At 44.8% G+C, this 72,089-nt stretch overlaps 2 protein-coding genes across 5 annotated transcripts; both read right to left on the bottom strand.

Annotated features, from left to right (window-relative positions):
- Nucleotides 1-18,338: 18,338 nt before the first annotated feature.
- Nucleotides 18,339-34,544, bottom strand: LOC128770069 (BTB/POZ domain-containing protein KCTD1). 2 transcript variants are annotated; one of them, XM_053884303.1, is made up of 5 exons: nt 34,225-34,544; nt 27,091-27,269; nt 25,879-26,023; nt 23,394-23,699; nt 18,339-19,383 (listed from the first exon to the last, which is right to left on the bottom strand). In XM_053884303.1, exons 2-5 carry the CDS (start codon nt 27,252-27,254, stop codon nt 19,222-19,224), a joined length of 777 nt encoding a protein of 258 aa, XP_053740278.1. In that variant the 5' UTR covers nt 27,255-27,269; nt 34,225-34,544; the 3' UTR covers nt 18,339-19,221. The 2 variants fall into 2 exon arrangements, with proteins under 2 accessions (XP_053740278.1, XP_053740277.1); XM_053884302.1 differs by lacking the exon at nt 34,225-34,544 and adding an exon at nt 27,646-28,186.
- A 5,460-nt stretch (nt 34,545-40,004) lies between these two features.
- On the bottom strand, nt 40,005-51,382 carry aqp4 (aquaporin 4). 3 transcript variants are annotated; one of them, XM_053884093.1, is made up of 7 exons: nt 50,847-51,382; nt 49,279-49,601; nt 47,841-48,246; nt 47,580-47,744; nt 46,383-46,463; nt 40,225-45,392; nt 40,005-40,134 (listed from the first exon to the last, which is right to left on the bottom strand). In XM_053884093.1, the coding sequence occupies exons 2-6, from the start codon at nt 49,350-49,352 to the stop codon at nt 45,141-45,143; spliced, it is 978 nt and encodes a 325-aa protein (XP_053740068.1). In that variant the 5' UTR covers nt 49,353-49,601; nt 50,847-51,382; the 3' UTR covers nt 40,005-40,134; nt 40,225-45,140. The 3 variants fall into 3 exon arrangements, with proteins under 3 accessions (XP_053740068.1, XP_053740069.1, XP_053740067.1); XM_053884094.1 differs by lacking the exon at nt 50,847-51,382 and having other exon boundaries at nt 40,225-40,273; nt 41,406-45,392; nt 49,279-49,760; XM_053884092.1 differs by lacking the exon at nt 50,847-51,382 and having other exon boundaries at nt 49,279-49,760.
- Nucleotides 51,383-72,089: the final 20,707 nt, after the last annotated feature.

The following is a 72,089-nucleotide window of genomic DNA, read 5'->3' as shown; positions in this document are numbered from 1 at the left end:
CTGAGTGGAACACGCCAGAAGCGTCTTGCATCTGGAACATCTGTGCAGGCAACAAAGACATGGAAATGAATGGCACCAGCAGCTGCTCGGGGGCGAAGAAAAAATGAAAGGAAAAGAGGGCTTTCTGGCCGCCGGCAACCATGTCATGTTCTTTCATACTCTCGAAAATCCACACGCAGTTTCGGCACCTAGTCGTGAAGATGAACGTTCACTTGGATCTCCGGAGATGTCCAGCAAGTTCCCTAGACAGGTTGAAGGCTGAAGCCCCTCCCACCTATGTGGGGTGCGAGGCGAGGTGCACATAAACCCTCCCAACAATTTTGATGTTATCAACTAAACTTGGGCACTGGGAGGAAACTGGAGCACCCGGAGGAAACCCACTCAATCGAAATGGTCAATGTTACATACGGACCCGGATCTGGACGGATCCTTCTGTCCGTGTTCTGTGTCCATTTCATCTCTATTTCTGCACTTTTCCACAAAGCTTAGGGACATGGACCAAACGGAGCAGTACCACTGGAGACCATGGGGGGCAGAGTTGCTCTAAGGCTGTGTCCCATTTCTCCCCCTAACACTAGCATTTGGTTCTGAGCGTCCTCCACTATAAAGTGCCCTCCAACGACCAAGTGAAGTGAATTGACGTCCGTAAGAATTGGGACAACAACGTTCACGACGTTACGCTTTATGCGTGACATGTTCACTTACGTCACACGTAAAGTCAACGTGTGCCGTGTTTTGTTGGAGTTCCGCAGTGTTGGAGACGTTTTTTTATATGCCAGCTCCAACGTTTTTGCATCATATGACGCGATATATTTAATGGCATCACCAGCCACCGCCTCCGACAACAGTGCCTCCGTTTCATCTTTAGTGTAAGAGGTCCATTGTCAATGCTTCCTCCCTTTGAAGAAACCTTTGACTCTGGGCTGCTCCCCCTGCTGGATATATTGTGAACAGCGATACCAACACAAAGAACTTATGGAAGCATGTGATCAATGATGGTAACGTCCTTTGATAAGGACGGGTCCAATTTCGTACAGAAAGGAACCATCAATGGACCTTAAGGAAGCAAGTTCAAGTCTCACGAAATGTAGTTGTCTCAAACTAATAACTGCCTCCGCAAGAAAGTTTTGCCTCCAACACTTCACATGTGAGCACATTACAAATAAACTAAAGTTAACTTCACTCACTTCTGAGCAAAAGTTTGGCTCCACCCAAAATAGAATGTTGGCGGCTCAACCTTCACTTGACTCCACCACCAACCTCCTGAGCGTCTTGGCTATTTCGATTTGCGTGAATGCATTTTCCACAGGTTATTTTCAGAGAGCAACTGGCAAAGGCGTCTAGCTTCAGGTGTGCTCGAGTTAAACTACCTGAAACACACCAGAAATAAAACAACTCACTTGGATTGGCAGCAGATGGGCTTCAAGTAAGTTGGGATTTTCACTGTTTCACTTGTTGCCGACCAAATCTAAGGAACTACCTTGTAAAACCTGTCCTTAAACCATCACAATGGAAGGTATGAATTCACAGATGTACTCGCCGTCTGGGCCAGTTCTGAGAAGCGTGTCGGGACTCATACTCTCAGATAGCATTTTTTCAGCCTGAGTAAGAGTGACTGATCCACACTGTTGAGGGCAGATTCACTCTGAGGGTGAACCAGTGATGGGTTAGTTGGTGTGGTTTCATGAAACAGTGTCTTGATTTTCAGAGGCCACCAGATGGCACTGTCTGCTGCAAATGTCTAGTGGCCATCTAGTGGTGTTTGGGTTTCTGCATCCCTGCAATACTGTTTCATGATACAGAATAAAAGTACATTTATTAATTCACAAAGTAACACACATCTAACAAGTAAGAACCAGTTCCAGGTGGTCGCCATTTGCAGGAGTCAAGCTCTGGGGAAAGCTGGACTGAACACAGGAAGTGAGAAGAGAGTAAAACCAAAATAAAAGATGCGTATCGGTGAGTTTATTTTATGTTAAAATTAATGTTCAGTATGTCTGCACTTGACAATAATGCTTGAATTCCAGCTGATAAAATGGCAGCTAACAATAGCGGCAACCCCAAACTTTCATGGTTTTATTTTTAATTTTAATTTTTAGTAGAGGATACTGAGCAGTGTGCTGGTCGGATAATCCACTTAAAAAAAAAAAAAGAAAATACTGCCACAACTCCAACATTACAATGCTCTAGTTTAAAGCTGCAGTATCAAAGAGGAAGTTAAAGAAAAATGCCAATATGATTCTCAGGGACTCGACCCTGCAAAACCCCCTGAAGAAATTCACTGCCGCCTGGAGAATCAGTGTCCGCGCTTCCAACTGACCACATGCTGTGTGTTTCTAATTCCCAAATCTCCATCCCCAGATGTGTCTTCAGCTGGAAGAGCACGTGTGAGCTGCAGTATCGCTAGCCACCACCAGAAGGCAGTTGGGTGGAGACCCAACCCTGCAGGTGGGTCGAGTTTCACTCCGCCTGCGGCCGCTCTTTCATAACTGGGAAAGAACCAGGGCACAGTAAATGGTTCCAGAACAAACACGGCTCCAACCTTCCGCCTCGGGGCGCTGGCCCCAAGGCTGAAGGCAGATTGGAAGCAGATGTGAGAAAGAAATGTAGGTGGGGCTCCTGTTGGCTCTTCAGGTCAAAGTCATTTCTCAAGAATATCAGGGATGAAGCAGAGCAGAGCAGCGTTTCATGCGAGGCTCTCATGTTGTTTGTGGAAGGCATTGAACAAATGGAGAGGAAGCTCTTGGGAAAGGCGAGCGTGTGTTGTGGAGACCAGCCCGGCTCTGCCCCGCAGGCTTCTCCCGGGTTGCTTGTCACCTTATGTCTCGGAGGTGAGAGGCCGGGTGATAATTGAACACTCCCTGGCACTTTAACAAATGTATTGAAAGGAAGAATCGAAAAACCTGTTAATGAGATTTCCCGCCGACGGCCGCGCTGCCGGCTATTATTCCTATCATTTTTTTATTTTTTTTTTTATTTCATGGCTCACTCAAAGTTTATTTTCGCATGTGCTACTTAAACACACACTGAGAGTGGTTCACTTTTGTTCAAAACCTATTCACAGAAAGAATCCATCCACCGTTGTTTTGAAGAAACAGTGACTTCATATACAATAAGATCAATGATTCGTGCTCACAAGGAGCATATTTTAACAGCAGTTCTGCTGGTTTGGTTCACATCTTTCTGGGTAGCATATGAAATATTGTGTAACTGCTCCCTGTTGTTTGGTGAAATAAATAAATTCTTCTGTGCCAAGTTCGCTCTAGAAAAGATCAGCAGCCTTGGAATCGAAGGATTGTTCTGTATCCTAGTATAAAACCTAGTATAAAACATTCCGACACTCTTGAACGCACCACCCGGATGTGTCCGAGACATACAGGTCAGCGCTTCGTGGGGTGAGAGTAAAACAAAATAAGAAACACAGTTAAGAGTTATGACCTGAGACCTTTAGTCGCGTGAAAACGAAACATATTTATTGTTTATTTCAACCTGATCAACTCGAAATAGCGCGAGTAGCTTGATCTACGGTGGCCTCAAGTGGACAAAAAGTTTCACTAAAGCCGGATTCATGAGAAACAACACATTTTTACAGTGTATTTCACTTAGTTTCCCACCATTATTATCGCCGCTTCTCAACACAAACTGACGCCCTTGGACATGGGTAACACCTGAAAAATAAAGGTTAGACAGACGACCACTGTAGCCAAGTTTGCCAACACAGGATTGAATTAAATTTCCAAATAATAGGCAAAGCACTCAGAGAGCGCAGACCTCCACCAAGTCGTCCATTTACTCCCATTTATTCTGTGTTATTCAAAGGTTTTTTTGAAATACTGTGGATAGCTAGGAGCTGAATCAGACTGTAGGTGGCGGTAGCATATTGGAACTCACAACACACAAACAAGTTAGTAGTGGAGCTCTTTTGCTTTTTAGTTTTAGCAAAGTTTTTTAGCAAAATACGTTTACCTGTTTTCGAGAGACAGTCCACAGGACTCTTTAATATAGAAGCACAAACGTGTGATGGTGAAATGTGCGATATTAAGTTGCTGAGGTGAATTGGTGGTTAGGACGTGAGGAACTCGACACGCAACAAGAAGCCAAGGATCATACCAAACACACGAGGGAAAACTCTGGTGGCCATGTTCAACCCATACCTGCTTTGTTCTAGTCCACTTTGAGACCCAGAGTGGGAGTGAGCTTGTCGGCGGAGCAGCACCCGGGAACACTTTCTTTGTACTTGGGTTTGTTTACCTCACAAGATGGCTCCTGGCTCAGGGAATGGAGCATGAAAATGGCTACTTGATTTTGCCCGCAGCGCTGGGTATAGATTGGAGTTTTTCATGTGGCAGTTAGGCTGCTGCGATGGCCACCTCAGGGGATGTGTGCTCTCATTAAGGCCGGCAGCCGGCGGCGCTTTTTCACCACGTCCTGTGGCCACTGACCTCCTTTTTCCCCCCGTGGGCTCACAGCTACACCATAGCTCTATTTCTCTGCTTCTTCCTGTCACTCCCAACAACGCCCTGGGGCTGTCACATGACTGGAGTGACTCCTGACCCGCCTGGCCTCCCCTCCCGCCCTGTTAGCGCAAACACAGCGGCAAGGGGTCACATGTGCCCCTTCCAAAATGGCGGCCATGTCCTTGGGCTTTGGGGAGGAAGATTTTCCAGAGCTGACAGCGTCAAAACGTCTTGTCACAAGCGGCCGCGTCGGCGCGCCGTCTTCACGCGGCGGCGGAGCTGGCGGTTTTGAGAGCGGCTGAGGTGAAAGTCTGCGCGGTTTGCAGGCGACGCTGCTTCACCTGGAGTGGCGGCGAAGTGGCGCTGGCTGGAAGGACAGGAGCCAGATAATTACACTGCTCCGTCACCGTCCTCCTTGAGCCATTTCTGCAGCCATTTCCTCCACATTCAGGCTCATTGTAGCCACAAGACAAACATGGCAGTGTGGAGCATGATCCTCACTATAGTTAATCATTGATCACAAAAAAGCATTACGGAGGACTTGAGGCTCTCCAGGCCTGAAGTGTGCTGCGAAATATCAATAAAAATGCCCCAGATCCTTTTTAATTAAAGGCTGCAGCCCTCTGCTCAGTGCTGCTGCTGCTGCTGCTGCTATTGTTGCAGAAACACTTCCTCAGCCTCCTGTAGGAGGAAGGCAGGAGAAACACGGCGTTCAAGTGTTCCAGAAGGGACCAACAGAAGTCAGGCTGCCATCTTGTTTCCATGACCATGTCTGCTCTAAAATACCAGTGCTATTGCTTTAATTCTTCTTCTAAACAACTGTAAATCGTCCAACAGCCACCGATATGTTGTAGAATCAAGCTACTAGATGTGAAACACACTCCCGTCTATATCCTTGCACCTTTGTAGTATCCTCCTAACATGTCTTTAGTCGCTGAAGGCCTTGCTCTCCAGCTTCGTGGTCGAGCTTGAGCTAACATTCTTCGCTGTTTTTATCCTGTAAAGCTCTTTCTGAACAGCGTTTTCTAGAAAGTGATACATAAATAAAGCCGTATTCTTATTATTAACCAAAACAATTGGATGCCTAAAAAGCTGAAATGAAATTTGTAATTCAGTCACAACTCCTGTTCCAAAGCTGCTAGCGTGTTATTTATCTGTGTTTACTCGATACATTTTAGTATTTGATGGATGATCGTGACAGTGAAGATGCTCACTTTTGGATACCATAGACAGCCCATAAAAAAACAAGTAAATAAATAAATAAATAGAGTCAAACTCAAGGTTCGGGGGCCAAATCTGACACGCCACATCATTTTACACGGCCCGCAAGAAGCAAGCAATAATTTAGATGCCCTCCTATTATTATCATAATAATGATAATAATAAGAATGATTATTGTTTATTCATATTCATTCATGTATTTGTGTAATGTCCTTATTTTTTCAGTATTATTTTTTCATTTTATATATATATATATATATTCTTCTGTAAATGTGTGTGCTTTTTTCACAAATATTTATTTGTATTATTCTAAAATTTTGAGAAGAAAAAATAGAATAAAATATGTATATATTTAATTAAAATATTTTAAAATTCGAAATAAAAAAAACATTGAAAATAAATATTACATGTAAATATAAAATATATAAATATAAAAACTCTTTCTAAAAAAATATTTTTTCCAAAAGAGTTGGTGACAGCTGGATTAGATTAGATCAGATTGCTTCATTCGTATCCTAATTCCATCATATTATATAGTCCTTCTTTGTTGCTTGCTGTTTCCAGCAGCGAAGGGTCTCCTGGAATAGAAAGAATGGGAAGCTGCTCCCGCCCTGTGCTGCACCTCATCCATGCCACTCTGGTAACTCTTACGCCACTTGGACGCGGATCTTTTTGACTGACAACTCTGCACGACAGAGTGAAACTTGTGTGATGGCTGTTCAATAGTAATTTAGCGAGCGCCAAAAGTGAGCCGGCATGTCGACATCATGACCCACGCAGACCAGCCTTCAAGCTTGGGCTGCTCATCGCAGGAGGCATCAGACCCTCCACAACACAGGACTGTAGTATTTCACACACGTCAGCAAGTCCTGACTCACTCTATAACCTACATAATACTGGCCTCCTTGTGTCTCAGTGTCCAGGAGGAACCGATGCCACACTGACTCCAGCTGAGGGAGAAACTACTGGGCAAATAAAGTTGGAGCCGATGAACGTATGGTGGTGAGTTTACTGCTGATTGGTGCGCGCAGATAACAGACCGTCTCTTGCCTTAGATTTAGCTGCAGGGCAAAACAATTTTGTCCTCTACTAGTAAGCAATTAGATTATATTCAAACACACACACACATGCGCGACTGTTATGCGGCATTCTCTTTTCCTCCGTGTGACACTTGCTTCCTCCATATGTGTGTTTGTGTTCGCACAAGGATGCGAGCAGCCCCACACACACGCTCACACACCCTGTAGGTATAAGGTTCCAGTTGGTATATCTCTGTCTCTAAGCCCCAGTTTGATGCCCCAGACTCACGCTGGATCCATCCCCCACTCTCGCTGCATCCCCCCGGGCCTCGCTCTTCTGCGTGTGTGTGTGTAAATGTGTGTAAGATGGCTACTGAAGCAAGAGGGCATTGTTTCTCTCCAGCGGGGCTTCATAATTGAACGTTCACATTTATGCAAAAATAAGTGCTAAACGGAGGCGTAACACTTCATTCATCCTTGGAAAACTTGACTCAACTTCGCCAGTGTGGGATAAGGCTGCTGAGTGTCGGCCGGTGGACAGATAGATGAGATAACTGCCTCACAGTTCTTGATATTGGATGGCAACACGGCAGATCATTTACCTTCACGTGTTGCAGGTGAGACATTGAGTGCTGAGAAAATGGAAGTGGAGTCGGAGGAGCTCAGACATCCATGAGAGACTCACAGTAGCTCATTGTAGCAGAAAAACGTCTGTCTGTCTGTCTGTCTGTCTGTCTGTCTGTCTGTCTGTCTGTCTGTCTGTCTGTCTGTCTGTCTGTCTGTCTGTCCGTCCGTCCGTCCGTCCGTCCGTCCGTCTGTCCGCATTGCTTCATAAAACTGAGACTCAAGACAAAGTCACACTTCCGTCCCAAAAAGAAGGCTTCCTCTAGACCGACCAGACTCCATCATGATACTCAAAATACTTCAGTTATTAATAATTATTTACAATGTTTTCATGTTCAGACATGTATCCAGCAAAGCATAGACATTTACAATGACAACTGTGGTTTCATTTTGTCTTTAAAAAGGTTCAGATTTGGTAATCTAGACCTATATATATATATATATATATATATATATATATATATATATATATATACAGTTAGATTTGTCTTGGCCAAGGGAACACTCTCTGCGGGGCTCAAGGCTTGTGAGGCAGCTAAAACTCTCCACAGACAATCGAAGGACCCGAGGCTCGGAGTGGAGAAAGAGCAGATCAGAGAAGAAGTCAGCTTGAAAGCGTCTTCAAGTCCTGCGTCACCAGGTTTGAAAGTGTCCTCTGCTCGCAGTGAAGGTATGTTGGAGCGCTGGCGCGACCCTGATGGGACGCTCTCCACGGGAGGTGCCAACGCAGTCAGGCTGCATCAGGTCGAGCGTTTCTGGTGAGCAAAGTGAGTACAGAAAAGACAGCGGGCAGCAGGGATAAACCCGTCAGCCACTGGGATCACATCAGGTCTGTCGGGACACATTGAAGCACAGCGAGCCTGATGGGATTGGCCCCGCGGGGGCGCGAGGCAGGCCAGATGACATAGAGGCGCACGGGCAGGCGAGGCAGAGGAGGGAAATGGAGGATGGCACCTCCTCAATTGTATGCACAATATGTTCCAAATTCATACCATTACGGAGGGCAACCCTGATGCTGCGATAGCATCGCACGGAACATGGCCGACACAAGCGTGCAGCAAACACGTCGCCTGGATCTCACACCAGATAAGCTCCATGGTGAGCAGCACGCCGCATATGCTAATGTGAGAGGCAGGACTTCCTCATGCGCCGCGCGCCATGCATATGCTTCTGCGTGTGGGTAAAGAACAGACACGCTCGGCTGCAGATGTCCGCGGGGCCAGAAGGCAGCAGCCACACTTCTCTTCATGCATGTTCTTTAATTGGGGCGTTTATTGTTTAGAGGTGGTGTTTACCACGTCGAATTAAGTCACATTTCCCCCCCAAAAATCCAGCCTGTTTCAGGGTTTATAGAAGCAAAAGGGACGGCGAAGTGGCAGATTAGCATATGGCTATGACTGTGGGATACGCCTGTAGACGACGCTTCTCACAATAATCGACTTGACTTTAGCATGTTGGATTTGGGTTTGATTTGCTTTCATCGCAAATATTGTTCCCCCCTCGGCGGCGGCGGCGGCGGCGGCGGCGGCGGCGGGATTGCGTCCCGACGCCTTTGTTGCATGTCAATACTGCCTCACGCCACGCAGCGTAGTGAACACGCGTGAGCGCGGGGTGACGTCGGGTCTGCTAGCAAGACCACATAAACTAATGTTGAATATTCCATATTGGTTTTGCGGTAATTCTTTTCTAATTCTTAGTTTATTCAATTTCATCTCCTTGAGGCGGGTAGGTATGGAAATGAGGTCTGTTCTCTCTTTTTTTTTTTTTTTTTTTTGCCTGTGTAAATTGCTGCTATCACCTCCAGCCTTTTGAACAAGATTACCCAGATGGCCTTGCGTGGTTGCGCCTCCAGTTTTATTTTCCTACTTTGCCTGCTTCTCCTTCTTGGCTGCAGGCAGGGCGGAGAGGGAACTGGGAAGCCTCCTGAAGGCTGTGGGCCAGGCCAGGAGGCAGCAGCTGTGCTAAAGAGAGATCTGGGGGAAGAAGGAGAAGGAGAAGAACAGTGCGTCGGGGAGGGATAGCCTTGGGCTCCGTGAGACTGGTGCAGGGGGCGTTGTTGTGCCTGTGTGTTGGGGGAGGGAGGCAGCACAAGCTCGGCTCAGAATACCAGCTATTATCAACGCTACCCCCTACCTGGCTCGGCTGTCAAGGGGAGCAGAGCAACCCTCGTGGTGGAGCTGTCGGAATAGGAGCAGACTGGAAGGGGAAGCGGAAAAAACTTCGGGGGTCCGTGTGCAAACATGTGTCTGCCAAACTTCAAGGGATTTAGGAACCAAATGAATCTGTTATGAGACACAGTGTCACTAAAGATGACAAGGTGGTTTTCAGTGGTTTATTTCAGTCCCACTCTTATAGCTGAGAAGCTCATGAGCACGAAGAGATCAAGTCCAAGAGCAAGACTTGGAGTTGAGACTGAAGACAGCCTGGTCAGTCTCAGGCTCATTTCATTGTAGTGTCAAAAAAACACCTTTCATTTTCACTGACGGATTATGAGCTGAGAGTATGATGAAAGATATCATTTATGAACCTGTTAGTGAATATAATGCGAGTTATTGTTATTTATGTAAATGTAAATTATGTTATGTAAAATTAAAATGGTTATTATAATTTTACATTTCATATATATATGTCGTATATATATATATATATATATATATATATATATATATATATATATATATAAATATATATATATATATATATATATATATATATATATATATTCTGCCCCTGCTCTGTGTGGTCACAATTGCTCGGCAGATAGCAAACAGCTTCCAATAAAGATGCAGAAGTTCGTCTTCAGATCTTTATGAATATGTGTAAAACTAAAAATACAAGTACAAATCAGTGTCCCATCCAATATACATACGTTTACGCACAAGAAAATAACTCACAAAAGGTTCCGCTAGCTTAATGCTTATGTCAAGGGAGAATCCCATTACTGTGCTAATGCTAAAAAAAAAAAAAAAGATTAACGGACGAGATGAAAGCGATATAAGTCAAATACACATACAGTACATTTACACAACAGGAACACATACTTACAGGCAAATGCTATATGGCCGTATGAAATGTATTAAAGGCTGTTGAGTGTAGCTGTGTATTTTGTTGAACACTTGCAACTACGGCAACACCGCAGGCTCAAAATGCTACTCAACCTCTGGAGCATAAGGCGCAACACAGTCAACAACATATATGTAAACTGACCATTTTCATTGTACATTTCACCCGTCCATGTGGGCCACCAAGCTACATCACATGGTACGTCACATGCTCATAGAATCCACCTGCCTTTCATGACAATAACATCATATGAATCATCTGAAAGGGACGTATGTGCCGCCAGTACATGGACTGATATCATCCATACCTGCCGTCCCAGATCCACTTCTTCTTCTTCACTGTTTCTCTGCTTGGCTTTCACAGTTTTTTGTGTCTCATTTCTCCATCTGTTTTCGACACCTTCAGGAGGTTAATGATCTCACCTCTCACTCATTATTCCTCTTCCCTGTGCGTAAGTCGTGGGTCATGTGCCGACGGGCACGATCTTTTGGGGCTTCATAGATTCTACTTTCACTTTTTTTTTGTTTTCCCTCCAACTGCACCTCCAGCTGTCGTCGTAAATGAGCTCATCCCGTTGAAGAAAAAGTTGGGATTTCTATCCAGCGCTGGTTCAAAAACAGACGACAAATGTTCAGATATCGACGTGAAAGAGCAAATACAGCAGGAGTTTAGCTTCATATTTACCCTGTAAGAGATTTATAGACTTGTTTCAGGATGAGATATAAATAAAACATGGCCGTAGTGCTGTAAAACGGTTGCAATTATTAACATATTTCTGCTTAAATTGATTTCAAGGCAATGAGTCAGTTGTGTGGGAGGGAGCGCTGTGGGTCGATGGATCCGATCACATCACGCATGTATGTATCTGGATGGGCCCATGCTGAATGTGATGCCATGAACAAGAGTGGGTGCACTGAGCCGGTTCACCACCACAAACCTCACGGCTGCGTGAGCAGGTGAGCGGCTTGTAAACACCAAGCCGGGAATGAAAAACATGATAAACAGCCGACGACTGGCCGGGCGCTTATTGTTGTGCAAGTGGAGAGATTTGTCATTGGTTTTCCACTCACCGCGCCTCGGACATAATCTGCTGCCGGTTTTCCGCCTGCAGGAGGAATATGATTTTCATACATTAGGGTGGCAGAGAGATAGAGACTGATGCGCACTTCAAGTGTTCACCTGTTTATTATTCTCGCACGCAACAGCCTCCATCCACACTAATCTCCAAAAGAACACACCCCGATGATCTGGACCCCGCAGGGCAGCAGAGGGAGGTGATCCACACCTGGGATAAGGTGAGCAGGCGAGCGCCGGGAAGGAGGAGGCTCTGCTTCGCATAACTTTTACTACGCTGACTGTGATTTCAAACGTGTCTTTGGTTCGCAGAAAAACGACTTTCAGACACAAGAATGCAAATGCAATGCCACTTCTTAAACAGGGGAGGTGCAGTTCTGGAAGTTGGAGATGGTTGAGACATTTTTCTGCTGCTTTTCCTCCTTTTTTAATTCGATACATAAAAGGACGTCACAGCACCCCCTTTGTTGAAGAGTGGCACTGCAATAAAATGCGTGCCAAGTTGTCAATAGCATTTGATTGGTCTGCAAAATCATTTGATAATATTCATTATCAATGGCCCACACACCTGTGCTACAAGTCTCATAATGTACTGCAACCGTTGAAGATCTTCTGAAGTTTACCTTGTAGTCATGGCAGAAAATGAAGTGCAGTCGTACCTCGGTTTTCGAACGTCTCGGAATTCGAACAAAAATTTCGAGATTTTTTTGCTTTGGATTTCGAACGAAAATCCAGAACACGAACGTCCCCGAAAAAGCTGGAAAAAACCTAACGTGCGCGGACCGATCATCTGACCCACAACGCACTTTGTTACAACGCAGACGTGTCTCGTACTGACTGTTTTTTCTTCATATTGCCTATCGGAGCTACTTTAGTTCAAGAGGTGAGGGACACCATTACTTTACACACACAAACACATATATGTACTGGTATCTTTGTTAGGACCTCTCATTGCCATAACCCTTTCCCCAGCCTCTCACCCTAAACCTAACCATGCAAAACACATGGCTCACCCGAACCAGAACCAAACTGAAACCTAAGTACCATGAGTTATTTTGAAGTCTTCATCCTGAAATTAAAGAGTAACCTTGTGGGGACTGGAAACATTCTGCCACCAAGCAAAATGTCCTTGAGTTTCCACAGGTATAGCCATACAAGTACACCCATTTACACACACCACTGAAGACAGTCAGGACCACAGAATTAACCTCTGTAGGCTTTTGGACTGTGGGAGGACACCGGAGTTCCCGGCATAAACCCGCAGACGCAACATGCAGATTGATGCTGGAAGCGAACCTTCTGGCTGTGAGGTGGCATTGCTAATGCTAATGGCGGTGCTAATGTTTTTGTCATTTACAAAATGTACAAGAGGCATTTGTGACGTCACGTTCGATCCCTTCTTTCCTCCCCAGATTCTGGGTCAAGGCTGACAAAAAGTCAACGCTATCACTGTTTGTTTTCACCCCCTTCCGTGTGTGTTTGTTTTATTAAGGTTTTGCTTTCCGTCATAATGAATCACTTTTTTTTTTTTTCCCGTCTTGCTCTTATTTATTCCTGTGGCTGGAGGTAGAAGTGCGGTGGTTGATGAGGGGCTGAAATGAACCGAGTCTTGGCTTTAGCCCCGGGTGCTGGCGCATATCTTAGCATAAGTGATGGCCGACCCGAGGGCTGGAGCCGAGCTGAGAGCGCCCCCAGGACAGCAACTCTGACAGATCATGTATTTATAGGTCTGTTGAAAGACCTCTATTGTGTCCCACATGGCCCCAGAGCACGTCTGTCCTCTGTATTATAATAAAGCCAGTGGCTTCACCGCGATGATGGATGGGTGGCCCTCCAATGGTAAAATCCAGAATCATTAGCGCGGTCCTCACAAGCCGCTCCCGCCCCTGCGAGAGGCTGGAGCCGGGAAAAGTTATACCTGTGAGCGAAACTGTGCCGTCCAGACTTGGGAATCAATGTCTGGATCCATATTCTCCAACAACAGAGTGATGGAGACAAAAGATGTTACAGGCTGGGCCTCATGCTGTTTTAGGGGTTACTTTGCAGTCGCCTGCTCAGGAGCTCCGGGCCTCCCACCGATGCCCCTCCGAAATGAGGAGCGCTTGATAAAGTTTAAAAGGCAGCAGAGTTCCTCAGCGCCACAACTCTTGATGTCACATTATAGGTTTTGTTTTGCTGAGCCAGGACTCGATCTGGAGGCACTGGGCCAGGTTTTGTCCATTTTATTTTATTTTACGTTGTTTCAAAGCGCTTTCGCTTGCGGTGGAGTCAGGACTACAGACTTGTTTTTTTCAAATATCACTAAAAAAAGAAGCCTCATTATTTTAATGAGGCTTCACATTTTTTTGTCCTTTGATGAACAGGTTTTTTTTTTCCTAGATTTTTTTTTTTTTGCTGAATTTGCGCTTGTTACGGATGTTACCAGTTTTCAGTCGTACGTATGACCCATTTGATACAGCATGTCATGGGTTAGCTTAACCCTAGATCGGGGTGAGCAAAGCCTGTAAGATTTCCGAAAGACAAACATCTTGTCGAGTCATTGGCTCATCGCCACAAGACATGTCTGCTAACCGTAAGTCTTGCAGCATTTAAGCGCCTATTTTGCGCTTTACTTTAGCCTCTGCGTCTCAGGGTTAGGGCAGCGTGAAAGTCCAGACAAACAAACTACATTTATTGAATGGCGTTCCTTTGATCTTTTGATGAAAAACACAATCAGATATCAGTGTTCCTTTGAATTATTGAAGCATGAGTTTAGTATAAGGCAGTTCAAAACACACACAGGAGACAGTCTGCTCTTCTTCATGATGGACAAACATTCATCCTCTTTCCTATTGTTCAGCGAATTGCTAGCTTGCTACGCTAACCTTCTTGGACTGCTCCCTTTTATTGACCATTCCTACCACGGAAGCCTAACTAGTACATCACTCTCCACGTCTCCGATTCACATTATGCAGTTGAGTATTTACAGAGTAGATCTGGAGAAACTGTTTAGAAAATAGTCAAGAAAAACTTCTGCAGCGGAAAAAAAAAAAGCTTGACTTTTCGGCGCCCTAAGCCTCACAAGCTGTGTGGTGTTCGAGCTGTTTCCCGCTCCCATGTTCTTCTGTTACCTCTGGAGTGGAATATAAATGATACCCTCTCCGTGTACAGTGGATGCCAAAGGGGCCTGCAGCGACCAGAGTCCGGTCTAAAATTCCTCACTGCGAGCTCACCGTAACTCAAGGCCTAACTGATAAATAAACAATGGAAAAGCTCGACTTCACCAGGAGCATTACCTAAAATGTTCCACTTGGAGCCATGTCATACTTTACAGACCCACATCCACGGGGTGAGAAGGGGGAGACGATGAGGAGAGATGTGCAAAATCCTTGCCAAGCACAAGACAGACCACAAGTGTGGAGGCATCGGTCACAGGCGACTCTGCAGCACAGTCACACTGAAGTCAGGGAGAAACATAACAGCTGAGATAAACATCAGTTAGTAACTACGCTGAATTTAGTTTAAAATAATTTGTAAATATTTTCTCAAAATCAAACATGCATCTACTGAGATCTATTCATATAGAGGAGAAATATTTAAATAAAAAAAGGAAAGTATCTGTTAGAAAGTCACATTTTATTGTTATTTCAATAATAATAATATAATGACAATATAATAACAATAATAATAATTTGCTTTGTACCTGGAATTTTGCCCCATAAATAAAATACAAGTGCAACATAGGCGGACAGTGACAGCAGTGGCAGGTGAGTTATTGTTTATGATGTTATGGCGGAGAAGAAGAAGCTGTTTCTGAGCCTTGTGGTTTTTATTTCGCAGGGTAGATTCCGGGTGAGTGGGGTCTTTCATGAGGCTCCCTGTCCTCTTCCTGGTCCTGGATTGAACCATCCGGTCTTCACATGTATGTGGAACGCGTCTCGACTAAATGTCTCGAACCATTCTCGTCCTCCTTGAGAGCTGCATCGCTTCCTTCTTCCCAGTCAAGTAAATGTAGGGCAATAATATTGGGTGAAAAAAGATGCCTCAGTAGCCGAAGAGCCACCAGTTCTTATACCAAGACATGTTCCACCACAGCTGCCACCATCGTACAACTAGAACCTCAGGACCTGACCCTTCAGTGGCCCAGCAGACAAACACCAGAGGCTCTAAACCAAGGTGGACAGCTGGTGACTGGAGCAGAATTTTGGAAGGTTTGTGAAGCATGAAGCCACAAGGTCGACTGCAGAGAATCTATTCTCCTCTCCACTTTCTTCACAGCATATAGGAAGACACCCACTCACCTGCTCTCTGCAGCAGATGTTCCCCTGTCCACCCAAGAACTTCAGAGCCCTGGAGAGAGGAGCAACATGGCACCTATGAACACATCCGTCCCAATAAATAAGGGAGCATTAGACTGTAATAACAGCATTTATGAGCTTTCAATCTCGCGGCTTCACAATGAGACATCTTTGGAATCAGCTCCTCAGGCTGCGGCAGGAGGAGGAAGGGTGAGGGAAGACACAGAGAGAAAGAAAGTGCGTGTGAAATGGCATGGGAGGGATGTGGGAGTTGTGTTTTGCTTTCTCGCCACGGGTTACGTTTATAATTATCTCGCTGCTACGAAATGGCCCGCGGGCTTTTTTCCATAAAGGTAGGAGGCACCTATGACAGAGAACCTGATCCACGCTGGTTGTTAGGCGCCGCCATGGGAAGGCGCCGGACGAGGTGAGCAAGTCCATCCGCTGACCTTCACTGGTGGTGAGTAAGCGCCGCCGCAGGAGCGAAGGAAAGATGTCCAGCGCCACTTTCTGCAGGCGCCGCTCTGATGACTGGAAATGATCACTGGAGAGACAGTGAGCGAGAGCGACTCCATCGCAGACGGTTCAGAAGGACCTCCAATTATTCTCCTCTCCCCTTCTGAAGGACTGCAAGCTCTTTAGTACTTTTCATCTTTCCTGAAAGTGGGAAATCTCCTATTCTTTTTTAAGTCGGGCTGAATCCAGGAAGTAGGAAGCGCGGAGGGCCGAGCGGGCGCTCATTACGCTGCGGCTGCCCCCGCGGTTACGCGACCAGACCCTCGCCGCCTTTGAATTTTACGCTTGATGCGCACTCCGTCTCATTCTTTCATATTTAAATCTGGACATGGAGTTGAATAATTGACCAGCACCACTCGCTTGGAAGAGCGGCCGCCAAAAATGATGTGTTTACTTTTTGGTTTTTGGATAAACAAGTGACTGAAGAGGTGACCTGTCCAGGCTGCCCCCGCCTCCACACTTTTTGTTATTGTTTATGTTTGCTTCTGTTGTATTTTATACACAGTTCAATATCACAAACGCCATGAATATGACAATAAATCTACCTTAGCTTAGCTTAGCTTCGCCGCCCCTGAAAATGAATGAATGAATGAGGAAGATTCTATCGTACAAACTTTAGCATCATGCTTCATGAACGTCAGGACTCGAGTCACAAGTGGGAGTCCAGTCACAAGTCACACTTGTAGGGCTTTTGACTAGGACTAAGTTTGTCAACACATCCTCTGAATTCATTGTGTTTTCTGTTTGTGCTGCATCAAAAGTGCCTGTGTTTTAATTTACACACTAAAGTCGTGGTTGTTCTTCTTTATTTGTTTCAATCCCGCCGACCACACACAAGCAAGGACCATGTTATGAACAGAGCAGAAGGATTCACAATATATTTTCAACTGGAAAGTGAATGGGAGGATCAAATGTTTTATTTTTTTGTCGGCTGCCTCCTTCTGTAGCGCATCGTTGGCCAGGCGAAGGGCAGGGGACACCCTGGACAGGGAGCCAGTCCATTGCAGTTCAGAAGCTAGAAGTGAGTTTTCCCTTGACAACTGACATCTGCCTTCAAAACCAGCAACTTCAAGCATGTGTGTCAAACCCAAGGCTCTGGGGCCAAGCCTGACTCGCCATGTGATTTTCTGAGGCCCAACAGAGCTTTCAATGCCTTTCGTCGACTTGAAATAAAATTCAAGCTCACACTTTAGATTAGGGAACATTTATTACCTGAAATAAAGAGCTTTCATATGTGTATTTGCAGCATATTATTCAGTAAATAATCATTATAAAGCATGTGTTCGTGTCTTGTTCAGAGTGACAGAGAGAGTCAGAGAGAAAGTTCACCCTAAACAACACCATAATTACCAAGTATTAACTGTTCCCTAATCTAAGTTGTTACCAAATTAAATTGTAGTTTATACAGTTCACCTCAAATGGAATACTACAACATGATGCTGAGCTGTTTTCAAGATGGACATTTTCTGGCCTTAAAACTAAAGGCCTCATGTGTGACACTGGAGTCCTGAGAACTGAAACTCACTTTGGTATTCACTTGTTAAAACTTGAAGTTGAACACTATTATCAGTTTGACTGAATTACATTTATTATAAACAATAACTTGAATTATACAGAAAAAATGTGATAAAATAAAAAACAATTTTGACTCAGAAAGGGGGCGTGGCTACAGGCTGGAAGTGTGTGTGTAAGTCTAAAACACTCCAGCAAAAATGAAACACAGCTTCTCGTATATTGTGTTAAAAGGCTTTTTAAAGTCCTAAATTCCCACTTGTTACGATGCGGCGGCACCACTCACGGTTTCACCTATTAGAGCAACAGTCAGTCAAAAGGGGAATCTAGGGCAAAAGGGGCTGAGAGCGAGACATATAGCGGGAAGCGTTGATAGCCAAAGAAAGTGGAGATTCTGCCAAAAGGGATGAAGACAAGACGACAGGGCTCCGTGTGGGATTTCACTTTGGATTTTGGCCCGGCGGGGAAACAAGGAAGCACAAGCGACATGACTTGCATGGAGAAGTCTGCCCTATTCAAAATGGCGAGTGGAAAACACACACACACACACCGCGGACGTAAGAACACACACCGTGACAAGTGAAGTTGAGATTTATTTCACAAGTTTTTTTTTTGCTACATTCCTCTTTTCGCGTCAAATCCAGGGAGCGTAGGTGGGTCAGTCGTCTTCGAAACACTTCATGTTGTGCTACAAATAAATCTTCTTGGGTTTTACAATGAAGCTGTTCAGTCAGGCAACAAATTTGTCATGTAAAAAAAGACACACACACACACACACATACATTAAAAAGTAATTTACATGGTCCAATTCTGAGAAGTAGCACGTGAGGAGGAGGAGGGGGAGGGGGAGGAGGAGGTGGGGCCAGTCGACACTTCCCACTGAGGCGAATGGAAATAATTTAGTTAAATTATTCTCTTGACTTATATATAGATTGGTGTGGAATTTGGATGATATTTCATGGTTAAATCAAGACTTCCATTAAAGTACAAAAAACACTTCATTGGTATCACAATATTCATCATGTTTTTCAAAACAATGTGAGACAACAGAGACATTCTCTACTGTAAACAGATTGGTGACCTTTATACAGAGGAGGTGGCGGGAGCTGTCCATCATCCACGGGGAACCAGAAATCCGACCTAATGTAGGCGCTTAGTTTTAAAACAAACTCTTTTGGGGACCCAGCGTATATAAATCTTTATCAATATCGCGTTTGTTTTCGGGGCGAGACAATCAGAAATGTCCTTGCAATCTCAAACTTTGTGTTTAACTGTATCTTCTTCCGGCAGAAATCTCCTGTTGCACCGCTTATTTACTCTTTAGATGGTTCTCAAGTTTAAGAAAACATGAACGAGGAAATGAAGGAAAATAAAAAATCATAAACAGAGTCCACAGAGCTCTGCAGCGTCTTTGGCTGCCACGGAAAAGTCTAGCGCCTCCTGCTGGTGCGGAGGGCTCTAGTCCAGCTGCTCCTGCTTTATCCGGTTTGAGTTGGGTCCTCGCGGACTCAACCTCCTCAGTTCCCTCCTCAGGACGTACTCGCTGAACTGGGATGAGTCCACTCCTCCACCGCAGGAGCCCGCGATTTCGAAGCCTCGTTGCTGGAGACGCTCTAGAACCTGGAAGTAAACGTCAGAGTCAGTTGGAAGTTTTAAAAACTTTAACATCTTATGGAGCTACTTCAGCAAAACCTCCACTTTCACCTATCTTGACCAGCCTTTCGAGTCACACGCCCACCTTCCATGAACCCCATTGGTTGTTGCCATTTTATGAGCCTGACCTCAGTGTTCAGTAGATCTGGTGGAGACGTTTGGTGGCCATTGTTGGGTGAAGAACGTTGGCTGGAGCTACCAGTGGAATCCCCATTAAAGACAACAGGGTTTCACTCTATGCGTTGGGGCCTGGTGGTTGGTCATGTGACTGACAGTGCAGTTATATTTCAGGGTTAAGGAGAGAACAAGAGAGTGAGATGTTTGTAGCTTCTGCAGCAGAGAACGGATGAGGTGCCAGAGATGTTGAGTTACGGCAGGTAAGATCAACATCGGCTGCTGCAGCGAATAATGCAGATGCTGTTTATCGCGATTTGACTATTGGATGTGACCCCCACAAAAAACAGGTCAAAATGTAAGTATCATTGTCGACAGCAGTCTAAATACAAGTCAAAAATACAACAAAAGGTAGAATGATGTCACGTATGAGAGCATTTTCCATGAAGGGGTCTTGCATTTTCAGTTGTCTAGTTCTGTGCCCCGCCTCTTTTGGCTCCTCCCACCAAAAAGGTTTGACCTGAACTGTCCAGGTAGGACAGAGAACAGAGTCAGCAGGTTGGAATCCACGTGCCTTCACTCGGCGACACATGCTCCCCGCTTCTATTCACTTGTACTTTTCTGACGAAAAATGGCGGCACGTATTTCGTGGAAGTCTCCACAGACCGAAAAAAGGTGAGCTTCATGAAACAGATCGACTATTGACTAAACTTGTTTTCTAAATAAAGAATCTGGCTCAAACTCACTAAATAAGTCCAGCACAGTGCGTGTGTCACGAGTTGACGTCATTCCCCAAGTCGCTGGAGACAACAGTGCTAAAACATCTCAGCAGCCTTTAACCTTTTTGCTCCTCCTGCAGGCAGGCGGCCGAGAAAAGTGTGAAAGTTGTCATGTTCCGCAGAGTTAACTGGAGCATTGGAAGCTGCTCAGGGAGTCGGAGGACGTGGAGCTTGTGACAGGAATGTAGATGCGACTGAGGCTCGGTCCATCACCGCGCAATTGTTCACGGAGTCTCCTCGCAACTCCAGGAGTTGACCGTCACACAAATAGTGTAGAACTATAAGGGCTGCGATGACTAGTGGTTGACTATAACCGACTAGGTTCATGAGTCATCTAGTCACCGTGACGTCAGACTACAGGACCATCGCAACCGAAAACGTCGGAAGACTTCATAAAAGACACATCAAAGGCCACACAGTTCACAGTTCTACTGAAAGCAATTCGCAAGCCTTGATGTTTCAACTCTATATTTTCAACACACGCAAAAGGTGTCGGAATTTATTGTGTGCTACGACGTTCTTCGGGTTTCCTCTTCTGGTTGGGGACGAAGGTTTACGCATTGTTTGTTTAAACAAACGTTGCAATGACTGAAGGCTGTGTTTATACTGAAGCCATTAGCTACAGCCTCAGGTCAGTCGTCTACACAAGCTTAAACGCGAACACTTCTTCTTGCCACTCGCTCCCTGGACATACTAACTTCCAAGTCAAGTCTCTGCTCCTCCGTGGTGTTGGGATAAACGTGCTAAACTATGAGGAGCTTTTGCGAAGGCACGGACTGGTTTTCCCTTCATTTACTTTGGTTTCTGGTGTTTGTTTTCCTGCATGTGCAGCTTGTCCAAAGTGGTGCAGACATCCACCGACGTGTCCAGGGGGTCCGCAGGATCACATTCCATCAAAGAGGCCCCAGGGAGCAGTGTGGCTTTCTCCCCGCCACTTGGCTCGGTGCGGGCAGCTCAGCGAAAAACACCCTTACCCCAGTCCCCTCCGTCTAAACCCTGGGGCTAAAGCCTCAGCCAAAACTACAAAGGTCCCCCGACTGCTGGCAGCTCTCTCCGCTCCCCCCCCCCCCCCCCCCCCCCGCCCCTCCTTCTCCCAAAAAACCCCTCCGCCCTGCCTCCATTAGCTGCAGATACAGCATCCACCGCCGGCGTGCTTTAATAACCAAACAGGATTATGGGCCCCGCCTGGGGACAACCTGCCAGGGAGCTCGCTCGCTCGCTCTCCACACACTTCTGAAGATTGTTTGTGTGTTTTTTGGGAAGAAGCTTTGACGCTGAGAGACACAGTCCAAATCGTGGTGAAATCTTATCAAATATGCCTCGCTCGCTGCTGTAATTTATTGATGCGCATCTCAGCATTTTACCATCAATAAGTCAGCGTGATATCAAAGAGGGAGAATATTGCCCAATGCACGCGGAATCTAAATTTAATTTGCAATTTGAAAGTCTTGTCTTAGTCTTGCAAATATGTCACTGCCTCTGAGCCATTCTGTTAGGTGTGTGAATATTAGATCTTCACTGGCACACAAGCCTTTATTGCAGCCGTGTTACTTTAGCGATCATTTCGTCGGAAAAGTAACAAGAAGAGACGTTAGCCAAATGTGTCGTGCTCGCTTTGTCGGCTTTTATTCTTGGCTTTATTTATATCACTGTTAATGTCTTCAGCAAGATGAAGATGAAACCTCCACGGTTTATCAAGCCTCTCATGGAGCCAAAGTCTGGCCTCGGGGCCATTTGTGGCCCTTGTTTAGGCTTTAAACAAGCTGCTATTTGACGTTACATCAGTTCTTTTACACAAGATCCGGCGAGTCAAGTGAAAAAAAAAGGTTCAGCGATGCTAACTGCTAAATGCGGCTACGGAAATGACTGAAGCGCTTTCAAGTTCAAGTGAAAGCAGACCGAGACGTTTCTAATACAGCAGGATGTCTTTAGGGCTGAGAGTGGCGGTCGAGCCGTGACTCACGCCTGCAAGTTGGGACACTCTCTAGCAGGACAACGCTGCTCACCAATGGCAACACAGATATCCGGCAACAAGCCGAGGTGACTTTTCCAAGTCTCATCACGGAAAGTCCGAAGACGCACAAGTCATCCAAACCGATCCATAAGCCCAAATATCCTCCGTTTCACTTAGCGTAGCGCCTCCTCGATTTCACAGTCCAGGTGTGTAACCTGGTACTACGTTTTTGCTTCTTTAGTTATTTCAATCTTCTGCCATGTTCTGCTTTTATTTAAGGCACTAAGAGCTTTTAAGTTTTTCATAAAGCTGAAGCTGTTGTGCCCAACTTCAGTGGTGTTGTGTTTTCAGCTGTCAGTATTAAGCAGTTCACATCCATAAACATTGTTGACAACCTTTTAAGTAAATAGTAGAAGGAACTAACCGATCCTCAATGCTACAGTTATATAGGTACCGATATCGGATGTGAATCCGTCTCAGTATCCGATGGAAAAATCCCTATATGTGAAGAACCTTGATGGTCTTTACTCAGGGAAGGATGGAGGGCGACTGACGGATCAGTACCTACAGTAACAAGGTTACTGATTCCAGTCTAGGGTCTCAAATCTTTTGGGTAGAGACCAAAAGAATATTTCTACTTGCGCTCTCCTTTTGTAGAGCTTGGTCATCTGGGAAAGACTCAGAGTAGTCAGGTGTGTGGACCCCTAAACACACTGCAGAGACTATGGCTTACATTGTTCCTGAGGGAGGTTTCTGGAGATCTTGGACTTGGACTGCTGCCCCCATAACCTAGGCTCATTTGAGGAGAAGAACATGGATGGACTTTGATCTGTCTTGAACTGGTTAGCTCTTTTGAGTCTTTAGTTTTAAGTCTTTCTCCAGCACTGCGGCAAAGATGTGAAGACCCAAACGAAGCCTGACCACTGTCCTGCTCCAGATCTGAGGTCCACATCATTACTCCGCTCAGATCACAGAGAGCGAATATGATGTGGAGTTACGTGACAAAAACAAGCTAAACTGAGGCTTTGATGGACTCATCAAAGAGCACATGCACTGGGGGCGTGTGCGGAGGACCGAACAGGAAGATTCGGTTTGATCGAATGATCCCAGCCGGGCGAGGTGGACTCTACCTGGACGGAGTTGAGGTGGCAGTATCCGTTGAGCGGGAAGCGGATGACGTGCGTGGAGTCGTGGTTCCACCCGGCGTTGACGGAGTTGCACATGACGTCGCCGATCTCCGGGAAGACGTCCTCGATCAGCGCCTTGTCGCCGCTCAGGGTGATCCTCTCGCCCAAGTCGGGGGCCACGCGCACCACCAGGCACTCGCAGGGGCGCGACACCCGGTTCAGCTCCTGGTCCTGGCGCCAGCGCTCCAGCTCGTTGAGCATGGGCTGCAGCTGGAAGTAGCGAGCCTCCTCGTAGAGCAGACTGTAGTCCTGGGCGACAGGGACAGCGCATCACTGCCAGCTCCAACCATCATTTCCAAATGCTCACATCTGGCTTTTCACTCACGGAAAAACACATGTCAACCGTGTTACAAGAAGTTTAACCAAACATTTTTCCATGGACCGAAACACACAGCTGTGAATATAAATGCTAACGCTACCGTCTGTTGCTGTTTAGAAATGTAATGTAACAGTGTATTAAAAAGTTCGGACTCTGGCTGTTTCACTTCAGCCGATGGCGCCATAAGGAGTTCAATTCACAGATTTTAAGTGGATTTCTTTGTACCAGAGAGTCTATTCCGGTCCTCAAAGGGCCCGGATGGTGCAAGTTTTAGAGTTTGGCTGTGTCCCATGTCTCACCCTAACACTAGCACGTAACACTAGCACTTGGTTCTGAGTGCCCTCCACTATGAAGTGCACTCCGACGACCAAGTGACGTGACGTCACATGTAAAGACAACGTGTCACTGGCTACCGTACTGTGTTTTGTTTCCTGCATATCGAGTGTTTGAGAGGTTTTGGAAATGCCAGCCCCAATGTTTTTGAACCTCTTGCATCGGCGCTGATCATCTCACTTGGTTTGGTGAACCAACGTGGACGAGAAATGGGCGGAGTCAAAGCCGGCTTCGCCGCTATGTTGCGGCGATAAATCTGTTAGAGGTGTGACCATGTTAACGTTAGCCAAGATGCTAGCCGACAGTCGTTGGTTAAGAAGAAATAAAAAGATACTGTTGTACATACATGTTGTATTATTCATGTTGTCGGACACGGTCGGCCATTTTGGTCGAGAGAAAGTCAACAAATGGAAGAGTAGTCCTCCTTACTAAAGAGTCCCTGTTGTCCGATACAACACTGGTTTTAAATAAAGTACTGTGGCATCCTGGAAACCTCTCCACACTTCATATTCCCACTTGGTTTCAAGTCAGCTCCGGAGCCCCCTCGGTTTGAAGGGATCATTTCAAGTGGTGAATGGCCAGTGCCCTCGGTCCGAGGTGTATTGGGACACACTACACTTACAGGTGAAGGCGCAAACCCCAGTGTTAGGGTGAGAAATGGGCCACAGGGTTCAGCCCGTCAGCTGCACCAAGCTGCGTGAGCTTGGATGGAGGACAGTCACTACAACCCTGACAACAGATATTCACATTACTACTGGTATGAAGCACCAAGCTGGAGCTGGAAACACAGAGCGCCACTGGCGCCAAATCAATTCTGCTCTCCATGTGAACGCGGCCTGATCCTGAACTCCATTCTGTCTTTTGTCTTTGCTTGTTTAAGCCGACATACTTTCCAACGACTGACTCACGCCGCGGCTCGACCATCAGATAATGCGGTTATTTGTTTTCTCCCCGGGCAAGTCGACTAATTACGGGGCGAAATAGCAAAATAAAATCCGGAAAAAAAAATTCTGAAGTGGATCATGAGACTGGGGATCAGGCCTTGGCACGAGAACATAGAGCCATGTGGAAATGTTGGGAATAAAAGTCTGGTAATGAAGGCCAGAGACTTGTGTCGGTGGAAGCAGAAACATCTTGGAGCCAAAGGGATGTAATTGCATCCCGATGAGTCAATAGATGACAGCAGAGGTGTAAGAGCTCTGCAGTCGGCGAGATGTAAGCGGGCCGACTGGATGAATACTAGTGAGTCGCCTCTTTATAAATGAGGTAAATAGGTTCAGTGTTCGACTCGGAGATTCTATAAAGGCATTAAAGCAGAGAAAAGTAAGTCAGAAATGGGCTCAAAAAACAACCTATCAACGTACCTTTGCTACAACCATGTATGAGCAAAAGAGGAAACACTGCAGCCTAGTGGCAGGAGGCCGTCACATCACATGTCACTGAACTCAATGTGGAAGCGCTAGTTTTCAGTTGACGTGCGTGATTCAACCCTTCGGTTTGACCTTTGAGTGCAGTGTTTAACAGGCCGACCAGGTTCCATTCTCACATTTCCTCCGATGTTTGTGAAGTATTTCTGTCAAGCAGAACATCTAGTGCCGCCTCAAGAGTTTCTGCTGCAGTTGGACAGTAAGTGAGGCAGCATGGGGTCAAATCCCGGCATTTCAAGGAGCGCCGATGACCCGAGGTGATCCACATCCTTGACATTCATTGTGCTGCCCAAGTTTGTGCTGACTAGCTGATGGAAATTTAAAGGGTTTTTTTTTTTTGTTCACTTACTTTGAAGTCTTCTGGTATGAGGAGCTTGGACGTCCTGAGGAAGTTGAGGATGTAGCGGAACATGTGTCCATCCCTGTCAATGAAGTAGTGCTGCTTCAGGCTGTCCAGGACTATGGGCTCTGTGCCATCAAAGAGGCGGCCGATTCTACCAACAGACAGCGGAGAAGTGGCAGGTTTTTAAAATCGTTTTCAGTGCTGCCATGTGAGCTAGTTCTAGACAGAATTAAAAAAAACAAAACAAAAAGGTCAGCTGTAGCCGTGCGCTCGCAGCAGAACGCTCGGGGCCCGTCTCGCAGCCCCCAGATGGCCCCGTGCCCTTTAGCCTTCCGCTGCTGTGACATCTGTCAAAACAGCCAATTTGCTTTTGTCTGCACTTGAAAAAAAACCTCTTCCATTGTCTTTGCCAGAGCAGCTCAAAGATATGTAACGGAGAGAACATCTTCAGAACGACCTGGAAGCTTCAGTGGAACGTTTTATGTAAGTAAACCCAGGAGACATTTGGGTGCTGTGAAGGGGAGGGGGGTTGACATTTGACTGTTTAATGTCACAAGAAGGATGACATCTTAGAAATGACCGAGACTGCCACGACAAAGCCGACACCATCACAGACTTCCTGCCTGAGAAGCGGCGGAAGAATGTCGAGGTAGAAGCGGACGATTTAAGGACCTGTGCCTGGTGTGGGACTTCACCTCCTTCCAGGAACTAAACTATGCGACACATGAACTAGACACCAGGGGGGCGTGTGTTAAAGAAGTCTGCGCTGTGAGCCAAGTCAAATTTAACAGGAAAAGGCTCGAAACAGAGCACGTTATGAGTCTCATTCTTGGAGGATGAGCTTTGGCGTAAAGCCTCTCTCTTCAGGAACAGTGACGCACAAACACACATCTACTCTCCCGTCCTTCAGCCTCCATCAGCATCAACTTTGACATTTTTGGACATTTCCATGTTGATGTTTATAATCTGTGTTTCATAAAAATGATTGAATCCATATTGAGCCGTCCACGTAAATGACTCGGCGGACCGGGTTTGGCCCCCGGGCCGTGAGTTTGACACGTGAACCAATAGCCAGAGGAAAAACTGTCGGAGTCACCAGCTCATTTAAAAAAAAAAAAAAAAACAGAAGCATAATGTGAAATCATAATTCTGCTTCATGGATTTGAATAAACACATTGTACATTCATATACTAACATCACAAACGTCCCTTTACTCACCGGGATTCTGGGAATTTGGTTAAGGTGGCCAGGCTGCTGGTGTACATGTGGCCGCCCACGTCGATGTGCACAGGCGCGTTGGACTTGGTGAGCTGTGCGGGAGTCGGGATGCCCTGGTTACTCAGGGGAGACACTGGCGAGCGCGTGATCATGGGCCTGGACATGCTGGAGCGGTTATCCTGCCGGACGGGGACAGAGTCAGCGGCAAGTTCAGCAGAAACGGACAGGAGGGTTGGTGCGGCGGAGGAGGATTCAAGATGAGAAAGTTTCAGACTTTTCATTTAACAGACATGTTCAAGTGCACTATTCATAGGTGGAGCTGGAGCCCCCTGACCTTGACCCCCTGCAGGCCATAACCTCCAGATTCATTTGCTCATAAACGCCGTAACTGGTAACCTACAAACACCACGAGCTTGTTGAAAAAGCTCCTCCTCTTCGGAAAGTTCCTGTATTACACTGAAAAATAAAGGCTCGCTGGCGAGGTCTTCCAAGTGCGGGGCGCGGATTGAAGTGGAGTCGGTCGTGCGTATTGACGCGAGGCTTTGACGCGCGTACCTGTGCGGGCATCACCGTGGTCGGAGAGGAGGTCAGCGCGTGGTCGTTCTGCTTGAGTCCAGCCGCGGGGATGGGCTCGCCCCTGACGGCGAACATCTCCCGCGCCGGGACTCTCTTCAGGGCAGCGTGCACCGAGTCGTCCACGGAGCTGATCGGCCGCGGTCGCTTCCTCGCCTTCTGATGCGTCAAGTCCATGATATCCGTTTCGTCCATGGTCGCGCGGAGTTCAGCGATAACAGAGCGTTGTCGAGGGAGGACCGGAGCTCCGTGGCTGTCGCACCGAGCAGCTGCCTCGCAATGGCTGAGGGAGAAGTCAAAGCCCCCGACAACATTAGCATCGCAGCGCCTGCGGCTCTTTGGGGCTGTCGCTGTTTCTGCGCGCCGCATTTTCAGAATAAAACAAATCCTGCTTCGCGGGGGGGGAGGAGGAGCGGGGTCAGCGCGCACATGTCGCCTGACCTCTGCCCCCGGTTTGGACCGCTCTCCGCCGCCTTTTCACTGTGCGCCACTTGAGTTCAAGCAGCCCTCCTCCAGTGCTTCAGTTACTCTCCGCTACCTGGACCAGAACGCCCACATCATCTCCCACCCACAACATCACCTCATGAGATAAAACTCCTCTCATAACAGCTGCAAACGATCATCAGCAGAGCCGCCCCTCCGCCGCCTGCGGCCCCGGGCCACAGCCTGAAAACCACCCCAGGGCACCAGAGAAATATACATCTCCAAATACACCTTGAACACCTCAGCAAAACAAACCACCCATTTCACAAATATTCAATCCACCCTGCAGTAGCAGGTGGTGGCTGTCAGGTCGTGGGGGCAGCACCCACAGCAAAGACCTGCAGACGTTCTTCTCCAGTGAAGAAGACCTCTCCTCCACTCTGGATGCAGAGAAGCGGCTGAGCTACTCTGAATCCCTCCTGGACGACCAAGCTCCTCACCCTGTCTGTAAGGGAGAGTTTTAAAACAATATATTTGTAGACACTGCCACAAATATTTTTTTTGCTTATGGAATTGTGTTATAATTTAGAAGATTTCAGGATTTTATTTCACAGCCATCATTTTTTTTCAACATTATATAAACACAGCAGCAGTGGAATAACAAGAAAATATATATTTTTAAATACATGTTCATGTTCTATTAAAATAATAATTGATTTATGGAGAAGAGAGTCACAGTTATGAACTACAGTAGTAATTTAAGGTACAAAAAAATAGTCTAAATATGATAAATAGAAATGAAAACTGCATCAAAAGTGTCAAGTTCAGCTGGTAGCAATGAAGACAATGGAGCAGTGGGTCAAGGGTTCAAATCCCAGCGAGGTCATTGGTGGGAAACTCCTGACTGAAAGTAACTTTTGAGAATATTAGAGCTACAACAGTATTTTCATAGTTAGGGAGGGAGAACCGCAGCGCTACTTGGGGGTTACACTCGTCCACTCGCGCTAGTTTCCTTGTCTTTAAAACCAATGTTGTCGCGCAACTTCCACTGAGTCCCAGTATTTTCTTTGGCCTCTGAAAAGGCAGTTCTTCCACGTCTGTTTGCGGAAGCTTGGCCAGAGGCGACGACTTAAGTTACACTTTGGGCGAAAGGTGAGCGTCGTCGCGGCTCGGAGGCGTAATGTAAGCTGATGAAGTTAACCGACAAAGTTCCACAGCGACGATGCTCTCGCTTATTGTTTCTGCTGAGTCGTCGTTATTTTTAATTTTTTTCGGTGAAACATGACACTTCATCCTGAGACAGTATTGTGGCAGTTTGAGTGTTAGTGAAATACACAAAGGTGTAGGAAAGGTTCTATATTGGCAGGTTGTCACTTCACCACAGGCTACGACGTAACTTCCTGAATTTAACGCTAAACTTGGTCTTAATTTTCACCCGGCAAAATCTTAAAGTGGTTGTGTGTCGATCAAATTGGATACATAATGGACAGTCACGACATATGAACTATTTTAAGAGACTCAAAGACACTCCAGGCTTCTGAGGTAATTCTAAGACTGCACTAGACTAGACCCCCAAAAATGATGTGGCTGGTCGAAGTTGGCCCCCTGGCCTTCAGTTGGACACCTGCATCGCAGCTCATATTCTTTTTTTAATACGTTTTTCCACACTTTTCTCAACCTAGTGAATATTTAAGAACATATTTCGATATTATTTTTCATAGATCTTTCTCACAATGATAGCCAATGTATTTTATTCATGTACAAATCTCATTCTTTACCTGTAGCCAAGGTAGGTTTTCACTTTCCGACACTCTTGTTTTGAGGACTGTTTATCGACTGAGGACAATGTTTTCGTGCAACATAGAGCCATTGAGGGTTTGGCAATGAGATCAGAATCGTGGATTCAAATTCCGAAAAACTGGAAAATATGCTTTGATACATTGAAAAGTGAAACGCTTAATCCCCTTTTTCTTTCGTCATGTCAACATTTAGTCAATGTATATTTGTTTGTATCTCTAAAATGATTGGTTCAGTGCAGCAGCGTGACTTCTGAACTGCCCGTCTGAACACTGTCGTAACGCGAACTGAATTTCAACATTTTGTCTCTCCCAAACACACTTTTTATCCATACCTTATTTACATCATCAGCAAACTTTAAACCATCCAGAGCTCCAGTGTTCTAGAATGAATTACTTTCTCATGTGATGCTTGAGCATGTCGCCCCCTTGTGGTGGCATGTTAGACTAGCAGTTGTTTACTTTGCCTAGTATAGGGACTTGCCTCGGTGGAGCTGGTGGTAACTCAACCAAACTACGTTCCTGGGGTTCGACTTCACCTCTTAAAACTGTGAATTGAGTCAGACTCAGTCTTCACTCCATAAAAAAAGACCTGAGACTTGACCCTCCACTGTAAATACCAGGTGTGCTCTAGTCTAGGTCTCGACTTCCACCACAACACTACATCATCCAGAGGAAAGTGTTCGTCGCAAACATGTCTCTTAACAAGTGTATTTCCCCCTGTTGCCAATAAAACAGACTGACACAGCTGTGTTACTCGACTTTGAATCATGTGGTTTTCTCACCTATGAATGTAGAAGCAAACTTGTCCGAGACAGAGGAACAGAGAAACCCAGCCCAACCCAAACAAGATCCATGTTTCAGGGTTTGAAAACTGCTTGTGTTTATCCGGATTAGCTGTTAAGCTGTTGCAGTGCATTACGGGATCATTAAAGGTGGTATTTTGACAGTGAAAGGTATCGGCCGTGTGTGATTGTGTTGTGGGCTGGGATTGGCCCACGGGCCTCTTGTTTACTTTCAAATGACGCACTAGGCCACGTCATACACTAGTTATGGTACGGTTTGTGAAGTCACTTGATAGAGCGATAAATACTCGGTGTATGTTTCCATTGTTTCGCCACAGGAAACGTTAGAACGTCCGTACATTGAAACAGACAAGTCCCATTATGCACTGCAACAATTCAGACTCAGTCTTCACTCCATAAAAAAAAGACCTGAGACTTGACCTTGACCCTCCACTGTAAATACCCCACAAAGAAAGAGACACTTCCTCCGTCCCCGGACCCTTCCAAAGAGGGGGGGGGGGAGAAGTGCATGTTTTAACAATATTCAGATTAGAATGAATTAGTTCAAGCACTGGCCTTAAAACCTGCTCCTCACTGGCAGAGTCAGTTTCACACCTAGATTCCCAATTAGCAATTAAGCTTGCCTTTGAGTGCAGGCCCGCGCCGCGCCGCGCCGTGTGATCCCGCTCTGATTTGCATGCCATTTGTGCGCACGCTGATAAGCGCAGGCAGCAGCCACACGTAGTTTTTAAAATTCAACTCCAGAATCCCTCGCAGAAGGCAGAGGGAGCTGCGGGGCACGGAGGGAAGAGAGAGAATTCACATGGCTGCGCTTCAAAAGGGGACCTGTGTAAGGCAGCCGGCAAAGTGCGTGGGATCACACTCCCAATGCAGGTAATTTGTTCCCTGACTAATTTGGGGAGATGGTGTTGAGAGTGTGTGTGTGTGTGTGCGCGGCCGTGGAGAGGAAGTTCTGAAAACATCTTGGTGGAATTGGATTTCCTCAAAGCCTTGTCATCGCAAAGGTGGATTGAGTGTAAAATCTGTAAGGCATTATGGAAAATAGCAGGAGAAGCTTGGGTGGGTGGGAGTCAGACGCGCGGGGGGAGGGGGGGGGGGGTGACCTCTTATATGAGAAGATTGTTTTCAGTTTTTTCTGCACAAACTTGCCACTCCGTCGAGTGGCATGAACCACTGGGGTTGTGGTGGGAAACACGGGGGGTGCTCGACCTTCCTGCCCCTCCTGTGTGCTGGGACTCACAGTCTGAATCCCAGCCGTCTCTACCTGTTGCAACTTCAGCCAAAAAAAAAAAAAAAAAAAAAAAAAAAAAAATTCCCTGCTTGTGTTTCCCCAAGTTCCCAGCCTTATTTTTCCTCTCCGAGCGAGCGGTGTTTGGGGCGGGATCCTGCTTGTTTACCGAGCTTGTGCAATTTTGTTGCTCAAACAAATCAAAAACAGACGCAGCGCTTCAAAGGCCGGACTGTTTTGGAAGCTGGGCTTCTTTTGTGGGACGCTCAGGCACGCCATGGCTCCGGTACCTGTCTGCTCAGACCCTCCCCGGCCACCGAACCAGCTCCTGGTTTCTCTCCTCCCATGATGCAGCGCATCAATTAGCATTTCAGATCAGAGCATTAGCATTCAGTAGCAGCCAGGCAAACTGGTATTTACATAATCTGGATGGGCCCTCGCTGCTCCGGAGCCCAGGGCCATTTGTTTCAAATGTCCACACACAGACAACTGTGGGTTCACTTCAGTCACTGCCAGCACGGAGCGAAGGAGGCGGGGGAGAGATATCTGGACCAATCACCACGCTGGAATGTGTTTAGCTAGCGAGTGCTAGCGGCGTTCACCGGAGTGAAAAGTGAGACCTAGGAACTGGGACTATGAGGCCTAAGAGTGGAGGTTCACACGAGTTTAGTCGCGGTGTGGCGCCCTCCATTGGTCAAACAAGTAGGTCTCCATCCTGATCAGATTCACCGAGTGTTGGAGTCCAGACCAACTCGCCTGAAACTGAACACGGTCTTGGACCAGGTCATGTGTGCTCTAGTCTAGGTCTCGACTTCAAGTTTACACCACAACACTACATCATCCAGAGGAAAGTGTTCTTCACAAACATGTCTCTTAACAAGTGCATTTCCCCCCGTTGCCAATAAAACAGACTCGACTTTAAATCATGTGGTTTTCTCACCTATGAATGTAGAAGCAAACTTGTCCGAGACAGAGGAACAGAGAAACCCAGCCCAACCCAAACAAAATCCACGTTTCAGGGTTTGAAAACTGCTCGTGTTTATCCGGATTATTTTACAGATTTGAATCTTATAAGCTGTTGCAGTGCATTATGGGATCACTAAAGGTGGTATTTTGACAGTGAAAGGTATCGGCCGTGTGTGATTGTGTTGTGGGCTGGAATTGGCCCACGGGCCTCATGTTTACTTTCAAATGACTCACTAGGCCACGTCATACACTAGTTATGGTACGGTTTGTGAAGTCACTTGATCGATTGATAGATTCTCAGTGTATGTTTACATTAAAACAGACCCATCCCATTATGCACTGCAACGATTCAAGTCAAACCTGCTAAATGGTTCTGGGAGAACAGAGTTCTCACTGGCACTTGGGATAAACAGTAGTGAGTCAAGGCACAGGTACTGATCAAATACTGCAGCAGAGAAAGTTGTCCACGTGAAGCACAAGTTCGAGGACAGGGTGAACACATGACTCCACGCTGTAATCTCAACTGTTGAGGGAATAAGCTGAACCCTCACTGCTCCTCCTCTTCACCACCACTTTTGAGGAAAACCTCCCGGTCTGTCCCCGTCATTCCACTGACTTTTGTTACAGCGCCATCCAGCGACCACACTCGAAACACCTCATCTACACTTTTAAATGAAGTCTTTGTGAAACCACTTTTACCTGACGCGCACTTTCACTGTTCATTTATCCGATAACGTTATCGGCAAAGGTCGCAACACTTGGCTGTTTCGACGGAGGCGAAGAGTTAAACGGGTTTCTATGGTGAAGTACAGAGCGAGACAAGAGGGCAACTGTACAGCGGAGACAAAACACCTTCTTTGGCTCAGCCGTCGTCTTAAACGCGCTTCTTCTCCGGCACAGACGCGCTGCTTCACAGATTCCGCATTGACGTGTCTAAAAGGTACATCCTGTTTTACAGAGCGACTGAAAGCGCCCGGGGCCAAGTGACTCCACAATGGCGTCTTTCATTACGAGATCTGGGGCAGCGAAGAAACCGAGCTGTTTAAGGACAAAAGTGGCGACAGGAAATCTTTATGTCGACGAGGAAATAAGCGAAGTTATCGGCAAGTTCTGGGGAAGTGAAGGCGCGCCAGGAGCGGGATCCAACCGAGCGGAACCGAGCCGAGCCGAGCCTGCTTGTTTGTTTGACGAGAACGGAGCAGATGTTTGACAATTCCAACGTTTACCGCGCCAGGAAACGGTTAAATATTCTAAAGAACGGCAGCGATCGGTTGGCACATGCGTAAAAGCGCTGCGCCTCAGCGCCCCAAATCCATCCACAGCAAAATAAATCTGCGCTTACCTGAAACACGTAGAGGCGCAAAGTCCCTTTTGTGCGCTTTTTCCTCCCCGAATTGCCCCGCGATCCGCTTCTCTTGCTACGGCAGTGAGAAATGCAATAGCTCGGCTAAGGTAGACAGAGGAAAATACAGAGGAGACTCGCTCCGGGGCTTGAGAAGCGCCTCCAGGCAAAGATCAGGACACAATTAGCTCGCGTCTCAAACCCATCCGCGGAATGAAACTCGCAGATCACAAGCAGCAGCGCCTCAGTCTTGCTTGACTTTATGTTTCTTATAGGATCAAATAAAGAATTCTTTTTTCCCTCTTCCCCTGAATCCACAACAGCCTCACTCCTCCTGCCTCCAACTTGCCTCCCGCGCAGAGGAGCTGATTTTAATCGTTATGATTAGTTTTGATGTAACATTCCCGCGGGCGCTCGCACCAAATGGATGGAGTGTTTCTTTGCCAGGGAGGAAAAGCAGCAGCAGCAGCAGCAGCAGATGATGGTAATTGTATAGGTTGCTGCTGCTTTGATTTCTCCTCGTCACCCCCTGAACACCGCGCCGCTCCACACGCGTGAACTTGTTGGTGGATGGTCACAAACAAACTGTTGTCGCTCCTCGCTTTGGACGGCCTCCGAATGACGTAGCCGAGTGTCCCGATCTGAGTCAGCGCCCCAGGGCGACGCGCGGGGCGGGTTTCATGTGTTCACCCGCGCCTGCTGCCGCGTCCGACGCTCACTCGGGCGGTGCGAGAACCGCCAGTTACAAGCGAGCGGTGGTTTCCCTGAAATACCGCCACACGCAGCGCTGGTCTTGTACCGATCATGAATGTTGGTTACGACATGGCGCTCTTTGTCGCCCCCTATCGTTGAGAGCTTGTGGTGTTTAAGTGAAGGAAACGTGAGGTGAAGGAGTTGAAAATATCTCAACGGTAAAACTGAGTCTTCTCTGGTGACAGTCCACCCCGTCTGCACCCTCCTCTTCACCTGTCTACTTCCTCAAGCAAAGTTTGCTGAGTCAGCTGTGTGTGTGTTGCATCACACCTGACTCAGACCAAGACCAGGAAGTATCTAGCACCTGATACAACTAAAGCCATCACGGCCCACCAACATGCAGTCAACCATCTTGGTCACCTTTTGCGCTTGATACTCTTCTGACTGGGGAACTACTTCCTGTCTTCATCAGAACCTGTATCAAGCAAATCTGCTACAGTGTTTGCTTCCTGTTTCCAGAAATGATCTTTGAGTTCCTTCATTCAGATGAGTCTGACCGCACCTGGACAACTTCCCCACTCCGTCCTATAAACCAGACTGAAAGTTCAAACTTGTTGTTCATACCACTCCTCCCAGATCTCCACCAGAAGATTGCGCTACACAAATAGGAAAAGTCTTTGTGGGCAGCCAGCTGTCCGCGCTCCAAACTGTCCAGCGGCTCTTACCCCCCCCCCACACTTTTGACTGCCATGTCCCACAGGAACACAAACACAGGATTACAGTGGAGCTATTTGCCCTGCAGGGCTTCAGCAGACCTCAACTGAACACACACACACACATTTTTTAGTCATTAGTCTGACAAACTATAGCGAACAGAGAGCACCCGAGGCCTCGACTCCCATACGTTATCAATTTTCCTGCTGCTGTTGGGTATTCAAAATGTGCGCCAGAAGTTGTCAAAGCTGACCAGGAGAGGGAGGCTTCGGCGTCTGAGTCGCATCAGGCCAGAAACTCAGAGAGGGGGTTGTGTTGCTCTTGGAGCTGGACTGAACCGCCGCGGCAGCAGCAGCAGGTTTCGCTGTATCTTCGGCGAACAAATGATCCCAATGAGTTACAGATGTGGGAGCGCTGTGGAGTCAGATGACATCACCAGCCGGGTTTCCATTAGTCACGGAAAAAAAAATCAAAATAGCACACAGAAAAAACCTGTATTTCTGAACACTAGATGTCGCTACCCAGTTTTTCTGTTCAGTTCTGGAGCATTTTCGGCTGTTTTGACATCAAAAGCGCACCTGAATATAAGCCACACCCACTTCTATTGAGAGTCTTGTTTATACTAAAGCACTCGATGTGCAGAGATTGGAAGTGGAGGCAGAGCTCTGGTGGAAAGCAGGACACAACAGGGAATACACACAGACGAAAACAGCAGGATAAGCGATTTAACGTAAACAAAACACCTGCAATTTCATCGGAGTGATGTGACAAGACTTTACCCGTAAAAACCCATGTTAGCCGCAGCATTGTTTAAGCTGTGGGCTTCAGAGCACGTGAAAAAAGTAGCGGCATATCGCCATGGTTTGACGGAAACAGGTACGTTTACGTGCCACTAAGGCGGAGTTGATACTTATACTGAACTCATCGGAATTATGAGTCTTATCAGATGAGATTTTGTTACACATTATATTGTCAAGATATTAAAAACAACTTTTATTTTGAAAACAAAAAACTGTAGTACAAACCCAGGCTGTGACTCAGAAATATAAATAGTTAATATAATAATATAAATAGGCGTTTCAGTTAGGTAGAAAGAGCCTCTAAAGTTCTACTGTACTTCTGTTCTTCACCTGGTTCGCGTCAGTACTTTCTGTTAGCCTAGCCGAGGCTACATAGCCATGCTAACTTTCACGCTCACCGATAACATCATATGTCCCTCGACTGTCTCAATTTTGGCGGCAGAAACACAGCAACACATGCGCCTGTCTCAAGGCTAGCTAGCACGCTAGCGTCCTATAGACGTTCCAGCCATACAGCGAGTAAGACAACGCCTCCACTCCTTCCTTCTCATAACCCTGAACAGGCTCCTTTCTAAAACCATCATCAAGCTTAGCACCTTGGCCCCCAGGGCGGCGCCTGCAGCTGTTGCACTTGGACGACACTGGCAGCTGTAACATCCTCTCAAACCAAATATCCCAGTTCCAAGCATAATATTTGGAGAGCCAGGCACTGGGCAGCGCCGCGGGGCCAACTGAGTCACAGCCTCTGGACGGTTGAGGCTCTGCCTTTGTGCGTCCCACTCACCTGCATTCCCCAGGGCCATTACAAGGGTGTGACCTATAAAAATATTTGAAGTAGCTCCAGTCTTATTCACGTTGTTGAAGGAGCAAATTGATATGACACTAAAGGAGTTGAACTTTCCGAGCGGCATGGAGAAGTTTGGGACTCCCCACACTGGTCTGAGAAGTGCAGGAAACAGAAGGTCACCCTGATCCTCCAACTTCCCTTCTCCGCCCGAGAGGCTGCGGACAGAGGAGTCAGTGACACTGGGGAAATGAGACAAGAGGAGGGGGCTGCTCGGCTGATGCTGCCAGGCTCTAATAAAATGTAATCCTATTATATGCTTCCCACTAGAGGGCAACAATAATAAAGGTTTCCCTAATAACACAAGAAGCAGCAAATGGAAAAGAGCTCCTGCGGTCAAGTCCCACTCTCGTACATATATCCTCTCATTAGCCCAATTGCTGGTGGGCCACAATACAGCGAGAGGCCTGGGAGACTGAGGCGGGACGGCCAGGCAAGAGTTAAGTCAAACAAATGTCTTTCATCAAACTGCAGTTTGGGCTGCTCTGCATAAAGCCACTGGGAGAGGGAGGGAGGGAGGAGGAGTGAGGGAATGTGCCGAGCCCCCGAGGAATCCAATCACAACTTTCACCCCCGCTCCCCCGCGACCCGCCCGCCGCCTCAGAGCCACCGGGGTCTCAGGTGCGACATGACCCCCCCTCACCCCCCCGATGTGATTGTTTGTCTAATGCCAGTCTGTGACTTATGGTTAGTGGAATGAAAGTCCGATCACTAGAGAGGAAAACTTCCTCACTGACCGTCCTGCAGGAAATGTCAGCGATTGTCAAGACATCCAGTACAGATGAAGTTGCAGTCCTGCCAACTCACAGTTTAAGAGTATAAAATAAAATAGGAATAAATAAGGGGTAATAATAATATTTCTATTCATACCTTTATACAGTTTTCCGTATTCTGACATTGAATACCAGTTTATCTCATTCCACAATGGTTCCCAAATAACAGTGGAGATGTAAGATGGAGATGTTGTCATTAAAAAAAAAAAAAAAAAAGAAATTGCAATGAAGTGTATCAAAACGCAGGAATAAATAAGGGGTAATAATAATATTTCCGTTCATATTTTTTAACAATTTTCCATATTTTGAGATTGAATTCCAATTTATCTCGTTCCCAAATAATTGTGGAGATGTAAGATGGAGATGTTGTTATTCATAAAATAAAATAAAGTGTAATAAAACGCAGGAATAAATATGGGGTAATAATAATTTTTCTATTCATATTTTTAAACAATTTTCCGTATTTTGACAATGAATTCCAATTTATCTCGTTCCCAAATAATTGTGGAGATGTAAGATGGAGATGCTGTTATTTAAAATAAAATAAAATAAAATAAAGTTCAGTGAAACAGGAGTTTTTGGGGATTGATCATAGAACATTGGGGAGGCACTCGGGGATCTAGGGGTTTTGTTCACGAGTGAATGGACAGTGAAGACAGAGCCAAAACATTATCAGACGCACTACATTCTTACAGATCGAGAGGACGATAGCAGAGATACAAGCTGCCTAAATAAGTTTTCTCCATGGGAAGACTGGACTCTGCAAGCTCTGTCGTCCGGAAGAGACTCAGAGATTGGCTTTTTTAGAAAGGCTTCCTGGTGAAGTCTAACTTGGGTGAGACCCAGGACGCCCACACTCTCTGTATTCCCCCTAATGTGTCCAGTTATAGGGAAGTCTGGACGTCTTTGCCACGGCTGCTGCCCCTGCGACCCGACCTTTCATTGAAAACGGATGGATGGAAGCGTATCGTTGAACCTCATGTCTAAAGGAGGAATATGGAGCTGCGTTTCAACAGTTTTCATAGAAGTCAGAAGCATCTTGTTTCTCACTGGCTTCAGCCTCTCGCTGCACGGCACCACGCCAAGACACCTTTGCTCCCTGAAGTCAATTTTGTTTGACACATGCAAATGCTCAGCTTCCCTTCCAGAGCTGTCATGGTTGATGAACGCGCTCACAGTTGGGCTGTACGCACACACACACACGTTTATTCAAATGACCCGAGGGCCACAGTCAGGGGCCAACTTCTGAGTGACCCCAGCTGAAAAAAATACGGAAAATTGCCCTTAAAAATTGTGCGCATTCTGAAGCTAAAGCTAACGTTAGCGGAGGAAACTGCTTCAGTTGTCGCCTTTAATTCACACAACTATTTACATCTGTGGTTGCAGTTTAAAGCAGGGCTTGTTCTGGAGTTTGAGCCGCTGAAACTGAGAAAACTGCTGTTGTTTCTGCGACACTGTTCTTCAGGTGTGTTTTTAAACGTCACTCCTTTTGTCATGATTTTCAAATACATGAAATGCAGCTGAACACTGTGTAGCGGCGTGTGACCAGACCCTTCACACTCCAACTGAATAAAAAAGCATGTTTTAGCGCAGGTGGATTGAATAAAGCTAGTTCAAATAAATAAATAAAATGATGGGACGGAGACAAGTCTATCAAACTCGACTGCAATTTGTCCCACCAGTCTTACTGTAATGAAGAATAAGAAAAGGGGGCGGGGCTTTGTGGGCAGTGTCTAAACAAAGTGGACTAAATCAGAATCAAAATCAGTCAATTTATTGGTCAGTTGGGGTTCCACCAACTAGGAAAGTGCTTCCAAATAAAGTGCTGTTATATAAAATAAAATAAAATAAAATAAAATAAAATAAAATAAAATAAAATAAAATAAAATAAAATAAAATAAAATAAAATAAAATAAAATAAAGAAAGGCTGATCACAAATTCAACAGTCTGACGGCCGAGGAGAAGAAGCTGTTCCTGTGACGGGAGGTTCTGGTCTGGATGGACCGTAGCCTCCTGCCAGAGGGAAGAGGAACACACAGTCCATGACCAGGGTGAGAAGGGTCGGCTCTGATCCCATCTGCACGTCTGATCAGAAAAAGAAAGTAAACGTCTGATCCACTTTTCAATGATCAACAACATCACTAAGGCGGGTTATTTTTTTTTTATGTCACTCACCAGGTGAATCCTTGTTGGTTCAGTGGTGACAACTTCAAATGTAAAACTCCTGTTGAAGCAACAGAGAAGAAGTGATGAAAAACAAAAAAAGGCAAACTGAGTGTTGCAGAAGTTTTGAGTCAAACTCCGTCGGAGATCAAGCGACGGCGCGGCTGTCGGGACTCACCGACACAAACGATGGGTTAATGTAATGAATGAGTTATTACAGCTCCTTGCTATCTTATTCACATTTGGCACAATATTCATCATGAGTGACAAGGTGAGTGAGAGCATCCATCAGGCTCCCGCGACAGCTGGAGTTATTAAGTGAGCCAGTGTAACAGTATTACCAAACTCAGGATGACAAAGTTATTTATCTCTGCATGTGGAGATATGAGTGTGTTTGTGACAGCACCAGACCCCGAGTGTGTGTGTGTGTGTGTCGCGCGCCTTCCTCTTCCTGTACCACCCTCCAACCCCTGAGCCGCAGACTCAAGGCAGTTTCCAGAATCAAACAATTTCACGCAGCTACTGGAGGAGGAAATGAACTCAGCCCAGAGCAATAATAAAATTATACAAATGTTATTACAGAGTCGCTTGCCACTGTCCTACTTTAATTCAAATTTGGGCACTGCAGGCGGCGCTGGTGGCACAGACCTTCCTGAATAAATCAACATTAGCTTACGTCTAAATTATTAAGGAAGTGGGAGACTTTCTTGTTTATAGTATGAATTATTAAACAAGTGTTTAGCGCTGTTTTTCTCCAGCAATCCCCAAATATTAATTGCTAATGATCTTAAAGGTGTGTGTTTTATCCTCTGCCCCTCTGCGCTCCGTGCTGGGAGTTGCAAATCTTTCAAGAAAAAACAGGTTCGGGGTGGAACGCGAAAGAAATCTGCATTTATCTGAGAAACATTCAGCGTGTTTTGATTTTGGGAGCTACACATAAAGGGACTGGTTTTTTTTCCAAGAATTTGGACAGTAACTGAGCATCTCTGTGAGTCAGGGTTTCTGAGGAGCTGAAGATGGACATGTGGAGAGGTGGAAGAAAAGCAGGAAGGTCCTTGGCTGAACTGAATGAAGAGGTGTGACAAGGGAGGACTTGAATAATCTAGCTGGGAAGCCTTCAGTCAGGTCAGGTGACTGCAGGCCACCAGAGATAGACCAAGAAAACAAAGGTGCAATATATCACCAGCCTTCACCTTCACCCTCTTCTGCCGCTTATCCGGGGTCGGGTCGCGGAGGCAGCATTCGGAGCAGGGAAGCCCAAACTTCCCGATCCACACAAACCTCCTCCAGCTCTTCCCGGGGGATCCCGAGGCGTTCCCAGGCCAGACCGGAGACATCATCTCTCCAGCGTGTCCTGGATCTTCCCCGGGGTCTCCTCCTGGTAGGACATGCCCGGAACACCTCCCCAGGGAGGCGTCCAGGGGGCATCTGCATCAGATGCCCGAGCCACCTCAGCTGGTTCCTCTCGATGTGGAGGAGCAGCGGCTCCACCCCGAGCTCCTCCCGGATGACCGAACTCCTCACCCTATCTCTAAGGGTGCGGGGCCCAGCCACCCTGCGGAGGAAACTCATCTCAGCCGCTTGTATCCGCGATCTCATCCTTTCGGTCATGACCCAAAGCTTGTGACCATAGCTGAGGGTGGGAACGTAGATCGATTGGTAAATCGAGACCTTCGTCTTGTGACTCAGCTCCCTCTTCACCACCACGGTCCGATACAGCGACCGCATCACTGCTGCCGCTGCACCAACCCGTCTATCAATCTCACGCTCCCCTTTTCCCTCACTCGAGAACAAGACCCCGAGATACTTAAACTCCAGCACTTGAGGCAAGAACTCTCCACCGACCTGGAGAGTTATCACAAGCAAAAAATAAATACAATTTAAAAAATACTCTCGAGGTAACTGTTATCTCGGGCTAAAAAAAAATAAAGTCATGCATGTCACATCCCAAAAAAAAGGGCTCTGTACTACACAGCCCTTATAAAAGGAGAAAAATCCAGAGTCATGTTATAGCAAATATTGACTCTGACAACTCTCAAACATGGATGTCACTCTTTAAATATTATTCCCTCGTGAATCCACTTCTGGACAGACGAGCAGAATAAAGAAGAACCAACACATGCACTTGAAGAACAGCCAGAATGATGATTCTCCACACAACCTGCGTTTCTCTGAAATGAAGGTGGAGAGCAGAGTGGCTGTTGGCTGTGTGAGCAACAGTCAACCTCTGTAGCTGGGAATGAACATCCTGGACCGTTTTCAAATGGCCTCATGGCCTCATGAGTGACGCATGTTCTGTCTCTCTCTGTGCTTGAACCTGTCGAGGCTCTCGGCTGCCCTCGCCTGGAGAGACACCCAGCAGCTGCAGGGCGAGCTGCGGCCGGCAGATGGTGCTGTTGCTGCATGTGAAGGTTCAGGATCGCACATGTGAAGTAGAGGAGAACTTGTTGATCTGGGAGGAACAGAGGAATAACCCTCCAAGATTTCACTGCTGACAGCTCCGGCAGCAGGAACTGCATGAACAAAAAAAAAAAAAAATGGAGGTAAAAACCAAGGCGTGTGTTGACACACACTTACAAAAACCTGCTCCCTGCACGACTTCCATCTCATCCGCGAGCCTCAGGTGCGAGAGTTTCCCTACAGCAGTGGGAGGTTGTGCTGCTTTTGCGTGGAGAAATCTGGCACAAATCTAACCAATGCCTCCCACCGACGACAGCCTTGTTGACACAAAACAAACTCCATTATGAAAAATATCAATAATAAAGCACACAGCTCCAGATCAAACCAGTAAATGTTAACTTAACTGCCTTTGAAATAAGGAGGTCAGAACTATGTTGAAATTGTTTGGCTACAAACCAGCATTCAGTTGCCATGTGTACAAAAAAAGTATAAATGAAAAAATATATTTAAAAAATGTATTATTTAAAATAAGCTATATATAAAAAAGCAGTGCAGTAGTTGAATCCAATGATCCTTTAACACAATTCAGCTCCTTATAAATGACAAAGATTAAATTCAGAATACAGTGGTGCCTTGGTTTTCGAACGTCCAGGAATTCAAACAAATCGGAGTTCGAACAAAAAAATTTTTTTGGTTGGGATTTCAAACGAAAATCCAGAACTCGAACGGCCCCGAAATAAGATAGAAAAAAAACATAACGTGGACCGCTCAGCTGACCCACGACGCACTTTGTTATTGTGTATAACAGCCTCTGTATGCAGACGTGTCCCGTTAGCTACATTTACTGACTGTTTTTTCTTCATACTGAGGTGTAAAACCTTTCCTGTCTCCACACTGGACCGTGGTAGAGTGTCACAGGGGAGGTGCTCACTCTCCACACCTCCACTCCAGGGTTTGATGTCCTGTTGTGGGCTGGAGCTGGGACAGGGATGAGGCGAGTCTGGGACAGAGCTAAGTGACTTGGTTTATGACTTTGTCACAGCCAAACTGCACAGAAGCGCACATTCAGGTGGGCGTGGCCACTTCAGGTGTGCCTCGTACTTCTCAGTTTATGAGGGAAAACCAACAACACGACAAATTCCTGAACTCTGCACTGACAATGAACATTTCTCTGATTCAGGAAGGTTCTCCAACAACCCCTCGTTCATCTGCTGGCAGTTTCTAAGGAGGAAGAAAACGTGCCAGGAATTGACTCTTGCAAAAGCTGCTGCTGATAACAAACACGGCACAAACAAAACACGGCAGAAAATAGTTTTGCTGCAGAGGCTTTATGAAAAATGTACCAAGACTCAGGGAGGAAACTAGCACTGAACTTGTTGCTTGTATTTGGTGAAACAGGTAAAAACTCCTCAACTCAATATTGGAAATTCTCGGTTTACATTTGTTTCACTTTAAATAAGAGTTGAAAAACAAACTGCATGCTGTTGGTCTCTGCAGGAGTGATGTCACCAGGAGCCACGTTACAGGGCGACCTGTTTAAATCTGGGTTTTTAGATACAAAATCTAATTTAATTTAATTATAAAATTGAAATTCTGATACAAATATTTTCAAGACGTTAAAAGAGCTTTAGTTTAAATAAGGTGATATAAAAACTTGAATTTAGCCACCATCGTGATTTATTCTGCTACTGTCAAACTGATGCAAAATAAACAATATTTTGTTGTTTAAATGTATGTATGGGTCCATCATTTGATTCAGTAATATACCAAGTTGAAAAATGTGACTTCTTGTGGCAAATATTTGCATCCCATTAAACTGCGATTAATTGAGATTAATGAATCACAAAATCTCTACTCTAAAAAAAAAAAAAATCTAAAAAAAAACCAGGCCAGGGAAAGAGAACTCTGGAGCTCTTCAGTTCACCCGCTGCCCCCACGATCCAGCCACAGACAGGCAGCAGAAAACAGTGATATTTGTGGAAAGAAAACGCAACACAGGACACCGTTGAATAAATTCACACCCATGATCATACAACATTTGAGTTATAATACACTTTTCTCTCATGAAAATTGATTTTAACTGTAAAAAAAAAAAAGAATCATCCGAACACTGCATCAGAAAAACAACATGGGAATCTTATTTTTTTTTTCTTCCTGACGAATGCACTGAAAGCAGAGTCCTGTCATGTGCGTAAAGACCACGAGCAGCGTCGACCAGAGGTGACTCTAACCCCCAAATATCCAGTCCTGCTCTCCACTCCCGCTCCGGCCTGATGACCCCGCGTAATGGCCGGACCCTTATATAGACTCTTTAACTTGACGCATGGCCGGCTGTTGCGGCGCTAAATCGCTGGTAGCCAGAGGAATAATAACGGTAATAGCTCTGCCACAATCAAAGTGGAGGCCCGAACGCCCGGCGGTTCCGAATCCCACTGGAGTGTATTTAAAGAGGACAGGCTGAAGACGGATGGCGTGCAGCTCATGGCTGGGCTCTACAGATTGGTCTCTATCTCCAGTGCGCGTGATAGTCATACTGAGGACAGCACGTCCCCCGTGGAGTCCTGGAAGGGGTCTTTTTTCTCCGCCGTCTCCAGATCGATGGCGTGGATCGAGCCCGGCTTGATGGCAATTTCCTCCGTCTCCACCTCGCGGTATTTTCCCGCCGCGTCCTTCTGAAAGACCTGCTTCAGCCGTTTCTTCAGCTCAGGGTCGGGACAGTAGAGGTACTCGTACAGGCCGGCGGCCAGCAGGCCTCCCAGGACGGGCCCCACCCAGTAGAGCTTCCAGCCATCCAGGAGAGGGGAGCGCAACATTAGGAGGACACACATGAAGGAAACAAGTGCGTGAATAAATGGATAAACCTGCACGTGAACGCATGAGAAAGTAAGCAAGTTATAACATTCATAAAAACATGGATAAGTTTGGAACAATATAGAGAAATAAAGGACAATAAACAATATTACTACATTTGAGAATACAAACATGGTGAAATCCCTGGAAAATATTATCACACACCTATGACTATTTGGGTGAATATGTGAGCACATGTTGAAAAAATGAAGGATTAAAAAGGTAAAGAAATGATGAATAAACGCTTGAATGTAAACATGGACAAATGCTTGGAAAATATTAAAACATCCGTCAAAAGATGGGCAAATATGAGGACAAGAAAGAGAGATTATTATTCACATATGTGAGTTTGCATCAACATGTTTTCTTATGTCAATAAGAAAATGTGAATATATCGATGAAGGAATTGTACATAACACATTAACAATGATGAATTCATGGATCACAAATACATGGGACTCATTTGTGGCCTATAACCGTCATGACTTTATTGTGACGTGTGTAAATATGAAGATCAGAAATATTTAATGGAATAAATATGTGGATACATGTTTGAGCTAATGTACTCTTATATCATATTTATATCTGGAAATAAAATGAAAATGAAATATAATAACATTCATATCAAATTATTTACATGATCAAAAGTAAAAGATATGGATGAAAATATATGGATGAAAATGTGAATGTTATGGGGAGAAGGACACACTCCCCAAGTGGACGTGAGTCCAGCTGCATTTAGAAATGACAGAAAACGATTGATGGCGCGAAATAGTCAGCAGGGGTCAGTGTGCGGCTGCGTGATCTCCCCTCAGTGAGGCGGGGCTCCAGCGTGTGACCTCACTAGTGGAGCCAGAGAGGCTCTCCAGGTCTCCAGGGGGGTGAGGGGTCTCAGATAAAGCCACGGCAGTCGCTCTTACCCAGTGGTCCTTGAAGTTCAGCGTCACCAGCGCGGGCCCGAATGAGCGCGCCGGGTTCATGCTGGCCCCCGTGTAGGGGATCTGTGTTCGGGAGAAAGAAGCAACATTGTTTAGAAGCTCTCGGTGGCGTCCGCGCGCACGATGAAGCCGGCTAGATCAGCTGCAGACAAGAGAGAACAGGTATTCCCGCTGGTTCACTCTGCAGGGTTCAGAGGCCCCTGGAGGCCGGTTGCCAGGCGACCACAGCGTCAGGTGTGAAGTGGACTGAAGTCGACAAAATCACACGCTGACAAGCATTGACACTTCCAGTCGCCCTTCTATCCTCCAACATCTCCTGTTCCCGCCATTTGACATGAAGAACTAGCGTGTTTCAAGGCGGACTCACCAACACCATTTCATGTGCCAATATACTCGTGTGAATATATCGATGGAGGAGTCGTACATAAACACTAACATGCGCGAGAATAGGAAGGTCAACACGTGAACGTGGGATTCATTTGTGGCATATAACCATCATGACTTTATCGTGACGCGTGTAACTATGAAGATCAGAAATATTGATTCGACCGGACAGAAATGTAATAAACATGTGGATACATGTTGGAGCACATGTGCTCTTGTAATAATATATAGACATGGACATAAAATTCAAAATAAAATATAAATACTGTATATTTATTCACAGAAAACTATTCACATGATCAGAAATAAAAGCGAAAATTATTACTGATAATTCAGTGATTTTAAAAAAAAACCTTTTTGCAGCGTCTCCATCATTCCATAAAATATGTGGATGAAAGTGTGAATCGTGATGGGGATTCATGACATCACCATGAGGAGAACGAACACGTAGAACTAGCGTGTGTCATGATGGTGACTCTCCTTGAGAAGATTCAAACACAGCAGACCTGGAAAACAATCGCTAGCCAGAAAGGCACTGGGATAGTGCACTCCTCCGCCAACACTTGATCAGGCAAAACATGTATATTATTTTCCTATGGAATGCAATGAACACTATAGGACACTAGGTGGCAGTCATGTGGTTAGCCACCTGCAAAATCATCTGGACATCACTTTTTTTTTTTACGTTTTGCAGCGTCTCCATCATTCCACAAAATATATGGATGAAAGTGTGAATCGTGATGGAGATTCATGAGAACGAACACGTAGAACTAGCGTGTTTCACGGTGGACTCACCGCGAACAGGTGACCAATGGCGACCGATATGCCGATGGCCAATCCGGCGGAGCCGCCGAGGTCCGAGCGTTTGGGGTCGCAGGTGGCAAACACGGTGAAGACCAGCTCAAATGTGATGAGCACTTCCACCAGGAGGCCGTGTCCTTGAGACATGCGCTCGTTCACCTTCAGCAGAAACACAACGATACGGGCAGTAAACCGCTGCTGACTTGTGTGAAGCTGACACAACTGTGCTGCCGAAAGTGAAGCGGCTCTCATTACCGTGGTGACGCCGAGTCCTCCTCTCACGGCAGCGGGTGTCACTAAGTAGAGGAGCCCAGCCGCCGTGACGGCTCCCAGGCACTGAGCCACCACGTAGAACAGCGCCTTCGCCAGGCTCAGCTTCTTGGTGACCACCATGGCGGCGGTGACGGCCGGGTTCACGTGTCCGCCGCTGATGTGGCCGAAACACTGCACCATGGTGGCGATGCTGAGGCCGAAGCAGAGGGAGATGAGGACCAGGTCGTCCGGGGGCGGCTTCTCCTCGCCAGCGGCCCACTTCATGGTGGAGCCCACACCCAGGAGGACGAAGATGAGGGTGGCCAGGAACTCGCCGGACACGGCCCTCCAGAAGTCCTTGGTCCAGATCCCTTTAAACGCCACCATGGTGCACCTGGTCAGGCAGCTCCTGGCGAGGAGAGGTATGAGTGAACGCTATTTATGTATCTGCAGCGTGAGGCGCCTCAGGGCGCCACGTTTCTAGCCTCACCAGGGACTCGGTGACTCTCCTTGAGAAGAGCAAACCTGGCAAACAATCGCTGGCGAGAAAGGCACTGGGACAGTGCACACCTCCGCCAACACTTAAATAGGCGAAAAATTTATATAATTTTACTGTAGAATGCAGTGAACACAACAGGTCACTAGGTAGCGGTCATGTGGTCTATGCAATTCTTAACGCAATATTTCTATTCACAATGTTAATAATTCTTAGGCAAGAAAATGCTGTTTTTTTTTTTAATTATTAAATAATCGACTGCAGAGTCAGACAGTGTAATGAAATATCTGTGATATCATTTTACATCTGCTGGCACAAAAAATTTACACAGAGAAGATGAGAGAAAACCGTGATTGAAGAATCCAGTTATTTTCCATTTCCAAAAACATAAATATCGACAGTATATTTTGACTTTTGGTCATTGCATTTCAGAATGAAGCCCAACACCAGTTGCTGCACTACCTCTGCTCACCACCAGGAGCAGAAGCAAGACCTCGAGCAGCAACAATACAAGCAATTCTGACGACAAAAAAACTACTTTTTAACACGAGTGTAGTGACATATTAACATATCATTGCAGTCATTTAGATAATGTGGTAGAAAAAGTGTTTTTTCTGCACATATTTGTATTAAAATAGATATTACAAAGTAATATCGTTTGTTTTTATAATGACGCTCTTTTGTTGCTGACATGTCCAGTTTAAATGAAATGAATTGCATAGATAATTCAGACCAAATACACACGAGCAGTTGAGCAGGTGACCATGAATCAGTCCGACTGGAGGTCAGAAACTCTGCAGCAAAGTTGTGGAAAAGTTGCCTTTAAACTCAGGTGCCCAGCAGCTCAGCCTCCCTCTGCCAGATCACAGTCTCCCACCGAGTCGCACGTCTCTCCTCTCGCAACACATCAGAAAGTTAAAAAAGGCTGCGACCTGTGGTACTTACAGCAAAGCAGCGGGACGTGCGAGCGCAGCGGTGGAGCAGAGAGTCGGCCTGTCAGGCGAACATGACACACACATTGTGCCTCAGGGCTGCATCCAGCAGCTTTATGAAGGCGCTGCCGGGGCTTCACCTCTCAGGAATTATACAGCCGGCACCGTGGGAGGAGTCGGGAGGGTCGCGCCGCATGGAAACGCTGGCACCGTTGCACAGAGTCAGGCCGCGCTTGGCCTCAGCATCTTGGTGGTGGTGAAGGGATTATGTCTGACACCACAGAGGGAGCTTCACTTCATCTGCTCCGAGGCTATTTCTGTCCCACTATTTCAGTGCTGCAAGTCAAGGAATCAAGACACAGACAGATACTGAAAATATACAAAAAAAATCCAGTGCTGTAGATGGAGTTGTGAAAGTAGATTTTTGTTGTGATACAAAGTAGACATTTATATGGTGAAACCACAGTGTATGGAATCAAAGGAGTGACCTGATGTGATGGTCATATACACAGGAACTAAACAGATGGGTGTGTTTATGACCAATAAATGCAGACATTAAATGCATAAAATGTGGACTATAATAAACAAATATTCGTAGAAATAAGAAATTTAAATAAAGTGTCATAAAATGCAGAAATGCATAAGGGGTGATACAGGTAGAAACATATATGGAAACAGACATTTCTATTAGTATTTCTAAACATTTTTCTGTATTTTGACATTGAATTCCAATGTATCTCATTCCACACTGGTTCCCAAATAATAGTGAAGATGTAAAAACAATAATTTAGAAATAAAAATGGCCGTTATTATTTAAAATAAACAAATGCATGTGCAAGTGTTTGGAGTAGATAAATAGAGATAAATACATGTACAAATTGGGGAAAAAATATATAAAACATATATAAATAAAAAATATATAAATAAATGATTTTCAAGAAATAAAGACAAAAATATTTATGATGATATTTAAATTAATAAATGAAAAATTGTTGACTAAGAAATATGTAAATGAATATAAAGTATGTAAAATTGAGATGATTTTGTTTATTCTTCTGTTTATTTAGAATATAAGATATAAGGAAACCGACCAGCGATGACAGCAGGTCAGTACTTCACACTCACAGAATAAACACTGTGGAGAAAGTTACGTGTAAAAGGAACGAGCGTATTTTGGGGCAGAACCACCACCATTTGTTGCCACACTTCTAAGTTCAATCCTCAAATGTGCGGAAAGCAGGAAGCTAAAGGAGATGTAGCGAGAAAACAAGGGTAAAATAAATCAACAATTAGCCAGCAAAGACATGTTTAAATTGGAGGATGTTTTTATTTATCTGCCGCTGAGCAGCTTCACCCTGAGAGAGCACATCACTACTGCGTCCGCCGGTGCATAATTGGCATTTTTCTCTAATGTGTACGCAACAGAGAGTAAAAAGAAGGAGACAATGGGCCAGTGTTTGGGCGCATGAGAGACAGCTCGAGCGGAGACGGGCCCAAATCAGAGCGGAGCTCATTATCCGGACACCAAAACACGCTGGAGTCGTGAGGGAATAAACCACAGCCGACATTTGCATATCATACCTGCCATAAATCAGATTCAAATGACGCACAGAGGTCCAGCAGCTACACACCATCTCACACAACGCCGAGGCTCCGGGGAGAGCTCCTCTCACTCTCCTCTCCTCAGACTTTACTGCGGGAAGTAACAACATCTTCACCAGACGGAGGAAGACACCACAAGTGAACTAGTCAGTTCTGCGACTCCAATGGCTAAGATACTGGCCGTAACTCTACGTGTAGAAAGACACGTTGGTGAGGGTCATATTCAACGGTGCGTTCACTGACCTTGCTGAGGGTAGTTCTTGTGTCACGTTGGTTAATTTTTGCCCAACGGTCATTACGCCACGGTGAGCCAGAGGTCACCTGAAGGTCATAAGGAAAGGAAAGTCGATAAAATCGGACCCACTGATTCAGAGAATATTCAACGTTCACCTTGTTTTCATCCGAGTTACCAATTAATCCAGGTAACAGAACGGTGCCTGTTTCAGGGAGCCATTTTGTCAGGAGGACATGTGACCTTGTTGGGCCACAAAGTGTCCAGTGAACCTTCAAAAACAGTCTCTGATTCAGGACAGACGCACTCGCCCTGGGTCACACTCAAAAACCCTTCCAGCCCCAAAATAAAACTTGAACAAGTCCCAACATTTGGGTTCAGATCATATCAGTATATGTGATCATGGCGCAAACAGTCAACCTTTTTTCAACTGAAAAAAAGGTTGACGTGATTTAGATGTACATTTCTCCACAGTATTTGTTCAGTGAGTGTGAGTACTGACTTGCGTGACAGAGAGGTGTTGGTTTACTGAAATCTTATATTGTAAATATACAAAAGAATAAACAAAACAATCTCAATTTTACATACTTAATATTTATTTACATATTTCTTAGTCAATCATTTTAATTTTTTAACTTAAATCATAAATATTTTATTTTACTTTATTTATCTAAAATAATTAATTTATATTTTTTATAATGTTTTTTCTCTTTTTTCCCAATTTCCACATGTATTTATCTCTATCTATCTACTCCAAACACCATGTGTGTTTATGTTTTCCATTCCCTATTTTATTTTATTGTATTTTATTTTATTTTGTTTTATTTTATTTTAAATAACAACATCCATTTTTATTTCTACATTATTGTTTTTACATCTCTACTATTATTTGGGAACCAACTGAAAAAAACCCACCGAAAAATGAAACTGTCCTCAAATTTTAATGACAATAACAACAACTACAAAATCTATGCATTCAAGTATCGATCAGACTTGAAATGGGGATAACCAGCTGTTTCTTATTCCCCTGCAAAACAAGGCCAGCCTCCAACTCTGCTGCACTTTGACTCCTGCAACAGCGCAGGAATCCTGTTAGAAGCTCTGAGAAATACTTGGCTGCAGAGCGACCATCCGGAGGTCAACATGGAGGTGGTGGAAGATAACCTCCAGTGTTTCCACGCCAGAGAAATAGCCTCCAGAGTGCACAGGAGAGTGGGAGAAACACGATCTGCCATTACATCAATTGGAGGAGTTACAACTTGGAAGTTGACATGAGGCTCTTGGCGCAGGAGACGGGTGACGTCCTCCTCTTCCCTTCTGTTCAGACACAGGAAGATTTAAAGAGAATCCCCAGCAGGAAAGCAATTAAAAATGTCATCATTTTATGGATAAAAAAATACATTTACTGTTTAAAACAAAACAAAATTCGATTATAAAACTAAAGTATCTGAATTGAGAAGGAGAAATTGAATATTTAAATGACAAAAAAATGTATTTGGGTTTTCAGAAGTCCAAAAGACAACAAGAGAAAGGAACAAAGAACCTAACTGTGATTGATTCCTTCAAAAATAAACAGTCTTCATTCAACATATTCACACGTTTTCATGTATTCCAGACAGTTGCTTCAACACACTTGCTCTTGAGTTATGCACAACCGGCACTGAAGGCGGCGACGCTGCCTTGTTTACAGTGGTAAACATGGCCACCAGGCTGGCTGCTTCCTGAAGAGCCAAGATCGAATATTAACAAGCTTTAGAAATCATTATGAAAGAGTCTTTTCCTTGATCGTGCTTCTCAAAGACCTGCAGGCTCCACACACACACACACCAGAGGATTCTTTACTAATTCATATCTGGCCTTAAATCCTCCATTTTTGCCGACTGATGTCTCTTTAAGTGGAGAACCGTCCTCCTGAAACGCTTGTTTGGTTCCGTGTGAACTTGTGAGGAGGAGAAACGAGCCTCAACAGTTCAAATACCAACTTGCATGATCGTTACCATCATTTCCAGACTCGCAGAGCGCGGCGCAATATCAGCCCCACCCACTATATTTAAGACGGAAAATAGAGCTTGTTCATACAGCGGTGCTGTCTGCTCCGTAGAAAGGTCAGTGCTGCTTAAAAAGGCACGAGGGTCACTTCTAAACTAGTTTTGAAAACAGGCTCCAGCATGGAGAGTGACTCATGAAACAAACCACAATGAAAAATGAAATAAAAAAAACAAAACAAAACTAAAAATGTGAAAAGAGATTGTAAAAAAAGGAGGCGGAATATTATTATTTTGAGCACTTAAAGGTCAATAAAACGCCTGTGATCTCATCTGTTTGAAGTGGTGAGGCTCAATATTTTGTCGTTGCATAAGACGCAGGGTTGAGACCAAAACTAAACCAAGATCAAAAGCAGATGTTTTGGTGATGTATGGCGTCAAGGAGGAGGGAAAAACCTGCTCTAATGTAGCAACACCAAACAGCAAACTGGCGTCTGTGGACATCAGTGTTCCCCACACGCAACACCGTGCGCACCTCTCCACGACAGTCGCACCATTCACCCTGGTATTCTCCTGGTCCTTCAGACCCATCAAAGCACCTGCGTCCCAGGACTTTGCATGACCATCCTCCTTGTGACACCAACTGCTGCAGAACTCAATAACTAGCCTCTGTGCTGAATACATGCCAAGACTTGAGGAAGAACAATTTTAAAAAGTCCTTAATTTCACATGATAAAGGAGAAGAATCTGCTGCAAAATATCAAACACAACAACCTACGTAAACTAAAGGCTTCAGATTATTCAAAGGTTTTCAATTGTCTTCTGACTCGGCGTTCCGACCACAGTTCTCGAGCCGATCCTGTTGTTGTTTTTCGGACAGTTCACCCACAGTTATTGCCACGAAGATGAAAACAAAACGTTTGAAGCTCAGCTATGCTTTTTCCCACAAAAGGGTCCGATTACAAGCCAAATAGCAGCTTTCTGTCACTAAAAACCGACCAATGAAATGCGAGTATCGACAGTCCAAGAAGGCTAATGCAGGATTTTGCCGACAAAAATCATGCCGTCGCAAACGCACCTTTTTGGCCGTCAAATTGGGGGCACCTGCTGGTTACACTGAGGCACTAGGTAACCTGAAATATGAATTTCTCGATGGCCTGACAAGCGTGTTTTCTTTGCTGAGTAATAAAGCCACGCTTGGTTAAGCACGAGCCACGGCCTTTGTGAGCGCGGCGGCGTGCCAAGCCTTCGACATGCCACAGTGAAGCGAGCCTCGCCGCGGTTATATAATCTATAGTCTTGACAGCAAGCCAAATCTGTGGCCTCTTCTTCCTTGACAACAGGGCTTGTTAAAGGGCTGCGCCGCACAAAAGCAAATGAAGCAAATGGGAACAATCCTCCAGTGAATATTCATGTGAACATAATAAATAAATCAGCTGTTTACTCCGTTTAGCACGCGCTCATTCAGACTTCCCCAGGATTTCCTTTCCTGCAACGCAGAAGCCTCCACTTGTTCACAACAACGATGGGATTGTTCCTTGTTTCCCCCTGTTATTCTCCTGTTGATCTTCTGTTCTCAGAGAGAGGAGTCAAACTCAAGGCCTGAGGGCCAAACAGGGCCCACGATAATATTAATAGACTACACCCATGTGGTGCCATATAGCACTGCAACAGTCTGAAAGCGAAAATATTTCAGTTTGCAGCCACTAAACATTCATTCTGTTCGGCCAAAACTGCATTTTAATTTTGCTCCAGTTTGGCGCCTCAAACAGCCCTGAACCTCTTCTCCAAGCTCTAATTCACATTTTGTTTTCACGCAGGACGCAGTTTTTGAGAAGGTTTTCTCAATGACATTGACCTCTCTTCAAGAGAAAAAGTCCTTGTGGTGCAACAGTTGGATCCAATATTTACTTCCTCTGGACATCTACTTGCCTCAAGTGACAACACAAAAGTAGCTCCGAGCCTTTGTCTTCATAATTCATAACGCCCAAACACACACACACACACCTCCCAGCGAGGACCTTGAGATCACGGTGCGGTCGGACAAAAACAACTTGACAAGATCACAATGTTTTCTGCTGAGAGGAGAGGGCACATTCCATGTCGGCTTCATTACTCCCATTCAGTCACCCGGGGAGTATGGACAGACTTCCAGCTCAGGCTAACAAGTAAACACAACTAGCGGAGCTGTGGAGACCCAGAATCAAAGCTGGAGAGCCTGTCTTCCTCCCCCACATGTGGTCATGAGAATATTGCAAAAAAAAAAAACAGTGATATCCTGAAGCTAACTGCGCTAGATGGAGCGCAGCGCGCAGAATATTCAGTACAACTGCTAGCAAGTCGCTAAGCGCACAGAGTATCAGGTGTGGTCGTAATTCAACATTGTGTCTCATCCACGACACATGAACTGTGATCCAGGACCCCAAAACCATCCGCTCTGATTCAACACTGCGCTGCGAGTCGAGTCAAGCTCTGGCGTGTTTGCCTCCAACCACTAGATGGCAGCATTTCAGGCTCACTGTGAAACCAGCTTCTCAGTTTCAGGTTTCAGTCACGGCCCGCGAGGCTGCTGCTGCTGAGTCATTTAAAACTGGCTGCGGGTCCGTCTCCGTGCCAGCGCACTGACAAACAGCCGGTGTCACTTTCCGCGCTCGCGCTCTTCCCGGAAACATCACTCTCCCTGAGTTTAACCTTGTTCTTTAGATGGGCCCGTAATCTGCCGTCCTCCCAGCAAGGATCGTAAATACCTGGCTCTCGCGGCAGCTGACGCCTCTGATTTAGGTGGACGGGCCGACGAACAAACACTCCTGTCGTCTGCTGGAGTGGATAAACACTGATACGGTCTGCGGGGACGCGAGACTAACCAGGGCAAACACAGCATCGGGGTGGATCACAGAAGCGTGACCGTTTGTCCGCTCACTTTTAATGTCGTCTGGCATCCAGAGCTTCCACTACCAACACGACACCAGCAAACAATATGGCTGTTTTTGAGCTCCGAGATCATGAGATTAACAACAGCGGCAAAGAAGTAAAGCAAGAATCTAATACATTTTATTATTTTTTTGTTATATGCACTTTTAATCTCAAAGTTTGTGATGCTAAGTGTCGAGCTAAGAAGCTACAAAACAATTGAAACAGAAATATGTGTTAGGTGATGCGCAATAAAATGGCTAGTATGTATGAATAAATATTATAAAAATACAGTTGAATCAGGGGCTCGAACAAAATCAGTTTTGTCTTTCTTCACTTCAAACAATGACAAAACCTTTTCCTGTCTGAAGGAGAAACGTCACCACCTAGTGGTGGGGGACTGTCACTCGACAGGTCACGCTCTTGACATGTATTAGCAGAGTCTTTGTTTGGACCAGAAAATAGTTTCACTTCAAGTCAAACATTTTACTCTCACTCGGGCCTCAACGTCACATGATGGGCCAGAGTCAGCCCCCGGGCCCTCAGTTGGACACAGATGCTAACAGAAACACATGGAGTCGTGGGCGCAAGATTGACACTTCAGCCAGTCAAAATAAATATATCAATAAAAATGGCTAGAAATACAAGAGTGGGATGTGGGCAAAGTTCCTCATATGATGAACATGGTAGTTCAATAACTTTCATACTTGAGTACAAAGCATGGCTTTTGTTTTTGAGAAAGTCTGAGTTTAAATGAAAAATGAAAATAAAAAAATAGAAAAACACAAATTGTAAAAAAGGGAGGTGTAATAATAATAATAATAATAATAATAAATTGTCTTTAACCATGAGTAAATATGCACTATTATAAAATTTATGCTTGTAAATCATTTATTTGAAAGGAGTTTTCAAAGGAAAAAAATGCTTTTTTCCGAGATACATTCATAAACATTTTTGTTTTTTTTACTTCTACTCTAATTCTCATAAATTATCGAGTGAAAATAGGTAAATTTCAATGAAAAAATTCTAGGATTTAAACTAGGAATACACTTATTTTTGCAATTTTAAACTGATATATGAATGTAATAACCTCTGTATGATGTTATCTACAGAGCTCTTATGTGTCATCAGATGAGTATAAAGTTATGATTTCACTTGACAGCAGCAAAGTCCAAAACAAAATTGGTAAGTGATCTGAGAAATAAACAGCTGCTCCGCTCTGTCACTTGACGCCGACAGTATCAAACACGAAAGTCAGTCGACAAATAAATCCTGTGGCGTCTCACGTTCAGAAAGAAGCCTCAGCTCTTTCTCAGCTCATTTCCATGATGCATGTGGCCGCCATGACACTCTCACCCAGAGGGAGCCTGCTTCACCTCAGACGCAGCTAATGAAAACAAATGTGAGGATGAAGTGGCTCAGCAGCCAAACACAAGTGTCATGGCGGCACAAGTGGACGGAGCGCGCGCCCACGCTCTCATTAGCCGGTCGCAGTGCAGATGAGCTGTCAGGTTGGAACCAAGAGGAGCTGCTGCAAACCGTGAGGAGGAGAGGACGTCTGGGCCTGGAGAAAATATCGACGCGTCCAAACGGAATATTTGATGATAACAGCCGCGGCGTGTGTCGGCCGTGGTCAGAGTGAGGGCACCAGTAAAGCTACACACGGGTGGATGTCGTGGGACTCCGAACTCTTCTGAAGTGGGGGAGGACACCCAGAGAGCCGGCGGATCGATGGCCGTGATCAATAGGTTGTTATCACTATTGTTGTGAGCCGGCTTCATCGTGCATATTGATCAGCGTGTCAGGAGGCGCCTGCTCCCATCACAGCCGCCAATCGACTGGCTCATAAATCAGAGAATATAGAACCATGATGGTGATGATGATGATGATGATGATGCTACTTAGTTTCAGCATGCTGAAGAGCCTTCGCACTGAGGCCAAGAAACTGTCGGAGGGTGGGGATATTGACCGTCGAACAACAATAAGCCAATATTGACGTCGAAGTGAAAAGGTTTTAGAGGGGAAAAAAATGTAGAACAGAGAATAATTATTTTTAAATATATAAGATCAATAAATATATATAAATACACCAGAAAATATATGTATGCTAAATATAAATATAGAAAAAAATATATAATTAATACCATTCCTAGTAAAATTAGTCAACATAAAAGTTTGTTTAGAACTGTTTTTGTATATCATAAACAGTATATATATATATATATATATATATATATATATATATATATATATATATGTATATATATATATCCTAGTAAAAGTTGTCAACACAAAAGTTTGTTTAGAATAGTTTTTTATATCATGAATATATATATATATATAAAATATAGTCAACATAAACGTTTTATATATATAATATATATATTCATGGTATACAAAAACGATTCTAAACAAACTTTTATGTTGACTATATTTTATGAAATATATGTTGACAATATATCATGACTACATATATATATATTTTTTTGTTTATTCATGATATACAAAAACAATTCTAAACAAACAGACATTAAAAGAGCTTTAATTCAAATAAGGCGATATAAAAACTTGAATATAGCCACCATCGTGATTTATTATGCTATTGTGAAACTGATGCAAAATAAACAATATTTTGTTGTCTAAATGTATGTGAATCCCACCCCTAATATATATATATATATATATATATATATATATATATATATATATATATATATATATATATATATATATATATATATATATATATACACATACATACATATATAATATATATAAACCCCATTATCCCAGGAATTAAACAGAGGAAAAATAAACTTATACTATGGAAACCAAAACACTTGGAAACATAAAGTGAGGCGCATGTTGTGAAGGTTTGTGGCTTCTTAGCTCAACGATGCAACACAACAAGTATTCTTGATCTTAACCTTTTCAGTGACAAACCTGATTTAGTTTTGCAACAAAGAGTGTAGTTTCATGTTATGTCTGTAGCTTCTTTGCAGGTCAGTGCTAATAAAGAAGCTCCACATGCAGCGGCAGGTTTGTCCAGTTCCACCACCAGCCTCCTCTTGACTGTCTTTTCAACTTAACACTAACTGTAATAAAAGAAGGCATGCAGGTCTTAAATGTCACATCTTGAAACGGACTTTGAGCTGAGAGGAGCGAGGAAGCGTCTGGTCTGAAGTGTCACACAACTCCAGGACGGAGCCCAGCCTTCCACATTATTCAACGACATGGAGATCTCCCTCTCTTGTCAGAAGTTTTTCCTTCAGAAATCAAATTATTGAAGTTCAGGTTTGGGCCATTACAATGAAATATTTAAACCCCGCCGCAGCATTATTCATGATCCAGCCCTCAGGTGCTGAACTTCCAAGACTAAATTGGCCTCGGGGGGGGAGGGGGGGGAGACTGAGCTCCGAGGTGGTTCGACGCTGCAGCCAAGCACTTCTTCTTTTATTGCACTCGCTCCATCCAAGACGGACGCTCGTATTTTAAAACTTTTTATTGGCTCTCATTTCGCTAAAATGGAGTGTTTGGGTCAAGCCAAGAGGAATAAACACAGTCGACGGGTCCGGTTTCATCAAGCGGATGGAAGTCATCCAGTGGTCAGCGCCGCCGTGGACCTGTAAAGTCGCTTCTTTAAATGACTGCTAGCAATAGAATATACATTCATGATGACCTCTGTTGCCTTTTTGCAGTGGTCAGTACCGACCACAGCGGTGGAAAACATCACCCCACACCATATAGTTTCACTGTACATCAATCTTATCTGTTCCATATGAAGTTTATTGAATAAATCTACTTCATCATACGTTCTGCTGAGAAGGTGATCGGTTGCAGCCTGCCACCTCTTCAGGACCTGTATACCTCCAGGACCCAGAGACGTGCAGGTGGGATCAGAGCCGACCCTTCTCACCCTGGTCATGGACTGTTTGTCCCTCTTCCTCTGGCAGGAGGCTACGGTCCATCCAGACCAGAACCTCCCGTCACAGGAACAGCTTCTTTCCCTCGGCCGTCAGACTGTTGAATTTGTGAACAGCCTTTATTATGTTATGTTATGTTATATTATATTATATTATATTATGTTATATCATATTATATTGTATTATATTATATTAGATTGTATTATGTTATATCATATTATATTGTATTATATTATATTGTGTTATATTATATTATGTTATATTGTATTATGTTATATTATATTATATTATGTTATATTATACTATATTATTTTATGTTATATCATATTATGTTATGTTATATTGTATTATGTTATATTATATTATATTATATTATATTATATTATTTTATTTCCTACTTGGTGAAGACCCACTGACCATGGCAATAAATTCTATTCTGATTCTGATTCAATGTAGGTAATAAGACATGAGTTCACTCATCTCATCGCTTTAAATGGATAAAAAGCAACAGCGGTTATTCCACACTTCCCTTGGTTTCCGCAGTGCAGTTCTCCCATCTCACCAGCAGATAGCACCAGTGCGCCGCAAAAACCAGCTCAAGCCCCTAAAGTCCAACGTTTAATTTCACCGTGAATAAATGGCGGTCATTAAATTCACGTCAGCGATGGATGTTAAACAGACAAAATCTCTGACGAAGCACTTTGTCATTCCAGGTCTGATGAAGGAGACGGTGGTGAGGAGGAAGAAGGGAGCCGAGAGAGGGAGGGAGGGTGGACTCTGACGCCCACAGACATGTCGACGTCTCTCCCTTCATTTCTTGTGAGGATGAAGGAGCTCCACCACAGAGACCATCCACCGATGGAAATAGTGTGGACAGATGGCGCCGTCCTCCTTCAAGGTAGAGGGGGGATCTCAGAAAGAGGTCAGGATCAAGGTGTTCGGGCCTCAGAGGGACGGCGAGCAGGACACGTTATGGAAGGTTTTCATTTTCATTCTCACCCCACTACAACTTAAAACACTTGGATCGCCCATAGAGGCGCGACACCAGACGGTACAGCCAGGTGTGAACAAAGGACAGCGGCTCAGAACATGCTCAGTCAAGGGGCGATTTCAGTTCTAGCAGATGCACACGCTCGACTCTGCCCCTTTTAAAAGCGGAGGAGTCAGAGTAACTCAGGGACTTGTTGTTGTAGTGGCTGGGGAGAGGGGAGTGTCCGGGCTTCCTCGCTGAGACAGCTGCCCCTGCGACCCGGACCTGACTGAGGGCTGGACGAAAGGCACAAGTCTCGCACACAACCGCACGTGTGAGACGTCTATTCCCGGGATGTTAAATGTTTGACGGCGGCCCCTGGAGAAACCCTGAGACGGCGACGGCATAATCATTAAAACAAAGCAGGTTTCATCTCCGTATTTAATCAGCTATAATGTCACGCCGGCAAAACCTGCGGCGGTAAAACTTCACCCCCAGAAGAGACCGATCTCACCAGAAAGAAGGAATGAAAAAGAAAGAAAACACTGAGATACGTCTATTTTATGCCTGAGTTGAAACTGCATAATTGGTAGCCCACAGTGAGCGTTTCAGAAAGGAAAGAATATTTCCCTATGGTGACATACAGTTGAGGCAGAACAGAAATGACATTTTCTTCCCCACATGGTCCAATTGCTGGTGATAAAACGGGAAAAATAACGTTTCTCTGCTGAGACAGCTTTTGGAGCGGCGACCACGACACAAAAAAAATGATCTTTCCTTCGCTAGACGCAGCGTGTTGTTTGTTGGGTTCAGCGCCAATATCACTCACACGTCCACGTCTGGAGTTTTCAAAGCTTTTCCAACACGACGTGTCACTCTTGAGACTCCCCCAGACAAATGTAGTGAGAACCAGAGGAGCCCACGCTCGAGCCACCTTCGTTGGCTTTATTTATCGGCTACTTCGGCGCCGATATTCAACTGCTGTGGTTCCAGCTACTGCTTACGTTGTTGAGTTAAGACCTCCTTTCTCGGAAACACACCAGCTTCCGCCTTTATAAAACAGTTTGGGAGAAAAAGGGAAGCTAAAATACCAGAAAGACGCAGCGTCAACACACACACGATGTTCGGCTCAGATAGCAGCTGCTGTTCCGATAAATGCTAACATATCCAAAGTAATCGATGCTCTCCGCCAGGCCGCCTGTCAGAAGTGTCCTTCACTTGATGTGTATCATCATCTGACGTCTTCAATAAGCCTGCTAACTGCTCCTCATCCCTGCAGCGGTCCACCTCCTGAAGTGGGGGGGGCGTCTCGCCTGCTCACATTTGCCTCACAGGCATATGATTTTTCTGATCAATCTGCTTCACAGGAAGCGTAACAGACGTCCGCGGAGGGAGAGAAGGACTGTATCACGACTGAGACGACCGACTCAAGCCACGTAAAGACCAGCTCTAGATTTGACGCCATCATTCCGGATCTTTCCGTCCTTTCATCTGCAGTTTAAGAGCCCGAGTCGGTGTGAAGTACAGCGCAATAGAGCGAGAGATTTTTTCTTTTTTTTTTTTTTTGATGCTCCGTTGTAAAGAAGTCGCTGCGATTTCAAAAGTGCTTTTGTGGAAGTGTTTCACAGAAAGGTGGAGGAACGGCTCCCTGGTGTAAGTGGATGTGACAGCGTCTCACCCAGGAGAGCGCCGGTACTGAGAACACACTGGAGGCCAGCAGGTCCACCTGTCACGCTGATCTGTGACTGGAGAACTCCATTAACCCAGCGGTCCCCAGTCGCAGCACACGCACACACACACACGCAGGCGTAAACACAGGCGGTAAACACAGCTGTATCTCCACTGTAGAGAACATAATCACATGGACCGGCAGCGGAGAGCTGTATATTTAATTGATTTTTGGAAGGAGAGCTGGACCAAGGGGCGTCCGTCCACTCCGGCGAAACACATTTGCTCTAACAAGAAGCTCCAGGCGGGCGGAATTTTTATTCTTCTATTACATTGATGCTGCTCTGGAATACATTTCAATGAATTAATAAATAAAAAATGAGCAACAAGAACTGATTTTCAGGGTTTTTTTTGAGTTTTTTTTTCTTCTAGGAAATAAAAAACAAGGCAGGAAATAAACAAATTTGAGGATAATAAATCATTACAAATAAATGTACAATAAAGTTTTTCTGGTTCTGACTGTTGTATTCATTAAATATGTGAATAGAAAAATATCATCATTTGTAGTAGCAGAGTAAAGACAAGAAAAGCAACATATTAAAGTGAAAATAAAATTAAGAAATATATTAATTGTTCAAATTGTGTTTAAAAAAAAAAAAGGTTTTACATCTTTACTAATACAAAATCAACGAAATTAAAATAAGTTTATTAAGAAACCAAAAATAAATATAAGAGGGGAAATAGGAAATAAAAAATAAGGCAAGAAAAAAACAAATTTGAGGATAACAAATGGTTACAAATAAATTTAGAATAAAGTTTTTCTGGTTCTGATTGTTGTATTCATTAAATATGTGTAAAGAAAAATATCATTATTTGTAGCAGCAGAGTTAAGACAAGAAAAGCAACATATTTAAGTGAAAATAAAATTAAGAATTATATAAATTGTTCAAATTGTGTTTTAAAAATCAAAAAAATATATTTGGTTTTACATCTTAACTAATACAAAATAAACAAAATAAAAACAAATTTATTAAGAAACCAAAAATAAATATAAGAGGGGAAATAGGAAATAAAAAATAAGGCAGGAAATAAACAAATTTGAGGATAATAAATGGTTACAAATACATTTATAATAAAGTTTTCCTGGTTCTGACTGTTGTATTCATTAAATATGTGAATAAAAAAATATCATTTGTAGTAGCAGAGTTAAGACAAGAAAAGCAACATATTAAAGTGAAAATAAAATTAAGAAATATATTAATTGTTCAAATTGTGTTTTAAAAATCAAAAAAATATATTTGGTTTTACATCTTTACTAATACAAAACAAACAAAATTAAAACAAGTTTATTAAGAAACCAAAAATAAATCTAAGAGGGGAAATAGGAAATAAAAAATAAGGCAGGAAAAAGACAAATGTGAGGATAATAAATGGTTACAAATAAATTTATAATAAAGTTTTTCTGGTTCTGATTGTTATATTCATTAAATATGTGAATAAAAAAATATCATCATTTGTAGTAGCAGAGTTAAGACAAGAAAATCAACATACTTAAGTGAAAATAAAATTAAGAATTATATAAATTGTTCAAATTGCGTTTAAAAAAAAAAAAGGTTTTTTTTTACTAATACAAAATAAATGAAATTAAAATAAGTTTATTAAGAAACCAAAAATAAATATAAGAGGGGAAATAGAACAAAAACATCAAAAACAAAAAAAGTATTTAAAAAAGTAGCTATTAGAAAGACACTCATTCATATATCCTGTTCTGTGGGATGTAAAAAAGACGTATCATTTGACCACTGCTCACTTTCTATAAGAGACTTAGTGAGTGGCATGAATGTAACAAACACTCCATGAACGCACAAAACCTCCCACTATAAGAATCCAGCAGGAAACGGCAGCCACGTTGGCCGTGCACTAAAACAATGCCCAGATTTGAACAAGCTGGTCGCTGAAAAGAAAATATTGTCACCGGGTTTGATCCATGACTCACGATGGCCTCTGCATACTAACCAAAGATTTTCTGCCGACTGCAGTGAAGTGGAGCGCGACCACTCCATCCTTCATATCCAGATGAATCGGGGCAGGAATTGAATTTGCGGGGGCAATCACAGTGATAAAATAAAATGTTTTATATCACAGGAGCGTTTATCTCTTCACTTCATTACGTAACACAATTACCTGTCACAACATGTTAATATCGGCGTCTCTCAGGGAGGAGATGTTGGGCGGGAATAATCGGAGGCGTCACTCTGTCGCGGGGAACGTAATCGTGCCGAAGCCCGTGGCCACTCCTCGATCACATGGCCTGCGCTCCAATGTCTTCACACACAGGAAACAATGACGGTGCCTCTCTTTCAAATGAGTGCGCTACCTAGCCATCGCCCGCGCTCACGCGACGCTGCCAGGCTGATCCAAGGAGAAAAATTCATCGGAACAGGTGGAGCTGTGGACCATATCCCATTAGCCAGCCTGCCAAAGGCCGCTTCCTGAGGGGAGTAAATCTCACTCTTCATGCACCATAGGCTCAAGCTACTGTGTGGAATATACTGTACAGGCAAGAGAAGAATCTCTGGGACAAAAGGAGGCAGGAAAACAGATCACGATGAGCAGGAAGACAGAACCATCCACCTCCTCTAAGTCTCTTGAAGTATCTTCTCGTAATGAATCGTATTGTTCCACCGTCAAGTTGCTTTTTAAAAATAGATTATTCCCTTTAAGCAGGGCAAGAGGCAGGAGACACGCCGGACAGGCCATGTCCCACGATCCGTGCAGTATATACTCAACTTCTGAGCGACATTTCCAATGAATAAAATCTTCTACGCTACAATGAATTGGCGACGTGCCCAGGGTGCCTTCTTTTTCTCGCCCCCTCTTGTACCTGGAAGAGGGTGCTACTCCCTGTGCTCCAGAAAGAAGTGGCACTTTCCTTGGTTGATGCACCCGCCCTCAGTCACGCAATTCCAGATCCTGTCCACAGGGAGACGCCGTCTGTAAGTCTGTGTCGGACAGGCCTCTCACTGACACGGTTTTATGTTACGGGATTCAGTACTTCATAAAACAGGATCCTCGAAAGAAACTCCCTAACTAGTGTAAACAGATCCTTACTGTCCCTGTCACTGCAGACTTAGGAGTGAATATTAGGAAGTATATATATATATATATGGACCGATCAGCTGAGCCACAACGCGCTTTGTTATTGTGTATAACGCAGCCTCTGTATGCAGACGTGTCCCGTTAGCTCCATGTACTGACTGTTTTGTCTTCATATTGAGGTGTAAAACCTTTCCTGTCTCCGCACTGGACCGTGGTAGAGTGTCACAGGGGAGGTGCTCGCTCTCCACACCTCCACTCCAGGGTTTGATGTCCTGTTGTGGGCTGGAGCCGGGACAGGGATGAGGCCAGTCTGGGACAGAGCGTGACTTGGTTTATGACTTTGTCACAGCCAAACTGCACAGAAGCGCACATTCAGAGCTGGACACGCACCGGGCACCTCTTCCCTTCTGGAGAGACCTCACTCACTCGGCAACCCCTCCCACATGCAGCGGCCACACACATAGAGGAACAGCCACCTGCAGCAGACACTCTACATTCACTCCTACAGAAGACTATTTTAAGGCTTGGAACGCATTATATATATATATATATATATATATATATATATATATATATATATATATATATATATATATATATATATATATATATATATATATATATATATATATCAGAATAGCTTCAGGATCTTCATGTCCAAATGTGCTTGAAGACGTAAACGGACCTGCTCTTAATTCAGCCTCCCTCTGCTGAAGAAAAAAAAAAAAAGAAGCAGGACATGCAGCTGTCCACCAGAGGCAGACTCTTGCTGACAGCATGGCTGCTGAAGGCTGGTTGATGTGTGTGTTCCGGGTGAAGGGTGCACATGGCACTGACTCCAGCTTCCACTGGTTCAGCTGTTGTCCCCAGGCATCATGACTCTGCCCACATGGCAGCACAGGATGACACCACACTTGCCTCCTATACACAGAACAAGGAGTCAAAGCCGAGCGGTCGGGTCAAACTGCGGCCTACTTCAAACGGTTACACCAAAGATGACACTTGCGGGGGCCGCGGGTTGATGGCGTGCTATCAATAATGGGTCGGACATAATGGCCGAATTGACGCCATGATTTAATGAGAGCCGAAGTAAAAGCTTCTCTAAGTAAAAATCTTTATCGATAATAGATGAGTCTTTTTCGCAGGCATTAATTATTTTTATGGTTTTCTCCCAACATGCCTGTTAAATGAACGGCGCCAACATCCGTCTTAAAAAAAGCTCGCAGGCCTCGCAAGCGTGACGTCATGGATTTTAACGCAAACACAGACTTGCATAAGTGTGTCGTGTCAGGAGCCGACTCTTCGTGGCAGTTGGGCTCCAGGCGGAAGCATTTCAGAACCACTGGCCTAGTTCAACCCGACACTGACTCACTCGCTGCTCCGGAGCAGGAGGGAAGCACCAGTTATTGATTCAAAGTTTAGCGTTTCATATGACTGGGTTTATTTTTCATTTCACATGATCAGAAAACGGTCCAGACTTGATCAAGCAAAGACAAGAATTGACCCTGAAAAACAACAATAATCGCGGAGGGTTGTTTCTGCTCCACAGTAGCGACAACAAGGCTTATATAAGAATGTGCACTCGACCTGGAGCAGGTCAGAGGCTAACAGCCACCTTGTTTTACTGTGTCACTGAAAAGAGCCACATCCCTATGTAAGACTCACCAGAACAGCTGGCAGTGTAGCGGTTAAAGCTCATCCCTGTGTGTCACAAGGCTGCTGGTTCACGTCCAGCGTATGTCTCTTGTGCATGTATTTTAAAAATTCATCCATTTTACTGTGATCCTCCTTGAAATATCAAGTGGCGTAGATATAAATGTGTGTACCATTTATTTCATTTATGTATATTTTTACGTGGCTCATGCCACCAATAACGTGGCCCCGGTCTGTGAGTGTGTGAGCGACGCTGCAGACTGGAGCGTCTCATCTTCACTCCACTGAAACAGACTTCACCACCATCAACAATGAATAACAGGTCAAACACATGCCATACCTTTAGTTTAGGGACCGACAAAGTGAAACGTGGATCTAAGTCGTGTAAATCGTGGATCCGATGATGGTCCAAATCTTAGGACCGCAACTCACATCGGCACTGAGCGAAAAAGTAAGCACTATTCCGGCAAAATGTCAAAATACTGTTCAAAGACTTTGACTTGTGTTTCACTTTGAAACATAAACAATAAACCAAGCCGGGGGGGCGGTGGGGCTCAGAGCACGTGCGCGAGGTTTATTGTTTATGTTTAGTTAAACGCAAGTCAAAGTCAAACAATATTTTGACGTTTTTCCGGAATATCTCTCACTTTTCCGTCTTATTTCCCGTATAAATGATCATCTCAGTCTCAACTTGACCAAAATTGCAGTTGGTTCAGCGGCTCATTTGGAGAAGAGCCGCATGAAACTGGGGAAAGAGCCGCATGTGGCTCGGGAGCCGCAGGTCGGCCAGGGCTGACCGAGAGGTTAGCACACAGGGACGAACCACAGATCAAAATGTAACTGACCAAGCAGAATCGCAGGTTTTGGTACATGATCCAACCCAGTGAACCGCCACAACGCAGCGTTCACAAAGGGAACTGGGTTAAAAAATGCTAAAGAAAGACATGAATCCTCCAAGAAGGTCACAGCAGACTCTCCAGTTTAGGCGCCTACAGGTCACATGACATGAGGCACGAGGACCACTCTTGATGGGACGGCTTCTCGATTGGCAGCTCCAAACGCAGAAAGATTTTGGGTCGTAAATATTGTAGAGGATCCGATTATCGAGACTCTCAACTGTACTTGATCCATTAGGGGGCAGAATCGGGACGAACTTATCGTAACATGAGTCTTGAGTCAGCCCCCTTCAGTCACCATGGCAGTTCAAGTACATGAACGCGGACAAAGTGCAGATGTATCCCCGCGCTACACACTGCGTGTGAGTCTGACTCAGATACACCAGCTGGACAACAGGTCCAGCGTCTCCAATGAAGCACCAGTAGACCACAATGCCACAAGCTTTACCCCCCAAAAAAACAAAGAATCTTTTGGGCGATACTGAATAACCCTAACCCTAACCCTAACCTAACCTAACCCTAACCCTAACCTAACCTAACCCTAACCCTCTAACCCTAACCCTAACCCTCTAACCCTAACCCTAACCTAACCTAACCCTAACCCTAACCTAACCTAACCTAACCCTAACCTAACCTAACCCTAACCTAACCCTCTAACCCTCTAACCCTAACCTAACCTAACCTAACCCTAACCTAACCTAACCCTAACCCTAACCTAACCTAACCTAACCCTAACCTAACCTAACCCTAACCTAACCCTCTAACCCTCTAACCCTAACCTAACCTAACCTAACCCTAACCCTAACCTAACCCTAACCTAACCCTAACCCTAACCTAACCCTAACCCTAACCCTAACCCTAACCCTGACCCTAACCCTCTAACCCTCTAACCCTAACCCTAACCCTTTCTCGCTACAATCATTGCAGCCATGTATATAGACACTGTTCAGACCAACCGTGAGTTAATAAAGATAAAATAAAAAGCCTGTTATCGCTTTGCGGGTGCTTTAGCAAATCCTGAATGTGTAACAGGAAATCGACTTGTTGAGGAGCTGCACTTTTACATTGTCAAGGCAGGAGCCTGCTACTTCTAAGCACGACAGGTAAGACCTCCACAATAAATAAGATCTGCTATAAACTGACCTTTGGCTTAAATACTCCGCGCAAAATCAATATGCACGTCACGATTCCCTTTGTTTCTCATGCACAACAACGGCCAGTGGCGATAAATAGCTGGGTATATTATCAACTGCAACTCAGTAATCTGTTTACGTGCGCCATGACAAGTGGCGAGCGCTTTTCAGCACAATATGATAAAAGTTGTTTTCCTCCGGCTGGAAAGTGAATGAATAAGACTTGCAAATGCGGCAGCAGCACAGCGTCTTATGCCGACATATGTTTTCTCAAACAAGATAACTGTCCTCAAAAGACATTTTTAATGGAGGAAAAACGTAAATCCTTGATTCTTTTATTCCTGGCCGGTGGGATTGAAACTGCCTCTGCATTAAGAAAGATGTTGGTTATATTATTTTAGATTTTTTTTTATGTTCAATGAAATAACAGCCAGCAGAATATTTATGACATGTTTTTTTAAGTGTTTATACCACGCACTCAGCCAAAAAAAAACAGTGCAGGTATTGCGACCGCCACGATGCACCTGCAGTGGGTGATGTTACACGGTTATAAAGGTCATGAATTGGGCCTGGGCAGCGTACGGTCTGGGGGCCTTGTACGCCCCTGGTGAGCACAATTTTTGATCATAAAACTCTCTAAAAATGACATTTTATGAGGTGTTTTAGACACAAAACACCAACACGTGTTTTCTATGATCTGACAACCTCTATTATTTCATTATAATATTGCATTTTCTCACACTTTTAGAGAGATTTTTTTTCATTCAGAGTGCAACAGAATATTTAGCTTCTAATGTCTTCCCATTTTAAAGCATTTGAAGTATCATTATCATCATACACTAGTCGAACTTGCCCTGTAACGGCCAAGCACATCTACTTTGCCGTTTAAATGAAATATATTATTTTTATTTTATGACATTTAGACATGGTTTTATCATATTTATTTTATTCAGAATTTTATTCAGTTTTTTTTCAATTTTCTCAACAGTTTGCATTTGCAAATGTATTTTTTTTCTTTAGTAAATTTGATGATTGGTCCTGCTGCTGGTCGGACTTTTCAAAGACAAACATCCTTGCGATGATCACATGGTTTCATGCCATTTCACAAGGTTTTGCTTTGTTTACGTGTAAGTAAAAGGTAAGTAAAGGTTCAGAACTCCTGATCGAAGAGAGTCATCGCAAAAAAAGCTGTGATTTTAAAAGCTGTAAGGTGAAATCAGAACTGATAAAAAAGACCATCTGAAAGCAAAAATATTTACAGTTATGGCCGACACATCGGAAGCATTTGAATCCCACTATCTTTCCCCGGCATGCAAACTACCGTATATACGGCCTGATGCATTTGCTGATATTCAACATGGTTTGACAGTGCAGATCAGATGATCGGCTTTTTTCCCTTCAGACGAAATGTAGCGCTGTAACATATTGGTATGGGCTGAGCAAATCAATATATCACTGGAAGAGGTGTTAGAAACGTGACAGCCAGCACGCAGACTTCAGCTTGTAATCGCTGCTGTTGGAGTGAATCGTTCAGCCATGAAGCAATTTCTCCAGATAAATGAGATTTGGACTTGTCTCTGTTGACATAAGGTAATCAAATTCTGATTCCTGACCCCTCCGAGGTCACGCCAGTGTGTCCGAGTCGTCCTGACTGACACCCTTGTCATCACATGAAGACAGAGACGGACGTTCCGAACCCAACGCCACGATCTCCGGAGACTCTGTCCGGTGACATTCTGGACGTCCAGCAGACAGCTCTGACAGAGGAAAGATGGCTTCGCAGCTTCACGTCTCCTCCGTTCCTGGTGGAGAACCGGTGTGATCCAGCTGTTCGTCATCCACGACAGCTAACACCAGACATCTTGGATAAATCCGAAGAATATCTGGCGCGAGGCACGTCTGCTTCTGTTCATAACGCGTATGTCATGGCTTGTCAAGGATGTGGAACCCAGTATTAGTGCAGATTTACAGAAGACTCGGGAGAGCAAGGATAATTTCTTAGAATAAATAATATAGACAGGACAAGACAAACAGGAACGATAAACCGAGTCTAACCAAAAACAGTCACACGCAGCAGCTGCAAGAAGCAATGAACGAAAGCGGAGGAACGAGAATAACTAAGGAGGCGGCTGAGAAAAGACGTCAAGCACGCACTGATTTTAGAACGACAGGAGCACAAGAGAAGCGAGAATCGAAGGAGTTTACCGTGAGGACGCGAAGCAACCATCTGGCGACACGAGCTGGAGCCGAGGCGTTGAAATCCACGTGTGCAAGGAAACGGAAATGCAGAACAGGCAATAACAAAATAAAAGCACCAGAGAAAAACTGACACATAACAGCGTAGCCAGGGTGAGGAGGGTTTGGGGTTTCACGGGTTCAGAATCTCATCTACGGTTTCCACAGATGATGCGCTTCACTGGCACAGTTGGCACTGTGACGCAGCTGAGCTGAGGATCAGCGTCCAAGGACATGAGTGGTGAAGGGAGGAAGACCCAGGTTTGGACCTGAGTATGGGAAGGAAGGAGGTTGAGATCATCTACTGGACGGACGGATGGATGCACAGACAGATGAAGGAACATCTTTACAACAGGCCCAGCAGCAGGTTTTTCAAAACTGCATTATTTCTGTGTATCATAAAAGATTTAAGACTGAAGTCTGCTTTCTGAATCCCATTATTGGTTCAAGTTTCACTTTAAATCAGCCACAACTGAGCTCATGCGTCCCGGACTGAACTGCTTACAGGGGAATCTCAT

The sequence above is a fragment of the Synchiropus splendidus genome, chromosome 13 (assembly GCF_027744825.2).
Source record: "Synchiropus splendidus isolate RoL2022-P1 chromosome 13, RoL_Sspl_1.0, whole genome shotgun sequence".
NCBI classification, from domain to species: domain Eukaryota; kingdom Metazoa; phylum Chordata; class Actinopteri; order Syngnathiformes; family Callionymidae; genus Synchiropus; species Synchiropus splendidus.
Note: the sequence above shows the minus strand (reverse complement) of the source record. Positions and strands in the feature narration are given on the sequence as shown.

Excerpts from the sequence above, each read along its gene's own strand:
- LOC128770069 (XM_053884302.1), bottom strand. The coding sequence starts at position 28,032 with ATGCGGCGCGCAGAAACAGCGACAGCCCCAAAGAGCCGCAGGCGCTGC. Across the intron at positions 23,700-25,878 it reads TCATACCAGAAGACTTCAAA|GACTACAGTCTGCTCTACGA; the intron begins GTAAGTGAACAA and ends CCTGTCGCCCAG. Across the intron at positions 19,384-23,393 it reads GCCACCTCAACTCCGTCCAG|GTTCTAGAGCGTCTCCAGCA; the intron begins GTAGAGTCCACC and ends GTTTACTTCCAG.
- aqp4 (XM_053884093.1), bottom strand. The coding sequence starts at position 49,352 with ATGTGTGTGTCATGTTCGCCTGACAGGCCGACTCTCTGCTCCACCGCT. Across the intron at positions 48,247-49,278 it reads GCACGTCCCGCTGCTTTGCT|GAGCTGCCTGACCAGGTGCA; the intron begins GTAAGTACCACA and ends TCTCCTCGCCAG. Across the intron at positions 46,464-47,579 it reads CCATTGGTCACCTGTTCGCG|ATCCCCTACACGGGGGCCAG; the intron begins GTGAGTCCACCG and ends TCCCGAACACAG.